Source organism: Lactuca virosa, chromosome 7 (assembly GCF_052849685.1).
Source record: "Lactuca virosa cultivar CGN04683 chromosome 7, Lactuca_virosa_CGN04683_v6, whole genome shotgun sequence".
NCBI classification, from domain to species: Eukaryota; Viridiplantae; Streptophyta; class Magnoliopsida; order Asterales; family Asteraceae; genus Lactuca; species Lactuca virosa.
Window position 1 is genome coordinate 249,146,936 of NC_136432.1, and position 72,089 is coordinate 249,219,024.

The window sequence follows — 72,089 nt, forward strand, 5'->3', positions numbered from 1 at the left end:
CACTTTCCATGTGTCTCAGTTACGGAAGTGTTTGGTGGATGAGTCAGCAATTGTACCGTTGGAGGATATTCAGGTTGACAGCAGCCTGAATTACATCGAGAGACCAGTTGCGATCTTGGATCGGAAGACGAAGGCCTTGAGAAACAAGGTGGTTCAGCTAGTGAAGGTGCAGTGGCAGCACCGGAAGGGTTCGGAATGGACATGGGAGACCGAGGAGGAGATGAGGGAGCATTATCCGGAGTTATTTTCAGATTCAATAGCAGCAGACTTCGAGGACGAAGTCTAAGATAAGTGGGGGAGAGTTGTAAGGCCCCGTTCCTGGTATGCATTTAAAACATTATTTTTCTTTTATTTTAGAAGCTACTCGACGAGTCAGTGGACCTAACTCGTCGAGTAGCAGCGAGTTAGCACAGTGGAGTAGGCGTGGCAACTCGACGAGTCCATATTTCCAGACTCGGCGAGTCCGCCAGTCTGGATGAAGCCCTAATTTTAGGGAGTGTACGCTATTTAAACACCATTATAGCCCCAAACCAGCCTCCTTCACCTCTCAAAGACTTATTTCCGAAACCCTAGCCTCCTTAAAGTGTGTGTGAGTGATTTTTTTTCCCTTGTGAAGGAATCTTGGTGCATTGTTGAGCAAGAAGAAGAAGGAGAAGGTAGAAGAACTCAAGGAAGAGGAAGTAGATCCAAATTATACTCCTCTTAGGCCATCCTTTCTGGTAATAAAGCTTTAATCTTGGTTATTGTATTGCTAGATCTATTTTGTCCCCAAATTGATGGTTTTGAGCTCAAAAGCCCCAAATCCCTAGTGATGGAGCTTTGTAATCAAGCCATATCTCGGATCTAGCCCCTCTTGAGTTCCAGGAGCTCAAGAAGGCCACCTTTTGGTAGCCATGACCTTTTTCTAGACAAGTAACCCCCATTATAGCCAAGTTTGAGTGTTATTGCTTCATTGCATCATAGATATACGTAAAGTTAGCAACTTTACGTGTTTAAATTGTCCCAGAAACCCAAATCTATGAATTGGATGCACTGAAATTGATTAGAATCGGCTGAATAGAAACTGCATGCAAAGGACTCGGCGAGTCGTTCTTCGGACTCGGTGAGTCCGGTCGCGAGTCTTAGATTCCCTGTTCAGTAGCAGCGAGTCCGTTAGTGAGTGGAGTAAAGACTCAGTGAGTTAAGACATGGATCTGAGTGTAGAGGGACTCGGCGAGTCTACGCCTTGACTCGGCGAGTCCAAGGTAATCTCCTTACCCGTAATAACAGGCTCGACGGGTTGTTCATATAACTCGGCGAGTCACAGACTGGACGTGTTCATATGATGGAGGAGGACTCGATGAGTTGTTCATACAACTCGGCGAGTCAGATAAAGGTTGACTTGATGTTATTATAGAAGGAGAACTCGTCGAGTCTTCGCTAAACTCGACGAGTAGAGTCGGGAAGGGGAGTAGAAGGAAAAATAGGGACTCGACGAGTTGGCGTCCCAACTCGGCGAGTCAAGTCAACCGATTGTTAACTTTGACTAGGGGTAAAATAGTCATTTTACCCTAAGATTAGTTATCAGTGTCTGATTAAGTGTCTTTTGGGAATTGTAGCCGAGGAGTTACCGGAGCAGCAGTCAGACAGTTCCCGAGCAGCATTTCAGCAGCCAGCCTTAGGAGGTGACTTTTCCTTCCAGTAGGAACGGGTCTACGACCATAATGTCGGCCCGTTTAGTTAGCAGTAGTTCCGGACTACAGTCTGATGCAGTAGTTCAGTATGCTTGGTGTCTTTGTGATACAGGCATGGTATGTGTTATGTGTTCCGGACTATGGTCTGATGCAGTATGAAGTATATGTGTTCATATTATATGCTATGATTATGTTATGTTATGTTCAGTCAGTTCCGGACTTCGGTCCGATGCAGTTCCGGACTTCGGTCCGATGCAGTGGGTGAGGCCCAGTATGTGCTTTATATGTTATTGTATGGTATGCGGTAGTTTGGGGGAGCTCACTAAGCTTCGTGCTTACAGTTTCAGTTTTGGTTTTAGGTACATCAGCTAGCAAATGGAAGGGCTCGGGATGATGGCATGGCACACACCATAATTTTAGACTGGGAGTTAGACTCTGATATTTTGATATGATCTTGACTCTGGTTTCGATTTGATAAATTTATTATGACATTTTGAGATACATGATTCATGGTTTTATCTTTTAATATTTGATATTATGGTTTAGTAAAGTTTTCAAACAAAAATTTTTGGGTTGTATTTTGGGATGTTACCCATGTACTCGATTCATCCCGGCAGTACAAAAATGTATAGGGATCTAAAACCCTATTATTGGTGGTCGACGATGAAGCTCGATGTTGCTAAGTATGTGGCCGAGTGTGTAACTTGTGCTAGGGTTAAGACACAACATCAGAAACCGTATGGGAGTTTAGAACCTTTACCTGTACCCATGGGTAAATGGGAAGACATCACTATGGATTTTGTGACTAAACTGCCCAGAAAAAGGAACGGTCACGACATGATTTGGGTGGTCGTTGATCGCTTCACTAAGAGTGCACATTTCATAGCAGCCAACGAGAAATTGTCTATGGATAAACTTGCGAATTCTTATGTGAAGGAAATTGTGAGGCTTCACGGTGTTCCGTTAACGATTGTATCCGATCGTGATAGCCGTTTTACCTCAAGGTTTTGGAGAAGTCTACCAGAGGAATTGGGTACCAAGTTATGTTTGAGTACAGCTTACCATCCGCAAACTGATGGTCAGAGCGAACGAACAATTCAAACGTTGGAGGATATGCTGAGAGCATGTACCCTGGAATTCCAATGTAACTGGGATGAACACTTAGCTCTAGTAGAATTTTCCTATAATAATAGTTTCCACTCGAGCATCAGGATGGCACCTTATCACGCTTTGTATGGAGAAAAGTGTCGAACGCCGTCATGTTGGCTGGAGGCTGGGGAAAAGCAATTTGTGGGACCTGAAATAGTCCATCAGACTGCTGAAAAGTTGAAAGTGATTAGAGAAAGGATGTTAGCAGCTCAAGATCGACAAAAGAGTTATGCTGACAAGAAAAGACAACTGATATCCTTCGAAGTTGGAGATTCGGTTTTACTTAAAGTCTCGCCATGGAAGGGACTTATAAGATTTGGTAAAAGGGGAAAATTGATTCCAAGGTTTATTGGACCATTTAAACTTCTTCAGAGGATCGGGAATCAAGCTTACAAGTTAGAATTACCGGAAGAACTGGAGGGTATTCATAATACCTTTCATGTGTGTTATTTGAGAAAGTTCACGGGAGATGTGCCCGACATAATTCCCATTTCTGAATTAAGGTTGGATGAAAACAAGAGGTTAATTGAACAACCTGAGGCAATTGTTGACCGTAAGACTAAGAAGTTGCGACGCAAGATGGTCGATTTAGTGCTTGTGCGATGGAAACATACGAATGGGCCAAATCACACCTGGGAAACGGAGAGTGACATGATGAGTCGCTACTCGCATTTGTTTGCTGATGTGTGATTCCGGGGACAGAATCATTCTAAGGGGGAGAGAATTCTAACGCCCGTGTTTCTAGGCTAGGCATTAATATTTATGTCGTAGTCTAGGTTAACCTTTGTAACTCATTTTGAAGAAATGAAAAGGAATTATGTGAATATTATGTGAATTATGTGTTTTATGCCTAATTACTAGGATTTAATTAATTAAAAATAAAAATGAGCGTCGAAAATAAATATTAGATAAAGCCGATATCTATTAAGAAAGTTGTAGTGGTCGTGACAAGGATTACGGATATATAAATAATACCGAAATCCAAGTTATAACGAAGAAGTTATGACCTGTCGAAGTTTCGCGACAAAACCGGCACGGTGCCGAATATCGTAAAAAGTGAGTTTATGATAAACTACTTTTTAGCCTTAGTGATCTAAACGAAAGTCGTAGTGTTCGTTAAACCGAGAGTATGTATAAAAAGAACGTCCAAATCTGACTTCGTATGAGGAAGTTATGATTTTTCTAAGTTTCAGCTTAGTAGTAGACAACTAAAAACTCGAATTTTAGATCGGGTGATTTTTAGCCGACACAACCTAAACGAGAATCGAAGGTCTCTTTAATAGTAGTACAATGGTAAAAAGACAGACGAAAACGGACGTCGGATGAAGAAGTTATGAATTTTTAACGGATTTCCTGTCCCGATCTGTTAAAAATAATAATATAAAAATTAAATTGAAAATTAGCCGACGAAGTCTAAACGAAAGTTGTAGAGCGTAATTTTACCTACGCGAGCATATAAAGAACGTCAAAAACGGAGCCCGTATGCAAAAGTTATGGATTTTAGAAGTTTTTGCACAAAAATCGAGAAAAAATGTCAAATCCGAGAAATTTCGCATAGGTGGACTTCGGCCACGTCACCTTCGCTCATAACGTGCCACATGTCCGAAATTTGCTGAGTCGCTGAGGCCACCTGGCGAGGCGTGTCGCCTGCCCTCGCATCCGAAGTGCGGCCCAGTAGCGATCTGACGCGTGCCCTTGCTTGACGTGTCCGAGCTTCGCACCAAGTGCGACGACCAGCACCCTCGCACGTGCGACCTATGTGACTTCGCTTCGGATCTGCTGACGCGTGGAGGCTTCTCATCCCTTGGATCAGGAGACTCACCCCTATAAATAGAAGGGTGCGAGACCTCCAGGGAATATTTTGGAAACTTGTCATTTTAAGCCCCTTTTTCAATATTTCTTTCATTCCAACTTCCCCCAAAGCCCCGGTATTATACCAAACACCCGAAATATGCCCCGAAGTGCCCGAGAAGCCCGAGAAATTTATCTTTTCGGTTTTGAAGCCCAACCTTCGCAGAGCCCGGTTTCTCAATAAAACTCCCGGTTTTATTAGAAACGATCGTTTTAGGAAACGAAGTGCTGCCCGATTATCAGTAAATCAAGTGAGTGTGTAGTCACCTTCATATTACACCTAGATATGAAGTATTTTATATAAAATACGTGCTATGTGTAATTATATTAATTGTTTAATTGAGGTGACTGTTGAATAGATGTTTTATATACAAGTTTTAAACTGTATATGTATTTTTATCTACAAATATGTTGGGTTAAACATGGGTAGATAGTTGAAGTGTGATGAAATAAAATGATGAGAGGCCTTGATCTGATAGTGATCCAGTCATCTAGCGGAGTATGGATGACGACCACAGACTTTTCTAGACAATCCAGTGGAACGCTGGCAGGCCCGCAACCTGTAGGTGTTAATGAACTTGGGTGTTCATTTGCTGTACTCCATCCCCCTCATGGTTGCCTTTAGGATATGTATGGCTGAGGATTCCCCTTAGCAGTAGTGTCCATCCCGATGATATTCTTTAGGCTAGGTCCCTTGTGATAAGTGTTTAGGGACGTAAAGTGAGGATAACGAGAATGGGTAATCAGGGTTACTGTTGATTGATGAACTTAATAAGTTTATTATTATTGTGGGTTGAAAACCCTATATGCTCACCAGGCTCCCAATCCTGACCCACTCAGCTTTTTATGTTACAGGTAGTGGACCCCGAGCATAGTCGGAGGATGATGAGAGATTTTTAGATTATAGGCCAGTAGTTGTAAATAACTGTTGAAAGGCTTATAATGTCTTGTTTATGCTTTTGATCTGTATCGGAACATGACATCCCGAGGTTTTGATATGAAATGAAATTATATATTTCTTAAAGAAAGGTTTTGACAAACTTTTATCATGTTTTGTTTTGGGGACCAATTCCGCAACATCTTTTAAAAGGATTTCTCTGACTTTATTTTAAAAAGCATAAATTAAATCGGTCTTTTCTGGCCGAGAAATTAGGGGATGTCACAGTGTCCTTCATCCGAAGCGAGGCGTGATCAGCAAGCAACGGTTAGGATCTTGCCACGTCATCACAGTTTCGCAATTTGCACACTTAACTTCTAAAAATCATAACTTTCGCATACGAGCTCCGTTTTCGACGTTCTTTATATCCACGTGTAGGCAGGAACGTACTCTACAACTTTTGTTTAGACTCCGTCGGCTAGTTTTGATTTTATTTTAAAAGTTATATTATTAACAGGCCGGGACAGGATTGGTCCGTTAAAAATTCATAACTTCTTCATCCGACGTCCGTTTTCGTCTGTCTTTTTATCGTTACGCTACTATTAACGAGATCTCCGATTCTCCTTTAGGTTGTGTCGGCTAAAAACCTCTCGTTCTAATATTCGAACTTCGGGCTGTACACTGCTAAGCCGAAACTTCGAAAAATCATAACTTCCTCATACGAAGTCAGATTTGGGCGTTCTTTTTATGGACGCCCTCGGTTTAACGTATTCTACGACTTTCGTTTTGGTCGCTAAGGCTAAAAGTTGCTCTATCGTAAATTCACTATTTACGCTTCCTGGTGTCGTGTCGGTTCCGTCGCGAAACTTCGACGAGTCATAACTTCTTCGTTATAACTCGGATTTCGGCGTTCTTTATATGTATGGAACCCTTGAAACATATTCTACAACTTGGTTAAGATTATTTATTCTAAATAATCTTTTGTCGAAAAGTCGCTTTTGACCCCTATTATCTGTAGATTGACTAGCCCGGATCTACGGGTGTTACAAGATCCCTCTCTACTGTGACTCTGAAAGTGCGATTCGAATATGTCACAATCTAGAGCAACATTCCAATACTAAGCATATTGCACTAAGATACCACTTCATCAAGGACCACGTTGAAGATGGTAATGTTGAAGTTCACTTCGTTCGGTCCTCAGATCAACTGGCTGACATCTTCACTAAGGCCTTACCAGAAGCAAGTTTTAACAAGATACTCCAAGGCTTGGGAATGATGGAAGCTGAGTCAGTACCGAAACCCCTTTCTTCTCACTAAAATTAAACAAGCGAAATAGAGCGAACGCTCGGTCTATTTCGGTTCTAGAATTTTTTGGGAACTGAAATGAACCGAACGCTCGGTCTATTTCGGCTCTAGAATTTTTCGGTCTATTTCGGCTCTAGAATTTTTCGGGAACCGAAATAAACCGAACGCTCGATCTATTTCGGCTGTACAATTTTTCGGGAACCGAAATGAACCGAACGTTCGACCCATTTCGCTTCATCTTTTCTAAGGTATGGTTTCGGTTGTATATTTTTGTAAAGCTTTCTTATCTTTCGTGTGTTTATATTTAGTATTTATTTTCTTTTCTGTTTTTATTATTTTTCAGAAATTACAAAAATCCAAAAATATTTTCTGTTCTGTTTTTATTATTTTTCAGAAATTACAAAAATCCAAAAATATTTTCTTTTCTGTTTTTATTATTTTTCAGAAATTCCAAAAAATCCAAAAATATTTTCTTTTCTGTTTTTATTATTTTTCAGAAAAATCCAAAAAATCCAAAAATCCAAAAAGCTTTCTTATCTATGTGTTTTTAAGTTTTATCTCTCAATTCTCAAAATTGATTCAAGTTCACAGATTTGAAACACAATGACGTTGGGGCAGGTATAACATTCTTATCTATGTACTAGTTAAGTGTCCCTAGAAGCATGCTGCTGCATGTAGACTGAAGCCTCAATGACTCTGAGTGAAGCCTTAATGATTCGATAAACACTAATCGTTTCTTCCCAATCAGGCTGCTACAATCACTCAAGTCACGAGCTACCTTACTCTTCTCATAGTGAGTTAAGAGTTTTCTGCTTTGTCCTTCTTATGTAGCAGAGGTACTTTTGGTTCATTCACCATCTCCTCTCATTTCTCCATTAAGTTTCGCTTCCTAAAAGTAACCCTTGAGACTCTCAGCAATTACCACCGAGGTTTATGGTTACACAATCTCTGTGTTGATGATCTTAGTTTTGTTTACCACGTGCTAAGTGAGACCCGAAATCCAACACCTTGAATGAATTGACGGTGAACGCTCTAATGTTCAAGCTATTACTTGTTACCTCAAGAAATCTCTTTTTACTTTTGCGTGATCTTTATGAAATTGTCTAACACCATGACGTTTCTTCCCATAGGATCCAGTTTTATTTTTTTTAGATTTATAAAATACATCCTGTCACTGAATATTTTATCACACCTACTTGTTCAACAGGCCACATCGGTCTCACAAGTACTTCATCCAACTTTCGGTCTTATTTTAAGTATCGATGTTCGGTTGAAGATAAATTACCCACTGAAGCCTATAATTGAAAAGATGTCTTTCAATGTTTCTTTACAAACATTTGATTGTATTTTACGGGAAACCACACAGACACTTCTCAGTCTCTCTTGACTTTGAAGGAAGAGATTCGTGCCTGGGATCCACAGTTTCGTGTCTAAATAGACATCACTTAAATCCCACAAATATTTTGCTTTATTTATTTTTCATTGGTACACTCTAGCACGAAGATCTTTATGATTTTCCAAATTCATGTTTGTGGTTCTCATGGCACTTTTCCAGATTTGTGCTTTCGGCTCTAACAAAAATGGTTGTTTACTTTAATATGGAGCGAAGGTTCCTTAGTATGAAGAGAAAGGATGAGTCACGTTTATGGTGGTGTTGATTTATTTTAATAATAAAAAATAAAATAAGGGTGAGTCAGCATGAATTTGAAACGGTTCAAAATTTGAACAGGAGATAAGGATGGAAAGGCGCGTCAATTTGAAACGACACCTAATATCACGCCTGATGACGTCTTCTTCGGAAAACCCAGCTGTCAACTCACGCTTTTTCAGGCGTCGATTCAGAAGATAGTCAAATCATTATTATGAATTTTTCTCTCTCCTAGCGACGGTATAAAAGGTTTTCTCACACCTCTTGGGTTACTTTACCAAATCTCAACTCTCTCAAGAACAAATCGGCGATTTTCTGCTGTTCATCTTCTTCTTCCCACCTGCAACAATGGCTGAATCTTCATCGGTTTACGAACAATCCGCTCAGTCCTCTCTTCTGACCATCAAACCCAATCAAAATCTGATCATTGAACTGAACCCCTTTGTCTATGATTCGTACATGCTACATGTGGTTGAATGTCTCAAGTATTCACCACTGATGGTTGCTCTCACACAGGTGGAAAGCGTTCCAATGTCGGTGCTCTCTCACGTCTACTCCACTGCTGTTTACGATAAAGCTAAGGGGCGTATCTTTTTCGAGATCATCAATCAAAAGATGTCGATTTCGAAAGCTAGGTTTTGTTTGCTGCTACGCCTTGCTGTCGCCGATTCCGTGATTAACCCAGATTCCATTACAACAACTCAGCTGTTCTCGATGTTCTATGATATGGGGTACACAGAGCTTCTTACCACTGTCACCAAGTTCAAGAAATCTAGTCTTCCTCCTCAGTGGAACGGACTCTTTACTCTCCTCTCCAAGGGCTTATCGGAGAGGGTTGCAGGTTCAGATGGAACGAGCAGGGCATTCATGACCCTTTTATATGGTCTGTATCATGGGGTTAATATGGATTATGGGTCAATCATATGGTCTCAACTTGTTAAGAGTATAAGCTCTTCTTCAAGGTACTCTGAAATTTCATGTGCTCGATTTTGGATTATCATCACTCATTGGGCGATGGAAAAGTTTAATGTTCCAACAATGACGGATTCAAAAAGTTTAATGTTCCAACAATGACGGATTCACTCAAGTCATCGATTGCTACCTTCCACACGACGAGGATCCTTGTCTCAGATCCCTCCAAGTTCATCTTCATTGGGTCAATTCCGGAGTCAATGTACAGATGTGTTTCCCATGAAAGCAACGTTCTCAATGAGTACAAGAAGCTAACCCCTTTAGGGCCACGACAGCTTACTCCAGAGATGCAAAGCTCGCTACACGCTGCAGACAAACCAGTAAAACGAGGGAAGAAGCCTGATAAAAAAGGGGAAAATGATAGTCATCCTCCAAAGTTTCTACTCCTAAGAAACGCAAGTCTAAGCAAGCAGCGCCTACTGCTCCAAAGAAACGAAAGACCAAGATGCAAGCTCACAGACCGAAGTCTCCTTCCCCATCTTCCAGTGACTCTGAGTATGTTCCTTCTGACCCACAGCCTGAACCCGAGTCCACTGACGACGAAGCTACTCGAACCGAAAGTCCACCTAGAGGTAATTCGCCTCCACCCTCACCAACTAATGACAGTAACCGAAACTCACCTCCTCGTTCTCTTCCACATTCGGTTCCTATTACTATCGCTCCCTGTCCTCCACCTATCTCATCTACCACTGCTACCTCAATCCCAATTCCAACCCCACTGTTCACTACAGTTACTACCACTACTACTCATCCAACCGAACCTAATGTTCGTGTCAACGTATTTGATACGGGGGCATCTACTTTTGGTTCTGATCCTCCTATTACTTTAGCACCTTTATCCCCACCTCCATCACATGAATCTGAAACTATTCTTGGAGGGGAAGACGTGGAATTCGACTATGTTTACTTCAGTCCTTATCGAGTACAGAGTGATGACGATGATGATGCTCCTGTGACCAAAAAGCATCTCAAGGCTATGAATGACAAACTTGACCAACTGCTCTCTTCCTCTTCTGCCAGTACATATTCGGAAGCCGCACTCAAGGCTCTGTTCGTATCTGTTGTCAAAGAGCATGACACTTCCATCTCCAGTGCTGTTAAAGCCATTGAAGCCTCAACCTCCACCTGTCAGAAAGCTTCACTTGCAGTTGAAGCTTCCACAAAAGATTGCAAGCAGGCGACCGCAAATGTCGAAAAACTAGTTTCGGATGCACAACTATTTCTTGATTCTCTTCAAGCTGCCGCCCAGAAGAATGCTCAAACAGTGAACGCTTCGGTTGATAATCTTACGCGTTCACTGGAGTCCGAAAAGAAACATTTTGAAGAAGCTCGACAAGCCATTCAGGCTGCTAACAAAGACCTCCACACTTCAGTTGATGCTCGTCTCACTCAACTTGAAGCTGAGCTTGCTGTGGAAAACAAGATTATGGATGAGCTGGATAAGCGCACTTCTCAGTTTAAAATTCAGAATCTCAAGCTCAAGATTGCCAACAAGGAGATTGAAGAGTTTAAAACTGAGCGTGAAATAATTAAAAGTTCGGTTGGTGATGTACACTCCATTCTCCTACACCTCTTGGAAGCCCATGACTCCATTCTTACCATCTCAATTTGACGCCACTTAGCTGAGAAGTTGAGACCTGCTCTAGATGTTTTGAGCAGAATTGAGGGTGTTCCAAAGTCTGTTGTCCCTCCAAAACAAGGGGGAGATAATGTTACTCAGGGCAAGGGCCAACCTCATCCACCTCCGAAACCGAAAATCGCTACTGAGCCGAAGGTTAATGAAGCTTCATGCAGTATGAAGGACAAGCAAAAGAAGAAAATTGGTGATGATGATGTGGATGAAAGCGACGATGACGCTGATACATAAGGAAATGCTTCTAAAACTGAAAGTCTGAAAGTCAAGCCTAGTGATCAAGAGATTCGGGAGAAGATTCAAAAAGATAAGGAACTTCTTGATAAGGAGATGAAAGCGAACGAAATGCTAGAGCAAAGGAAGTCTATGTTTCCTGAATGGACTATGGATTCGCTTCAGAGAGAGGTAATCGATGCACCGAGCACTCATTGGCTCGAACCAGTTCTTTCTTTCGGGCTTAAGAACTCCAAGGACTCACAGTTTGACATGCCAATCACCCGAAAGGCATTCATTTTTCACTGTTTTGAGTCAACGGCTGGCATTCCTTCCCCAGACCCGAAGGTTGATCGGGATTTGCTTGAGTATTATCTTGAGTTTGCTCAGCCGCAATACCTGACCTGGAGTAATCAGAAAATCACAACGGTCAAGGTGTTGAAACCCACTTCAGCAGGGAAATTTATCAACATCAAATTCAAAGTGACCTGAGGCTCTGATAGCTCGGTTCATATGATTTCCCTGGCTGATCTGCCAAACCTGAATCCTCCTGATTGGATACTCCTGAACAACATTTTACTGACCAATCAAAAGGAGTATCGGCCTATTATCGATCACATCAAGCGAATGCTCGTGTGCTATATTCATGAAGTCGCAAAGATGGATCAGGAAATCGCTTCTGCCATACATAAGAAGACCACTATGAAGCCGATAGGGAGGGGAAGCAATGTCAACGCGATGATTAAGGGAAAAATTGACCCCAAGTTTCATACCGTTATGCTCATTAGGGGAGAAGGTCAAAAATGCTTGTTCGCTCTTATTGACAAACACCTGTTCTCCACCGCCTGCTTGGAGCATATTTTGGATATTATACATGGGTGTAACCAGAACAACGAAGCCGATAAAAAGATGTTTACTGATATGCTTCGGTGGTATATTTTGTTTCATTAAACTCTTCTTGCCATCATCCCCAGGCTGTTCAAGATTGTGTGGAAGACTAAAGTTACTCAACCGAAGTAGTCTCTCGCCTCTATTGACACAAAGGGGGAGATTGTTGGGTTTAAGTGTTGCGTCTTTGGGCTCGTTTAATAGTCCATTTTATTTACCTGGTTTGGGCCTGTCCAACCGTGGATTATCATTAGGGTTAGATTATATATTATGCATGCATGTATAGCTTTAAGATGATCGTTCTCATTAATAGCTTTTGCATTGTAACCCTAGCACACCTCTACAGTCGAAGTTCTTCTTTGAGCTCTTCTGAGGTGTGAGATATTAATCATTCGACACCATTTGATCCATTCTTGTGTTCTTTACTTGATTAATATTGTTTTTCTGTTTAGAATCTATCGATCTATAGCGCAATATTCCCATCAGATATTCAGGTCGATGAGCACCTGAATTAAGTGGACAGGCCAGTGGCTATTCTTGAGAGGAAGGTGAAGGTTCTACGGAACAAGGAAGTACCTTGGGTAAAGGTACAGTGGGAGCACAGGAGGGGATCCGAGTGGATGTGGGAACCGGAGGTAGAGATGCGGGAACACTATCCAGGATTGTTCGCTGCAGCAGACTTCGAGGACGAAGTCTAGTTCAAGTGGGGGAGAATTGTAACACCCCAACTCCCATGTACAAATTTTAAAACATTATATTTATATTTATGGACCTACTCAACGAGTTGGTTGCCCCCAACTCGTCGTGTAGAGGCTAGTTAACCCGTGTGGATTATTGGATCTACTCGACGAGTCGGAGGACCGGGACTCGACGTGTAGGAGCTGGGAAATGAAACCCTAATTTTTAGGGTTTGCTCCCTATTTAAAGGACCTTAAGTCCTTTCCTCCTGTCACTTATCACCCCTTGACACCCAGAAGAAACCCTAATCGCCATTAACCTTGCCCTTGAGTGATTGTGAGGCTTAAAGAGTGATTTTGGTGCATTTTTGTGAAGAAGGTGTGAAGTATAAGAAGCTTGGAGCAAAGAGGAGCTTATGGATCTGACTCTACTTCATCTTGGCATCATTTTGGAGGTATAAAGTCGTTGCCTTGGCTTATCTTTGATTAGATCTCTTCATCCCTAAGTTTAGTGCCATCTTTAGGATATTTGGAAGTCCTTTAGGGTATTGGGCTAGGTCTGAAGTTGTAGCTTCAGATCTGGACTCCCCTTGGTCAATATAGCCATAAAGTTATGAGATTTAGCAAGCTTGGGTCTTTCCCTTTGAGTTAACCTTTCCCTTAGTATAGTTTTGGCATTTAGGACCATGTATGTACGTAAAGTTTGCAACTTTACGTGGAAACCATGCCCTAGGAGGTTGGATCTGCAATATGGAGCTTTGGGGTGCCTTAAAAACACCTGTATAAGGAATGGACTGTATGAACTCGACGAGTCGCATAGACGACTCGGCGAGTCCGATAAAGATTGACCGTGGTTGGGTTCTGCATGGACTTGGCGACTCAGTAAGGGGGCTCGACGAGTCTGCAAGGGTGTTCCCCGACTTCTAGACACGCATGGACTCGACTAGTTGGTTGGAAACTCGGCGAGTCAGTTAGGGTTTCATGACTTCCTGAGTTCTTAAGGAACTCGACGAGTTGCTAGCTGCACTCGACGAGTCGGGTCAACATGGACCGTTGACGAGTTGCGATTCGAGAGTTTTGCATTATCGCTACAGTTCGACATCTGTGAGGTGAGTTTCCTCACTATACTCAAGGGTCTAATGCACCAAGGCTGGCCCTTTTGGATTGTTATCCTGCTATGTTATGCTAGTATGAGCTGTTAGATCAGTATCCTGGTAGATAGGATAGTATTATGTTTGTAGGGTTTCAAAGCACTCCATGGATGATGTCAATGGGCCCCTTTGATGAAGTGTAGGTTAAAAGTCCAAGACTTGTCTTTTCCCTACAAATAGTCATGTATTATTCATTATTAGGGTTAAGAGTGAGACAAAATGTAGCCGCCACGTTGTGAGGTTTTTGTAGAGTTAGATTCTTATTTCTTAAGTGTAATTTGTTCCTCACAATTTAATAAATGGAGTGATCATTCGACCTAATCTTCATATTTGTGTTTGTTCTTATTTTCCGCATCTTGTTCATCAAATCTCAATTAGGGTTTTATTCACAACAAGTGGTATCAGAGCAGGTCTTTAAAGATCTGTTGATTTTTGAATTATCGGTTCTTGATTTGATGATTTTCTGCACAAGATTTTGAAGATTATTGGTGTTTCGGCGGTTTGGAATCAAAATTCTTGTTCGATCTACTGTTCATGAAGATTTATGGTATATTCTACTGTTCATCGTGGTATTTTTCTGTTCTTTGAATCTGATTTGCTTTGAGATCAAAATCTATTGATTCAATTGTTTTTCTATACATTCACGCTTGAGTCCAATTCACGAGTTCCACTGTTATTCAATTTTTTTTGGATCTGATTATTACTCATTCAACCGATCCAACAATATTTATTTGTTCCTGAGCCCATTATTGCCAATTACTGTTCATCAATTCAGCCCGCATCTTGGTGTTTGAAATTGTGTGATCTGGATCATACGGTCAACTCATCTCCACAGGAAATCGCTGTACTATTCTTCGGTTCTTGAATCGTAATTTATGATCGATATTATTGTCAAAATCAATTTTTGGTTTTATTGATTTTGGGTTTAATCTTGTCGATTCATTCTTTCATTGAATATCGATTTTGTATAGTGACTGTATTGATCTGAGAAAGTCGATTTTGGCATTTGTCAATAATCGGTCTTGATTGTCAAAGTAAGAAAAGTCAAAATCGACTTATGTAAACGAAGAACAGTGGGTTATTGATCGGAATTGATTTGAAGACAAGTTCACAATCGCTAAATGGGTTTTGCATTTGGGGCTTCATATAATCAAAACAAATGAATTCGCAATCAGTAGAGTGATGTTTGGAATCGAAATTCAATTGGGAAGAAGATTGATGGTTTGAAGTTGGTGTAATGGTCCTGCAAGCAGAATGTGTTTGTGTATCTGTTCGCAATTGATAGTCAAAGGCACATTCAGAAAAGTCAAAATTGACCGTGGTTCAGGGTGAATAATGAGCGAACGCTAACCTACGAACGTTTGCCTATGATTGGATTTGTTGACATGGATTCGCTTTGGGGTATAATCGACGGACTTGGAACGAACCTCGATCTAACTTGGGTTCGCGTGATTATGCTTGGAACGAAAGAGGGAAGGACCGAAAGCGAACCTATGCTCGGACTGAACATGGTTTCGGTTCAATGAACCTTGACCAAACTTGGTTTCGGTTGCTTGTACTCGGAGCGAACCTATTGCAGTCGATGTTTATATGTGCCAATTTCAAGGTTTCGCGTCTAGTTTGAGTCATCGTTGAAAGATCAACTAGAGTATGATGCAGTGTTCGTTCAATCTCATCTAAATGGGGAAGAAGATGCTTTAATGCTTCATATTTGGTCCCTATAACTCCAGCGAATTGGCTCTTTTGGTCCCTGTTTTTTTCACAGTTTGATATTTTTGGACCAATCCCAGAAATTGTTACAAATAAAGGGGTATATTGATGCAGAATTACAATTTCAGCCCCTGTTTTTCAGCAAGTGACAATTTCAGCCCATTTTTCGAAAAGTTTACAAATTTGAGGGCTGGTGAACAGTTTTGAATTCTTTAATGCATATATTTTTTCGTGAACAAAAAAATAAAGATTCCATCAAGTCTTGGCGGTTCGGAAAGTCGTTTTTCGTGATAATGTCAAATTGTCACGACTTTTTCGGATTTTATAATTTATTGTGTATATCATTTTGTCACGGGGGAGCACGATAATTATTTATCCATTCAAGATCATTCTCACAATAATTATTTGCACGATAATCACGTTTTCGATTATAAATCGGGGGAGAATTTGGTATGGCCATTCGAAATTGGATTTTTGACTTGTCAAAGTTGAAGATTTTTTATAAAGCTTGTGGTAGAATTATGAAGATAGCTTTTACAGTAGAAGTTCTTCATCTAGCTCTGCTAAAGCTTTTACAGAGAAGTATCCTTTACGGCGGAAGTTCTTTATCGAGCTCTGCTAAGGATTTGTTATATCTCCGACTTCTAGTATTTTCTCGATCAAGTGGCATTACGAATCTTAAAGTTTGGGTTGTTACATGATATTTTTTGATGGCTTATATCATTAGCTTATTTGAAGATCATTGTGACTTGGAGGGGGAGCTCTTCAAAGACAAGAAGTGATTTGGCTTCTTTGTTCTCAAATTGGTTTTTATGGCGGGTTTGGCTTTCATGAAGTTTTTTTTTGGGATTACATTCGAAAATGAAGTTTAAAGACATTACTTTAGTTCTTGGTTTATATATCCTAGAGCCCGTGTTTGAAGACTATTGAAGAATCAAGCTTCGTGGATTGCTTCATATATTCCTCGTTGCAGATCTTTTTATTTGCTAGATGCTTGTTTTGGAAGTTAAAGCATTTTCATTCATTCCATACGTTGAGGGGGAGATTGTAGGGTTTCAAAGCACTCCATGGATGATGGCAATGGGCCCCTTTGATGAAGTGTAGGTTAAAAGTCCAAGACTTGTCTTTTCCCTATAAATAGTCATGTATTATTCATTATTAGGGTTAAGAGTGAGACAAAATGTAGCCGCCACGTTGTGAGGTTTCTGTAGAGTTAGATTCTTATTTCTTAAATGTAATTTGTTCCTCACAATTTAATAAATGGAGTGATCATTCGACCTAATCTTCATATTTGTGTTTGTTCTTATTTTCCGCATTTTGTTCATCAAATCTCAATTAGGGTTTTATTCACAACAATGTTGCTATGCTCAGTTAGATCAGTATCCTGATAGATAGTATGATGTTATGCTAGTATGATCTGTTAGATCGGTTTGTCTGTCTATAGACTGTTATGTGATTATCTGATATATGTGCACATGTTTGATTGGTGGTTGAGGCTCATCTGCTTTGTGCGAGAGCCAAAGCAGATGTTTGTGGGCCATAAGTATTCCATCCTGAGGATGATCGGACTCGTAGTATGAGAGTATTCCAACCTGATGGTTGTGGGCCTGGGGTATTCCATCCCGAGGATGACTAGACCCATAGTATATTGGCATTCCAACCCGATGGTTGAGGGTCTGGGGTATTCAACCCGATGGTTGACTGGACTCATAGTATGTTGTTTGTGTTTGTGTGTATGTTGATGAATGTATGAGTATTTTCGGGGAACTCACTAAGCTTCGGGCTTACAGTTGTTGATTTTGTTTCAGCTACCTCAGATGATCGCAGGAAGGCGAAGGCATGATCGTACACCTCATATTGTTTATGATTTGATTTTGGGATATTTTGACACTAAACTATTTTGAAACAAGTTTTGTAATAATTAATGATTTTTGAATGGTTGAAAAAGTTTTAAATTGGCTTGAATTTTAAGGATGTTACAGTTGCTCTGATACACTATGTTGGACACAAACCAAAACAACAACAACAAAATGTTTATGTACACACCGGAAGAAGGAGAAAAGAAGATGGTTCTTGTATTCTAAAAAGAAAGACTCTTATTATCAACAACAAGAACAATTTTTACATCAAATTACACATATGTATACATAGACACTCAACCATCGTGGCTTTCCAAACCAGTCATCACCAAGAACAATTTTTACATCAAATTACACATATGTATACATAGAACATACAACTAGTGTTGAATTTCTTTTCTTGTGTATTCATATTCTTTTGTACATTCAGTCCTTTCTCTCTTGTGTATACCAATTAATATTGCGAGATGACACGTTCCAACACTGTAAATATTTTTTTGAATTACGTGGTAGTGTAAATCCTTCTTTCCTAAGTTATAAAGGATATAAGAAGTGGAACTATAATTTAGTGAACAGGAAAATGAATGGGAAATGAGTTTTTGAATCAACAGTTTGTAAATCGGCCGATGATGTATAACATAATATAGTGTTCTTTATTTCCGGAAATTTCATAAGATAAGAGAAAACTGAGACAATCAAATCCATTCCCACACTTTCAAGCAAGCACATACGATAAGTTTATATGAATACCAATCCTATTTAACGTAAAATGAGATCTAATTATTAATCATTTTCATCTGGCCAAGAGGATTGTTGAAAGCTTGAAACTCACAATACTTGCAACTCAATGGTCATGGTGTTAACAGGATCTGCAATCTTAACAGGATCTGCAATCTTACGTGAAAGCTTGAAATCACGACTGAATTGATGACGTCATCATTGCAGATCCTGTTAACAATGATCATGGTGTTAACAGGATCTGCAATCTTACGTGAAATCACGACTGAATTGATGACGTCATCATTTGGATGAAAAATGGAGAGTAATTCGAACCCTTGAAGTTGTTGTGCTTCTACCACTGGATAGAGAAAGACACGGGCACCATGAGCACTCCTCAGCATGAGCAAAGCACCTGGGGCCATGTACTTTGCCAAATGATCAATCACCTTAACCTTCTCATCAATATCCATCCCTACAAGTGCAGCCAAGAAAATGACATCATATCCCTTCAACTCATCTGTCACATCCATTATATTGGCAGTGTGGAATACCATTCTTTGGGACAGATCAGGGTCAGACGAAACAAGATGAGAGGCCATCGAATTTGCGGAAGAGTCTATGTCATAGTTGTGAAAAATGGTGTCCTGGAGATGATAAGAGGCCAATACAATAGATGTGAGAGGCAAGGGGCCAGACCCCACAAAGGCAAGACGCTTAGGGGCTTGTCCAAATGCAGAATAGTGTTCAGTAAGAATGTCAAACTCAAGACGGCTAAGCTTCAGGTAATTGGAGTAGTAAGGGAATTCTTTTAGATGGTGAAGTGGATTTGGGAAAGAGCCTAAAATGGTGGAGAAGTGCGCTTCAAGATGGCCTTCAGCCTCACCACAAACTCTTATAAGGTTTGACCTTATTTCTTGAATATTGGCCGGGAGAGTGGATATGTTTATAGAAGAGGGTGGGATGCATGTGCGGACCAGCTCAGTGAAGAGGCTATCAACATCTTTGGAGGGTTTCAGATTGTCAAGCTTTGAAATTTTGTGATAAATTTCACACACTTTCTCTACCAAAACGATCTCTTTCTGGAGTGATTCCATGTCTGACACTAAACAATCGGATATTTCTTGGAAAAGCTTTTTAGATAAACTCTTTTTATGTCAGAAACAAAGAACAAATTGTGTCTGTATGTAATTCTCAAATTAAGGATGTGTGTTATTTATAGCCATATTCAGGCCCCACATAAAATTTGTGAAGAGGGACGATCCTTGATCTGTTTTTTATTTGACAGCAACACCAAATATTATAAGTTCACAAGTAGACCCGTAAAAACATAGAGTTTTTTTATTTTTTATTTATCATTAGTGGTCCGTTTTCAGCGCGTATTTTACATTTGGGTATGTTATGATACGTTTTCAACAGATTTGAAATGACTCATGTGTTTTGAATACGAATTAACTTACTATTTGAGTTAAGTTGTTATTGTTTTTTTTTTATTACCATAATATAAAGATATATATTAAACTTTTTCTTCACTTTTTATTTTTATGTTTTTTAACGACCTAAAAAAAATATGTCAATATATAGATTATACATGAAAAAATTATAAGAAATATTTGGAAATGAAATAACATCTACATATTAATATACAATAAGTAGTATTTAGTGGATGTGCTTACCCCAAGCCTTCTTATTATATAACTATATATGACATAACATTATTAAATTTATTAAGTTTGTGAGAATAGATGCATTTAAATTCTTATGCTTTCACATTTCAATTGTTCGCACATATTTTATATCTTTAAAATTTCCTCTCTCATTTCCAAACTAAGACAGTTACAAGAAACAAGCATCGACAACATAATTTGTTGCTCCATCACCTTACTTACTCTGGATGTCGCTACAAGTGTTTCACGAGTATTTTACCAATGAATTAATCCCATACTTATAGACGGGTTTTGTCATTACTCCTTTACTAATTTCTATGTAGATAACCAAAGATGAACGAATAACACCCATAAAAAACATAATTTAAGCCACTTCTAGCAACTGAGGTTCTGACGGAATTTTAGAAGAAAAGTAACAATATATTGTCAATAGATAGTTCAACAATGTTATTGGTCTTATGTTTTCAAATATGAGTGTAATAGATATCAAAACTTCTTAATTGATTGATTGAAATTAAACACGTCCAGAATATAAATACAAGAGACGAGATAATATAGGAAGGCATAATCACTAAAGCTAAACAAGATATCCTAAACAAAAAAACGATATAGATAAAATGGACGGATTCCTTCACTCCCGCTCAAGCTAGAACATGGAGAGTACGAATGCCCAGTTTGCCTCAAAAAGAACGTAGACCATCGACACTGAGAGCAGTCACTTGATTTTGTAACGATTTCGTTAGACTCAACCGTTAATCGTTTCCACATTAGAAGGTTTCTCCCGTTTAGTAATCCCCATGGTGCTCACAAACGGAGTTAGTAGGGGGGGGGGGGGGGGGGGGGGGGGGAGAGCTGGATATTGAAGTAAATTCTAATTCTAATTTAGATGCAACTGAAAAGGCCCCTGTCAAATTGATAAGTAAACCCTATAGCCCCTCCCATAAATTTAAATCATTATTTACCCTAAATCTCAATCCTCAGTTAATTATTTTGGAGACTTAGTGTTGCTTCTCAACTCCAATCTCCAAGTAAAGGTTATTTATACTTTTTTTTATACATCATAACTTTTTTCTAATTTACAATTAGTAACATTATTATAACTAGTAATTAAGTTTATTATAAATTAAAGGTAAATCGTAAGAAACAAAGAACCGTGATTTTTTTTTTCGTACTAAAATAAGATGTTCATAACTACAATTACATCCTGTTAGTGATAATCATAGAGAAATATGTTCACAATACACGCCTACAACCTAAAATGATTAGTAATATCGAAAAGCCAATATTTCTCGTTCAAGTTTACTAACCCTATTACGCTATTTACTTATATATATATATATATATATATATATATATATATATATATATATATATATATATATATATATTGATATGTTATTACAATGTAAACCCCCTTCATTCCAAAAATTTGACGCCGCCCCTACTGGTGCTAATGTTTTCTCCCTATGTGGATGTATCGAATTTCAAAAAATATAGGTTGCAAATATTAACCTTATGTGTTTTGATACTTCTATAAACCTGCGTTGATCACAGTGTGTGGTTTTCCCATTAAGTCACATACCTGTAGGGATATATATATGAATGAATGGTTCCAAGCTCTCTATTTACAATTTGTAATAATTAATAAGCTCCCACAATACCTTTTTTGATATTAAAAAGGTTATTTGTGTAAAGGACTAGAGAATGTGTAATTGAATTGTTGGGTTATTACAGAGAAGGCTGACCCTTGTATAGACAGCTTACAACAAGGAAATTGAGTGATTACAGGAGGTATATATGGTAAACCTATATGATTGATATATACATATTCTGAATGATACACTTCCTATCTATGGAGATTGTGTGTCGCTTATACGCCCCCGCAAGATGGAGGATCCATCGGAGACTCCGATCTTGGACCTGTTGTTGAGAAATGGACTCTTTGCTAAAGGCTTGGTGAGCATATCTGCTAGTTGATCTTGGGAGTGAACATGGAAGACTCGAAGAAGCCCAGCTGATACTTGTTCTCTGACAAAGTGGTAGTCGAGAGCAATGTGTTTCATTCGGGAGTGGTATACTGGATTTGCACATGAATACGTAGCACATGTGTTATCACAAAATAGAGTTGGTGTGTGTGGACTGTAGAAACCTAGTTCTTTAAGGAGATTCGTCATCCACATGAGCTCAGCAGACGCATTAGCTAAGGCTTTGTATTCAGCTTCGGTGGAGGAGCAGGATACTGATTTTTGACGAGTGGATTTCCATGAGACAATGTTGGTACCCAAATAGAGAACATAAGTTGTAGTTGACCCCAACAGCTGATACCCAAACAACTGATACTTGTTCTCCATGAGACAATGTTGGTACCCAAACAGCTGATACTTGTTCTCTGACAAAGTGGTAGTCGAGAGCAATGTGTTTCATTCGGGAGTGGTATACTGGATTTGCACATAAATACGTAGCACCTGTGTTATCACAAAATAGAGTTGGTGTGTTTCAGCTTCGGTGGAGGAGCGGGATACTGATTTTTGACGAGTGGATTTCTATGAGAAAAATTAGCCCACATCCGTTAATTAACTTTGTTTGAGCCCTTGCCACTTTTAAAAAACAATTATTTTATATATTATACAAATAATAAAATGAGTCAAGACATGAGAATTATGATGGCCCATCCCCATGTCTATTTTACAATCACCGCCTCACCATATATATATATATATATATATATATATATATATATATATATATATATATGTATATTATTTAATTGGTTATTAGATATGATCTTATGAATCAATACCCACACCAAAATACCCCATTTGTTTAATAAAAAAAAGGGTTTGTTAATCGACGATGAAACTTTCAATCGTAGCTATCGTTATTTATCGAAGTGGTTAAATTTGTTTTTCGGCAACACTGTTACAGCGATTTCATTTATTTAATTAAGTAGGTAAATTTTATTTTTTATTGCATGTTTTATTTATTGTTATTTGTAATTAATAATTTAATTATGGTTTTATAATTTGGTTTGTTATAATTATAAATTTATAGGATAAATTATGAGCACGAAAAGAACTATCGATTCTTTTTTCAAACGAACAGAGGATGTGCGTGACCCACAATTGCATCCGGTTAGTGATAATATTGAAGAAGATGTTCAAAATACACACCCACAACCTGATTGGAATAGTAACATTGAAGAGCCCAATAATATTGAACATGAAAAAAATAATATGTCAGATTCTTTGATTCGTGATCCAGGAGAACGTCCTTCAATCTTAAGTTATCCAAGTAACCAGCGTGATGAGATTAGACGATTATATATTAAACTTGGACCATACCAATTACAAAAAGCAAAGTATCCATTCAGTCCTAGTGGTCCAAGAGGATCTACGCGCAGTTTTCAACAAGCTTGGTTCAAGAATTTTTGGTGGTTGGAATATTCTGAGAAAAAAGATGCTGCATTTTGCTTCCCTTGCTTCCTTTTCAATAAAAAACCTATTAGCAAATTCGGTACAGATACATTCACCGTATCAGGGTTTAATAAATGGAAAAAGGTAAATTGTGGTAAAGACTATGCTTTCATTGTACATGAAGGTAAGACTCAAGCCTCAGCGCATAATTTTTCTGTTAGGTGCTATGAAGATCTAAAAAACCAATTATCTCACATAGAGAATGTAATAGAGAAGAAAACGACTCAACATGTTATGGACAATAGACTACGCCTTAAAGTTTCTATTGAAGCCATTAAATGGCTCACGTTTCAAGGATGTGCTTTAAGAGGTCATGATGAACGACCTAACTCAAGAAATCAAGGGAATTTTCTTGAATTAATAAAGTTCCTTGCTTCTTATAACAAAACTGTTGTTGATGTTGTGTTAGAAAATGCTCCTCAAAATGCAAAGTACACATCACCAGATATCCAAAAAGAAATTTTACATGTTTTAGCTACAAATGTACAAAAAGCAATTCGTGATGAAATCGAGATGTCAAAATTTTGTTTAATAGTTGATGAGTCTCAAGATGAATCTAAGAAAGAGCAAATGGCTATTGTCGTGAGATTTGTTGACCAAGATGGGCATGTCAAAGAAAGATTTTTGGACTTAATTCATGTTAAAGATACAAATTCATTGACCTTGAAAAATGAGATATTATGTTCTTTATCTTATCATAAACTTAGTGTTCAAGATATTCGGGGTCAAGGATATGATGGGGCTAGTAACATGCGTGGAGAACGGAATGGGTTGCAAGCTTTATTATTAAAGGAATGTCCATACGCTTATTATATACATTGTTTTGCACATCAACTACAACTGGCTCTAGTTGAAGCGTCTAAAGATGTGACTGAGGTACATAACTTCTTTAAAACCTTAAACTTTGTAGTTAATGTCATATCTTCTTCTTCCAAACGTAATGATCAATTGCAAGATGCTCAAATTGCTGAAATTTCTCATTTAACTGAGGTTGGAGATATTGAGAGTGGAAAAGGCATAAATCAAATGCAAACATTGCAGAGGCCTAGAGATACTAGGTGGAGCTCTCATTTCAAATCAATATGCAGTTTGATGAGATTGTTTGGTCCATCTTGGGTAGTATTGAATGACATTGCTATAAAAGGTTCTACATCTTCTCAAAAAGGTGATGCGGCATATGCACTTACACATGCCTTATCATTCGATTTTGTCATTGTTATGCACATGATGAAAGAAATAATGGGGATAACTGACAAGCTTTGCCAAACTTTACAACAAAAATTTATTGATATTGTTAATGCTCTATCCTTGGTTTCTACAACAAAAATATTGATTCAAAAGTTGAGAGATGAAGGTTGGCAATCGCTTTTGGACCAAGTGGTTTCTTTTTGTGAGAAAAATAGCATTCCTGTCCCTAACATGAATGAAACTTATAGATATGTAATTCGCCAACGTCGTGAAAAAGACAATATAACCACAGAGCATCACTACCGAGTTGAAGTATTCATTGCTGCTATTGATAGTCAGTTGCAAGAGTTGAACTCTAGATTTACTGAGTCTGCAACATAGCTTCTCCGTCTCAGCGTTATGCTAGATCCAAGAAAATCCTTAAATGTTGAGGATATATGTAAATTGGCAACATCATATTATCCTATGGACTTTACGGAGCACGAAAGGAATTTGTTGAAACTTGAGTTACAACATTATGAACTAGATGTGCAAAATCACCCACAACTGAAAAATTCTTCTACAATTTCTGAGTTGTGTAGAGGCCTACATGAAACAGGAAAATCAGGTACTTATCCTTTGCTTGATAGATTGATTCGTCTTATATTGACTCTCCCTGTTTCTACTGCGACATCTGAAAGAGCATTTTCAGCAATGAAAATTGTGAAAACACGACTTCGAAATACCATGAATGATGATTTTCTTAAAATTTGTTTGCTTGTTAACATCGAGAGAGAGATTGCTGATACATTTCCTACGGATGATATTATAGATGATTTCTATTCCATTAAACAAAGACGAACACAACTTAAAGTGCATAAGGTACTACTTCTTATGTTTATATATATATATATTTTAATTTTGTAAAATGAAACATATGTATCTATGTTATAATTACTTATTTTAATACTTGCAGGTTAATGGATGAATATGAGTCGATGCTTTTAGTTAGTTGAAAACGTTTGAAGATTCAGGCTAATGGAGACAAATTTTTAATTCTTTGTCATTTTTTTTACAAAAATTTAGACTTGTTACTTTCTGCGGGTATAACATTATATTTTAATATATTATTACGATGTGAGCCCCTCTTAATCTTAAATCCTGGCTCCGCCCCTGCCCCTGTCAAATTGATAAGTAAACCCTATAGCCTCTCCCATAAATTTAAATCATTATTTACCCTAAATCTCAATCCTCAGTTAATTATTTTGGAGACTTAGTGTTGCTTCTCAACTCCAATCTCCAAGTAAAGGTTATTTATACTTTTTTTATACATCATAACTTTTTTCTAATTTACAATTAGTAACATTATTATAACTAGTAATTAAGTTTATTATAAATTAAAGGTAAATCATAAGAAACAAAGAACCGTGATTTTTTTTCCGTACTAAAATAAGATGTTCATAACTACAATTACATCCTGTTAGTGATAATCATAGAGAAATATGTTCACAATACACGCCTACAACCTAACATGATTAGTAATATCGAAAAGCCAATATTTCTCGTTCAAGTTTACTAACCCTATTACACTATTTACTTATAAATATATTTTGATATGTTATTACAATGTAAACCCCCTTTATTCCAAAATTTTGGCTCTGCCCCTACTGGTGCTAATGTTTTCTCCCTATGTGGATGTATCAATTTCAAAAAATATAGGTTGCAAATATTAACCTTATGTGTTTTGATACTTTTATAAACCTGCGTTGATCAGAGTGTGTGGTTTTCCCATTAAGTCACATACCTGTAGGGATATATGAATGAATGGTTCCAAGCTCTCTATTTATAATTTGTAATAATTAATAAGATCCCACAATACCTTTTTTGATATTAAAAAGGTTATTTGTGTAAAGGACTAGATAATGTGTAATTGAATTGTTGGTTTATTACAGAGAAGGCTGACCCTTTTATAGACAGCTTACAACAAGGAAATTGAGTGATTACAGGAGGTTTATATGGTAAACCGATATGATTGATATATACATATTATGAATGATACACTTCCTATCTATGGAGATTGTGTGTCGCTTATACGCCCCCGCAAGATGGAGGATCCATCGGAGACTCCAATCTTGGACCTGTTGTTGAGAAATGGACTCTTTGCTAAAGGCTTGGTGAGCATATCTGCTAGTTGATCTTGGGAGTGAACATGGAAGACTCGAAGAAGCCCAGCTGATACTTGTTCTCTGACAAAGAGGTAGTCGAGAGAAATGTGTTTCATTCGGGAGTGGTATACTGGATTTGCACATAAATACGTAGCACCTGTGTTATCACAAAATAGAGTTGGTGTGTGTGGACTGTAGAAACCTAGTTCTTTAAGGAGAGTCATCATCCACATGAGCTCAGCAGACACATTAGCTAAGGCTTTGTATTCAGCTTCGGTGGAGGAGCGGGATACTGATTTTTGACGAGTGGATTTCCATGAGACAATGTTGGTACCCAAATAGAGAACATAAGCTATAGTTGACCAACCGGCATCATTGACTCCACCCCAATTAGAATCAGAGAAGGCTGAGAGGGTGAGAGGAGAGTTTCGTTTGAGAAATAGACCATGATGAAACAGTGCCTTTTAGGTACCGTAGGACACGCTTTAAGGCTTGGAAGTGACTCTGTCTAGGAGCATGCATAAACTGAGAGAGTTTGTTGACATCAAAAGATATATCTGGTCGGGTGAAGGCAAGATATTGAAGGGAGCCGACAAGTTTTCGGTAAGGAGTGACATCTATAGATGGAGAGGGATCATTTAGATACAATGGTTCTGTGGTGCTAAGAGGTGTGAGAACATCCTTAGCACCATCCGTGTTGAATTGTTCGAGAATGTCTTGGATGTGACGGTGTTGGGAGAGAAATAGGCCAGTAGGGGTAGGAATGACTTCAACACCAAGAAAATGATGAAGCATGCCTAGATCTTTGACACTGAACTTGTTGCTCAGGGCTTGAGTAAAGTGATTTAGAAATTTTGTATCGTTTCCTGTGAGAACTATGTCATCAACATAAACTAGGAAGTAGCATGTGATAGTGTTATGTTGATAGATGAAGAGAGATGCATCGGCGAGAGACTTGCGGAATGCAAATTGAAGTAGGAAGGTGGTAAGTTCTATGTACCAAGCACGCGGTGCTTGCTTTAGGTCATAGAGAGATTTTTTAAGTTTACAGATATGATGAGGAAATTTGGGGTCGATGTATCCAGGTGGTTGAGTCATGAAGACATCCTCATGAAGTGTCCCATGAAGAAAAGCATTGCTGACATCTAGTTGTCGTAACTGCAAGTTGTTGGATAGAGAAATAGAGAGAATGGTTCGAATGGTGATTGGTTTGGTGACAGGACTAAAGGTGTCAAAGTAGTCTTTTCCATATTGTTGAAGGAAGCCTTTAGCTACGAGACGTGCTTTGTATTTGGAAATAGAACCATCGGGATTCCGTTTGATACGAAATATCCATTTACAGCCAATAGGAGTGTGGGAGTGCGGTGGGACAAGTTCCCAAGTTTGATTTTGAATGAGTGCGTTGAATTCTGTATCCATGGCATTTCTCCATTTTGGGTTTTTAAGAGCTTGAGTTGGAGTAGTGGGTTCAAGTGTTGATGGTAAAGGGTGAAGGGTGGTGATGTTAATGAGGTTTGGATTGATATATTTTGAATTTTGTTTGCGGTTGCGGTGAGGATGGAGGTTGTATGGCGATGGATGTGGAAAGAGGGGTTAGCAACTTGTGGTGAGGGGGGTCTGGTGTGGGAGGATCTGATGAGAGAATCTTTGGTGAGGGTGGAGTTGGGGAGGGTGTTGGTACTGTGCTGGATGGACTAGTATGTAATGAAGATGATTGTGAGGGATTAAGGTGATGTATGAAAGTTTGGGACGAGAAGCTAGTGGTGGTGGGATGTTGAGTAGTGGATGGTGGAGATGAAGGAGTAGAGGCTGGTTGGGAAACCGAAATGGTAGATATGAAGGAGTCTGTTGATGGTAGGTTAGTGGTATCTGCAAGTTCTGGTATGGAGGGAAATTCATGTTCGACGAACTCAACATGTCGGGAATGGTATAGGCGTTATGTAGTTGGATCATAACACTTGTAGGCTGATTTGGCATCGGAGTAGCTAAGGAAAAGACACTTGGCTGATCGTGGATAGAGTTTGGAGGCAGCATAGGGTCTCAACCATGGAAAGCGTAGGCAGCCAAATGATTTGAGTTTGGTATAGGTGGGTGTTGTGTTGTAAAGTTTGGTGTATGGGGAGTGAGAATCAAGAATTTTAGTCGGAATGCGATTTATTAAGTGGACTGCTGTTTCAAAAGCATGGGACCAGAATGAGAGAGGCAATTTTGCATGGTGAAGGAGAGAGAGACCGGTTTCAACGATGTGTCGATGACGTCTTTCAGCGACACCGTTTTGTTCCGGTGTATGGGGAGGAGTAGTAAAGTGAGAAATACCATTTTGTTGAAGGTATGAGCGAAGACCTATGTATTCTCGACCATTGTCTGAGAAGAGTGACACAAGAGGGGTATGAAAATATTTTTCGACTAATGTTTTAAACTGGGGGAAGAGGACCGCAACGTCTGACTTGTGTTTCATGGGATACAACCAAGTGTATTTCAAATAGAAATCTACAAATATAACATAGTAAGTGTATGCATCGTTGGATGTTTGAACCGGTCCCCAAACATCTGAGTATATAAGTTCTAGAGGTTTGGATACATGAAAGGAGTTTGCACCAAAAGGCTGTTTATGACTTTTATTAAGAGAACATGCATCACAATGAAATAAAGTACTGGACATTTTATTGTTAGAAATGCCTAAAATATTAAGTAAATTCTTCAGAACTTTGATAGATGGATGACCAAAGGTGTGATGCCAGTAGAGAAGTGATCTGGTGGAAGTTGTAGTGGAGTTTATTTATGACAAACAGCGAAGAGAAGTGATGGCAGCATAGTAAACATCATTTATGTTCGTTCCCCGCATGATTGGCGCCCCCGTGCGAAGATCCTTGACCAAAAAATGATGGGAAAAAAATTCAACCGAAACATTGTTAGATTTATAGTGTTTTGCCACAGAGATAAGATTGTTTCGTAATTGGGGAACAAAGAGAACATTTTGTAATTGTAAGGATCGAGATTTAGTTGAAATTGAGGATTGACCGGAGTGAGAGATGGGTAGAGTAGTACCATTACCAAGGACGATTTCCTCAGGCCCTCCATAGTCTGATAGAGTGTGCAACGAGGACCGGTCGGATGCTATGTGATGGGATGCACCACTGTCAAACAACCAAGGTGGAGTTGTGGAAGCCTGAGCAACTACTGAGTGGTTTATGGTTGGAGACGGTTGGGATGTCTAGGCAATAGTGATGTTGTTTTCTTTGAGAAACCTATCCAATTTCCTGTATTCTTTTGTTTCGTGACCTGCAATAGAGCAATATTGACAAAACATGTAGTTACGGTTGTTGCTGAAGTGGGGCCCAGTGTTTGATGATCTGGGGTTTCGTGGCCCAAAGGTGTTGGGTCGTGCATTATTGCGTGAGTCACATCCAGGGGGTCGTGCAGTTGTCTTGTGGGTATAGTTTATAGTAGCGATTGTAGGTGTTGCGATTTGTTCCTGGAGAGATCTTTCATAGTCGATTAAGTTTGCAAATAGATCCGAGAAGGTAAGCGGTGTGTCTCGCACTTTGAGGGAAGCGGTGATGTACTTGTAATCTTCACTTAATTGAGTGAGGATATGCACAATTAGGTCTTGTTCAGTGACCGGTGACTGGGCTGGGGCTAGTTCATCCGAAATAGCTTTCATCTCATGAAGGAATTCTACCATGGATTTAGAACCTTTAGGCTTCTGTGCAAGTTTCGATTTCAGAAAGATGATACGAGATCGAGAGACACTTGCATAACTCTCACTGAGACGTTTGAAGGCTTCACTAGATGTCTCTGTAGAAGATACAATCGGTTGAATGGTTTCAGAACAACTGCCAAGGAGAGCACTAAGTAGGATTTGATCTTGGCGATACCATTGTTGATACAGAGGATTTGGTTTATTGTCGATTTTTTTCTGGTGGTGTCTCTGTTGCATCTTTGACAAATTTGTCAAGATCAAGGCCGATGAGTGTGGAGAGAACCTGTTTTCTCCAAACAGGAAAATTGGCTGAAGTAAGTTTGATGGGGAAGTGTGTATGAGTGGTAATTTCGACAATGGTGGTCATGGTTAGGGATTTGGTGATAATTGCCTGAATTTAGGATCGTGAAGGCTCAGAGGAGCGTGAGTGGCTCTGATACCATGTAAAGGACTAGAGATAGTGTAATTGAATTGTTGGTTTATTACAGAGAAGGCTGACCCTTTTATAGACAGCTTACAACAAGGAAATTGAGTGATTACAGGAGGTATATATGGTAAACCTATATGATTGATATATACATATTCTGAATGATACACTTCCTATCTATGGAGATTGTGTGTCGCTTATAATTTGACGCAATAAACTCTTGAAAAATGCTCACAATGTGGTTGCCTAACAGTCGATATATTTCATAGTGCTAATGATTGTCATTAATTCGTCTACACAAATAGACATTTCTTTTGTTTTACACGCAGCTTTATGATCATTTTAGCATCATAAGAACTTAGATTTAAACATAATTGATGAACAAAACATAGTAAGTTACAATTACTACTAGTGTTGAAGTTCTTTTTCTTGTGTCTTCATATTTCTTTGAATTCCGTGGTAGTGTAAATATTTCTTTGAACATATAGTCAGAACTTAGATTTAAGCATAATTTCCTTTCTTGCCAGATGACACGTTCCAAGAGTGTAAATATTTCTTTGAATTTCGTGGTAGTGTAAGGGATTCATTCTTGAGTTATAGAGGATATTATAAGAGGAGGCACTATAATTTAGTGAAATTGTAAATGTGTTTTTGAATCAACAGTTTGTAAATAGGGCGATGATGTACATGATAATGGGTTCTTTATTTCCGGAAATTTCAGTAAGATAACAGAAAACGGAGGCAATCAAATCCATTCCCACATTTTCAAGCAAGCACATACGATAAGTTTATATGAATACCAATCCTATTTAAAGTATAATGGGATCTAATTATCAATCATTTTCCTCTGGCGAAGAGGATTGTTGAAAGCTTGGAACTCACAATACATGCAACTCAATGACAGAGGACTCGATCCCGAACTCATGGTGATGATGCTGATTATCACCATGATCATTGTTAACAGGATCTGCAATCTTACGTGAAATCACGACTGAATTGATGACGTCATTCGGGTATGTTATGATACGTTCTCAACCGTTTGAAATGACTCATGTGTTTTGAATACGAATTACCTTACTATTTGAGTTTAGTTGTTATTGTTTTTTTATTACCATACTATAAAGATATATATTAAACTTTTTTTTATGTTTTTTTACAACCTCAAAAAAAATATATATCAATATATAGATTATACTCTTTTAGATGAAAAAATTATACAAACTATTAGGAAAGGAAATAACATCTACATATTAATATATAATAAGTAGTACTTAATGGATGTGCTTACCCCAAGCCTTTTTATTATATAACTATATATGACATGACATTATTTAATTTATTAAGTTGTGAGACTAGATGCTTTTAAATTCTTATGCTTTCACATTTCAAATGTTCATACATATATTATATCTCTATAATTTCCTCTCTCATTTCCAAACTAAGACGGTCACTAGAAACAAGCATCGACAACAAAATTTGTTGCTCAATCGCCTTACTGACTCCAGATGTCGCTACAAGTGCTTTGTGACAATCCGAAATTTCCTTTCGTACAAACCATTTAAAATCAATCAAGTCAGATATTTTCACTATCGTTTAGCATTGTTTTGGGTTTATTTGGGTATTCTAAGCTCAGTGCAATCAAGGTTTAGGTTCAGGGATGAGTTATTCCTATGTCATGACAAAACATTCGGGCCAAACATTCCTTCAAGAGGAGTGTATGGCCGCAAACTTGATTTTACGGCCGTACACCCCCACCCCACCCCTCATGGCCGAAAACTTCTCCCTATATATGGAGTACTTGGCCTTCATTCACCACTTTACACACTTCAAGTCTAGAGCTCTCTCTCTCTCTCTCTCTCTCTCTCTCACTATCATCGAGTTTCTTTCAAGATCTTCAAAGATGTAAGTGTTCCCACCTTGACTTGTTGCTACCTTTCCTTATTCTAGTGGTGAATCCATGTTTCATCTCATAAATTTCATCATTTGCTAGATCTTCATCTTTCACCAAGAACACCAACAACACACACTAGTTCTTGGTGGCTAAAAACCTTCTTCAAGCTTCCTAATAGTAAGTACCTGCTTCATATGCTTATTATCTACTAGAAATGCTTGCTTTTCACCCAGAAATCGACTCAATAAGCATGAACACGAAGGGTTTACGGCCGTAAACCCATGTGTACGGCCGTACACACCTCATGGGCCTTAAACCCTAGTCTTTAGTCAAAGATTGGCCTTAAACTCTTCCTTAAGCTATGCATGAGACCTAGAACACTTCCAGAAGGATAGAAAGGACCTTAAAACACCTCAAATGCACACTTCATCAAGAGTGTACGGCCGCAAACTCCTTGGCCGTACACCCATGGGTCGTACACCCATGGGCCGTAAACTCTTGGGCCGTAAACTCTTGGGCCGCAAACCCATGGCCGTATACACCTTTATGTGGCCGCAAACTTCCCTATTTCAATCACATATGATTCTAACACTTGGTTTCAAGTGTTTCGTAGTCCCTAAGGCGGTTTCTTTTCACAATCAGTTGCAGTTTACCTTAATCTAATACACATATGTGCTATTATATGTTAAATAGGATCCGTTGTGTTCGAGACTTAACTTGACACTCAGCATTTCTATCAATCTTACATTCGAATCACACGTCAAACAGTGAGTTCATGTCCCTTCATTTTTCGAGTTTTTAATATTTTCAGGGGGGGATACAAGCCAAACATAAATTGATTTTGTGAAATTTAGACAAAAAGGATTTCAATAAACTTAAAACGGGTGCAAACAATACGAACATACAGTTTCTATACTTTTATAAAATATTTAAATATTTTATCCCTTCTGTATTATGCTGAGCATAAGGGACGTTTTCAACTTACAAGCTTAACCACATAGTTATCAAATTCATACAATGTTATACATATACAAACACACAGACTATAATAGGTATAGTTTGAGAATTCATACAAGGTTATACATTTACGAACGGTTTTCCCTGTATTATTACTTGTAAAGTCGTTAATCTAGTTGGAGACACGTCCTTGGGCGCTAACAAACATAACTAAGTGGAGGACTACTCTTATGAACCAGAGTCTCCTCGAGGGAGAACATGATTTTTGTGTATAGATCTATACGGGACTGACTATCCCGCACCTTGCTGCTAGCTACAGTAGGACCGGCAGGTCTATGGGTGACAAAGTTATAAAGGATACTGGTGCCTGACTCGCGCCATATCAAGTTTAGTATGGTCATAAAACTCGCAAGTAGATAATGACAATACATTTACGTAGTAATATACTTTACATGGTTTCTTTATGAGAAATAAAACTACTATGCATACTGGTAATAATCGAGGTTTAAAACAAAACATTTATTCATAATCATGATAACCAGGGGTTTCATACTGAACATACAATACAAAGGGTTTTTGTACAAGAATACACACATACTACGGTTGATAGTAACTAGAATACAAACTAACGTATTTCTATACTACAACAAGATACAGTAATAAACATTTATAGATGGAACTGATATTATTTCACTTTTACTAAAGAAAATATCGCATTTTTTTGGAAACATAGAACATTTTTACAAGAATAATCAAAAGGTTTTCATTACAAAAACATCGCTTATGAACTCACCAGCTTTATGCTGATACTCTTTCAAAACTGCTTGTATTCTCAGGAAATTAGTAGAAAGGTATCTCAGCAGACTTTTGAGCAGACGGAGCGTATGGAGTCTCGCGTTCCTTTTTATTTACTTTTGAATGTATAAAAATGTGAAGTAAACTGATGTAAACACTTATTATATATATATATATATATATATATATATATATATATATATATATATATATATATATATTCAATGTAATGGTTGTGTTTTCTTTGATTACTATGATGCAATTGTTGTGATACTACGCATGACGTCATCTGCCCCCGAACGTTTCCGCCGATTTTCGGTTTGGGGGTGTGACAGATTGGTATCAGAGCTATTGTTTATAGTGAACTTAGTATACCGAACCTTACAAGGTATACAACAATAAACACTAAGGGGCCGAAATGCTCTGAACTAAAAGTATACTTTTAAAATATAAGTATTTTATAAAGAGTATACAAGTATATATTGTTGGATAAGGTGTCTAAGTCCATAACTTATTTGGTATATACTTGACCCGACCCGGCATGGTCCATTTGGGTTGCACTTCACCCGAACTATTTATATGGATAACATTATGAGAAGAGTATATTTGCGGCCTACTAATATATTATAAGTTATAATATATTAATATGAAATTGTATTATTTAATTAGTATTGATCTTAAATTAATTATGAATTAATTTAGTGATCATAAGGTGACTAATTAAATAATGGGCTATTGTACTTATATAGTGTGGGCTAACACTCATAAGGAAATGCGCTAAGCTTGAATGGGATTCCATGGATGATCCATGGAGCTTTTAACCCATGGATCCTTGGAATAGGAAAAGACATGGGTTATTAGGGTGTGCATGGTTCATAACCCTAATCATCTACACTATATAAAGAGGCTTATGGTGCTTGAGAAGACACTATGTGTGTATGCATAAGGTGTGGCCGATTTCTAGAGTATTAGAGTGCTCTCTCATAAGTTTTCCAAGTTTGTGGTGATTTGTGATTTCCATTTGAGGCATTCACATTATTGGTGCTTGGCTCTCAAACTCCCAAGGAAATAACTCACTAACAAAGGTATGTAATTCTTCTAGTATCTTTTATGTTTAAAAGTACCCCATGTATGCTAGATAGGTTATGAACCTTGGAAAATTATTTTGCATGTATTTTAGACAAACATAGATCCAAGGTTTCTAGGGTTGCATGAACACCTTAGGAGTGTTAGTTTGCTCAAAACCCAACAGTGGTATCAGAGCCTAGGCTTGTTTGTTTGATACTTGATGCAAACTTGTTGAAAAACTCAAGTTTTTTGCATTCTGCAGCATGAACTCGCCGAGTCCATGGGGGGGACTCGCCGAGTCCATGAGTAAATTCATCCTACTCGTCGAGTAGGTTCGTGCACTCGACGAGTAGAAGCCTCAGAATGCAGATTGTCGAGTTTTGCTGCTGGAAATGGACTAGAAACATTACCCTAAACTGTTTTGGTGTTATAAAACCTGTTTTAGATGGTGTAATGTTTATAAAGTAACTAAACCTTTAATAAATTCCCAATCTTAGTTACTTTAGGAAAATGTGAATATGGTGCTAACCCATGAAATTCACACTTTGTACCTTACCAAGTCGTTGGTGGAGCGTGTGTGGTTAACCGGCACACTAACTTGGACTAGTAAGGATCACGAAGGGTGACTTAATGTTTATCATAGATCGGTGGAGCGTGTGTGGTTAACCGGCGCATTGATTAGGTGATAATATTAAGGGTACCAAGTGAATTTGCATGGTTATTCACACCTTGTTTTGTGATCCTCGGCATCCCAGTCACAAAACTTGAAGGGCACAATCGAGATTGAAACATGCCATTGAAAAGTTCAATGAATCTCAAAAGAATCTAGGAATTTCAAAACCAATTAAACCTAATAATTCATTTCGTTTTCATGGTGGAAATTGGTGAATCGTCATTCACCTACCTTCAAATATGTTATAGCTTAGATTACAGCATCCTTCTTCTAAGTTATAATATATTGTGTTGGATCCTAGCCTTAATATTACATTTGGGTGTATTATTAAGGATTCGATATATCTAATCTAAACTTGTTTTCTTCCTTTTAGATGTCTTCCAACAACAATGCTTCGGGCTCTAACCCTACGGGCTCCTTTTCCCTCATGAACCTTTGTGGGAGGGTCATCTTTGATGGTTCCAACTTCATGGATTGGATCCGGAACATCAGGATGGTAACTCGTTACGAGGACAAGGAATATGTCCTCGATAAGGAGCTGAAGGAGCTTGATGAGTCCACTGCTACTCCTGAGGAGGTCGCTGAATATCAGGCACATGAAAGAGATGCCACCAAGGTGTCATGCATCATGATGGCCACCATGACAGCTGAACTCCAAAAGTCCTATGAGGACTATTACCCTTTTGAGATGCATCAGGATCTGATGGAAAGGTACCATCAGAGTGCTCGTCAAGAGCGGTATGAAATAACCTCCTCCATGATCACTACCCGTATGAAGGATAGCGGACCAATCACGAGCCACATGCAGAAAATGCAAAGGTATGTGGACCGTCTAATGAAACTGAATGTGAACTTCCCTGAGGAGTTGGCAATTGATATCATTTTGCACTCCTTGCCCTCGTGTTATGATTAATTTCGTATGACATACCACATGAACAAGGAGGAAGTCACACTCAGTAAACTTCAAGGACTTCTGAAGACTACCGAAAGTGGTCTTAAGAGTAAGTCGGTTACTACTCCTACTCCTACTACTACCCCTGTTTTGGCTATCGGGCAAGGCAAAGGGAAGAAGAGGAAGCACCCTTCGAAGGGTACCAAGGGAAATTCCCTTGAAGGCTCCTCATCTGGAACCAAAGGTGGTTCTATCACTCCTTATGTTATCCCTAAGGATGCTGAATGCTTCTACTGTCAAAATAAGGGGCACTGGAAGCGAAACTGCCCAAAGTACTTGCAGGATGTCAAGGATGGGAAAGTGAAACCATCCCATGTAGGTATTTACACTATATTGTCTAATAACTCACCATATTCTAATTCTTGGGTTCTTGATACAGGTTGTGGTATTCACATCTGTTGTGACTTGCAGAGCCTAAGAAGAAGTGAGGATGTGGAGCACGGAAAGATAAACTTAATCATGGGGAACAAGAAGGTTGCACCTGTTGCCAAGATTGGAGTTTATACTTTGTTGCTAGATAGTGGGTTAAAGTTAGATTTGAATAAATGTGTGTACTCGTCTGAAATGGCGAGGAATATTATTTCCTTTCATGCCTTGTACAAACAAGGTTTTACCTTTTCTTTTGATAATGAAGTTGGTAGTATTAATGCTTTCTTTAATAATGTTCTTTATTTTAAAGTATTACCTTGTGATGGTGTGTATGAAGCTATATCGGTTGTAGATAATTTAGAAAATAATGTATTATGTATTGATTCTTCTACTATCTTGGATAAAGCATCTTTGTGGCATTGTCGTCTTGGACATGTAAGCAAGAAACGCAAAGGCCAGCTCCAAAAGGATGGAGTCTTGGAGTCGTTCGACCTCAAGTCGGATGATAGTTGTGAGTCTTGTCTACTTGGAAAAATGACAAAATCACCCTTCACTGGTACTTGTGCAAGGGGTGAGGGTTTGTTGGACCTTATACATACTGATGTATGTGGACCATTCAAAACCGCCACAAGGGATGCTAATCGCTATTATGTGACTTTTATTGATGATTTTAGTAGATATGGTTATGTCTACTTAATCAAACATAAGTCAGAAACTTTTGAAAGGTTTAAAGAGTTTAAACAGGAAGTAGAAAATCAATTGGGCAGGAACATTAAGATGCTTCGATCCGATCGAGGTGGTGAGTATCTTAGTACTGAGTTCCTCGACTATCTTAAAGAGTGTGGGATTGTCTCACAATTGACACCTCCCAGGACACCACAACTGAATGGTGTAGCTGAGAGGCGTAATCGAACTTCGTTGGACATGGTTCGCTCTATGATGAGTCGAGCTTTGCTACCAATCTCTTTTTGGGGGTATGCCTTAGAGACTGTCGTCCATATCCTTAATCTAGTCCCTACAAAGAAGGTTGCCAAAACACCTCATGAAATGTGGACTGGGAAAGTTCCCAATTTGGACCATATCAAGATTTGGGGTTGAAAGGATTTCGTGAGGTGCGAGACTCATGACAAGCTCGAACCTCGAAGTGATAGGTGTATTTTCATCGGCTACCCACAAAAATCCTTTGGTTACCTTTTCTACAGACCCAGTGAGAATGTGGTCTTTGTGGCTAGGAGAGGGGTCTTTCGAGAGAGAGAATTTATAAACCAAGGAGACAGTGGGAGGCAAATTGACCTTGAAGAAATTCAAGACTCAATTGGTGAAGGAACCTCAGACACTAGCAATCAACTTGAGGAAGAAATTCCTGTTGATCCAGCTGACGAGTCTATACTTCCGAGGCGTTCCACAAGGGTTAGGAACACACCTGAGTTTTATTATGGATTTCATATTACTACGGAAGGTGATACATTTATCAGTGACAGTACACTGGTAAATCTGGATGAACCTAACAGTGTTAAGGAAGCCATGGCAGGCCCAGAGTCTGCTAAATGGAAGGAGGCTATGGACAGCGAGATACAGTCCATGTATGACAATCAAGTTTGGAACTTGGTTGACAATGTACCAGGCCGTAAGACAGTCGGGTGCAAATGGATCTTCAAGAAGAAGACCGACATGGATAGGAAGGTGCACACTTATAAGGCTCGACTGGTTGCGAAGGGTTTTACTCAGACTCAGGGTATTGATTATGATGAAACCTTTTCACCAGTAGCAAATATTAAGTCTATTAGGGTTATGCTAGCCATTGCTGCATTTCATGATTATGAAATATGGCAAATGGATGTCAAAACCGCTTTCCTTAACGGAAAGTTGGCTGAGGATGTTTACATGAATCAGCCAGAGGGTTTTGTCAGTGCAGAGTACCCCAATAGAGTGTGCAAGCTTGAGAAATCCATTTATGGATTGAAACAAGCATCTCGAAGTTGGAATCTTTGTTTCGATGAGAAGGTCAAAGAGTTTGGTTTCTCAAGGAGTGAAGATGAGTCCTGCGTGTATGTCAGAGCTAGTGGGAGTATAGTTAGCTTTTTGGTACTGTATGTGGATGACATACTACTCATAGGAAATGACATCCCAACCTTGCAGGAGGTTAAGTCCTGGCTTGGGAAGTGCTTTGCTATGAAGGACCTTGGAGAAGCTGCCTATATCCTAGGGATAAGGATATTAAGAGAAATGAGTAAAAGATTAATTGGACTTAGTCAGAGTATCTACTTGGATAAGGTGTTGAAAAGGTTCAACATGCAGAATTCCAAGAAAGGAGAATTATCGATCCAAAGCAATGCCAAACTGAGCAAGGCTCAGAGCCCGAGTACAGAAGATGAGATAGCTGAGATGAGTCGATTACCTTATGCTTCCGCTGTTGGTTCGATCATGTATGCTATGACTTGAACCCGTCCTGATGTGGCCTTCGCTTTGAGCATGGTCAGCAGATATCAGGGGAACCCTGGCAAGGCTCATTGGACTGCGGTAAAGATTATTCTCAAGTACCTGCGGAGGACTAAGGATTGGATCCTTACCCTTGGTGGGAGTGATGACTTGAGAGTAGTAGGGTATAGTGATGCTAGCTTTCAGACTGATAGGGATAACTTCCGCTCTCATTCGGGCTGGGTCTTTACCTTAAATGGAGGGGCAATCACTTGGAAGAGTTCCAAACAGGAGACTGTAGCTGATTCGACTTGTGAATCAGAGTACATAGCAGCGAGTGAAGCGGCAAAGGAGGCGATATGGCTGAGGAACTTCATCGGAGACCTTGGAGTTGTACCAGCTATTAAGGAGCCTATGGAGATTTTCTGTGACAGCAATAGTGCGGTTTCCTTAGCCAAGGAACCAAGAGATCATGGCAGATCCCGACACATTGACAGAAAATATCACTTCATAAGACACAAGATAGAAGAGGGACTCCTCGTGGCAAAGAGGGTATCGTCAGATGAGAACCCTGTGGATCCCCTTACGAAGGTACTGACGAGGATGAAGCATTTGCAGCATGCGAGACACATCGGGCTGAGGGACGATATTAGTTTTACAGATTAGATAGTTATTACTGAAACTTGTAAAATGTAATCGACGTTTGATGATGAATAAAAGTTGTGATTTATTTATGAGTAAGGTGTTGCTATCATTGTCAATTATTTACTATTGTTTCAGCTTTGCATGTTTTGACTTCCAGAATAATAAATTTATTCAAACTCTCCACAGTCGGTCATATGTCGGAAGTAGGTATGAATCAAGACTGTCATGAATTGGGATTGTAGATGACTAAAGGTGTTTAGCCATAGCAATGGTTGCTACAACATTCATGAGTACTCATAAGTTATGAGTATTGGAATAAACCCACGCTCACTTGTATCACTTCATGGAATTTATCTCGAGTGATCGTGAGACGGTAATATCATATATGTCTTCAAACCTAGAGATATGAGTTGTTACCTATGAGTTGGTTGTGCATTGATTGCACGTAAACGCATCAGTAACTTGATGTTATAAAACGTGTCTTTGTGTGCAATTCAATAAGTAGTAGAACAAGCATATGAGTCGAAGTTTATCTGTTCCTTCTAGAAATAGAAGCGATATCTGGGCCCCTCGATGATTTTGTTTTGACCTATGTACCGGGCCCGGTCAGAAGTAAATTGATGTGTTCGATTAAATCCTTTGTCAAACAAATCGGAAATCGGGAAACAAACTGCTGGACAATAAGTAAGACATTGTTCCATGTATTTGTCCGGCTGATATCATGAGAGCAGAGGATTATGTGATCACTTATCTAAAATGGCGCTTCATAGTTCAACAGAGTTTTCGAGAGCTACGATTGCCGGTTGGTTCCAGAAGCTATATAGGCAAATACAGTTATCAGACTTATCCAAGTGGGAGACTGTTGGATAAGGTGTCTAAGTCCATAACTTATTTGGTATATACTTGACCCGACCCGGCATGGTCCATTTGGGTTGCACTTCACCCGAACTATTTATATGGATAACATTATGAGAAGAGTATATTTGCGGCCTACTAATATATTATAAGTTATAATATATTAATATGAAATTGTATTATTTAACTAGTATTGATCTTAAATTAATTATGAATTAATTTAGTGATCATAAGGTGACTAATTAAATAATGGGCTATTGTACTTATATAGTGTGGGCTAACACTCATAAGGAAATGGGCTAAGCTTGAATGGGAGTCCATGGATGATCCATGGAGCTTTTAACCCATGGATCCTTGGAATAGGAAAAGACATGGGTTATTAGGGTTTGCATGGTTCACAACCCTAATCATCTACACTATATAAAGAGGCTTATGGTGCTTGAGAAGACACTATGTGTGTGTGCATAAGGTGTGGCCGATTTCTAGAGTATTAGAGTGCTCTCTCATAAGTTTTCCAAGTTTGTGGTGATTTATGATTTCCATTTGAGGCATTCACATTATTGGTGCTTGGCTCTCAAACTCCCAAGGAATCAACTCACTAACAAAGGTATGTAATTCTTCTAGTATATTTTATGTTTAAAAGTACCCCATGTATGCTAGATAGATTATGAACCTTGGAAAATTATTTTGCATGTATTTTAGACAAACATAGATCCAAGGTTTCTAGGGTTGCATGAACACCTTAGGAGTGTTAGTTTGCTCAAAACCCAACATATATACGTACCAGAAACAGTAACATAAGTAGAAAAAAACAAAAGTATTTGGATGTTGGACACTGAGGTTAAACCTGGGCAGTTATGTAATCATGTCTAGGGTCAATATAGCCTGATCAACTATATTTATTTGAGACATGACCAAGATGTGCTTGGGAGTGACTGTGGTGTCGCAGCAGGCCTAAAACTTACCAAGTACATATACATCAGAGATCGATAGAAAAAATCATACAACATTAAAATACTATAGGAGTATTTTAGTTACTATAAGATAACAACAAAGCATCGAGCATACACGTATAATACTATAGAAGTATTATTAGATTCGACGTCTATTAACTATCTCTCTACCTCTATTCTCGCGTAGATAGCATGGCTGGATTCCATCTCCCTGGCGACCCGTACTTTCCCAACCAAGGAAATAATGGATGGCTCGAGGCAGAGCCAGACAAAAATCATGAAATTCTCTTGGGCGATGACTTCGCAGAGCAGTTTCCCGAAGAGGTCGATTCAGATCCTGAGGTCGAGGACTTACCTCAAGTGGCCCCAATACCAAATCCTAACCCCCAGCTTGTATTCGAAGGCCCAACGCCTATGTGGGTCGGAAGCCTGGATAGGTGGAGCCACGAGAAAGGCCAACCCCGCCTGTACAATGGGGATCGCCGCTTCTACAATGTGAACGAGGGAGGCTCCACAGACAGAGCTCTTCCAATCATAGTCTGCCGAGTGGCCCGCAATGTTGAGCTAAGTGTGGCGGCCATTCAGGTAACTGTAGAGCTTGAGGCAGACTCGGATGCCAACACAAACTGCATTCGCAATCTTGAAGTTGCTTATGCGAGGGCTATGAGAGATAACGAGGCCCTGCAGAAAGAACTAGCTGCAACTCGAGCTAACGTTATCGAGAACCGAGCTTGTCTGTCGGTGTATGAAAGGCACCTGCTCGACATGGAGCGCCAACTGGCTAACTTAAGGATCTGTCCGAGGAGTGCCTGTCGCCAATAGGAAATACTCCACTCATCCTTTCTTTTTGTATAAGGAATAGCCTTCATATCTATGCTCTAAGTAGCACTTTTCCCCGTAAACGTTCCTGTCTTGCAAGTACTATATTACTAGTTCTTTATGCTGTCAAAATTTCCCTCTGTTGGTATGTTGTAGACCTACTCTTAGGTCAAATTTTCCGAACTCTGTGTAATCTCAATACCAACTATAGTGATAGCAATCTTATTTCAGTTAAAGATCATCATTATCAAAATATATTCTAGATCAGTATCATGCAAACTAAGTAACTCTATCCAAGTCATACCACTTTATCTTTGAAATTTATAACTAAGAAAAGCCACCTCACAAACGTCTCGTCAGAAGTTCATTCAAAAATGGTCACTTTGAATCCAAAAATTGTTTCATATAGACTTCCTTTGTGGATGGTATTCGGGACCTTTTAGAAGTCGGATTATAATTCTCTCGGAAAACAGTATAACTTAGCTTATTTAACACTTGTGCAATACCCACTCCCGTAGAATACCCCTCAGGAATGTCATCAGAACCATTCAGAGTAGTCCTCCAAGGCGTAAAATTTATAAGTATATAAATTTGTGAAACAAAACTACCGATGTCCTTCGCCACTCACAAGATTGTTTCCCTTCATGCCACAGAACCATGTCTTCACAAGGAGGTAACCAACCTATTGGCGAGACACCAATTCTGCAGATAGACTTCGCCATATTTCAGGCCACAGTCACAGCCGCCGTGACAGCTGCCATGCCACAATTCAATGCCAACAACCCGAAGGAGAATAGAAACAGTTTCAACACCTCAAACTGTAGTAACATACAAGGAGACCGACAAGAGCCTAGCCATGATGATACTTCGACTCCCAAACTTAAGAATAATAAACGAAAATTCTGGAACAAAAAGGAGCGCAAGTTATCTCAAAAACTTGCCAATAGACAACAACCTGTGGCAACTTCCACAGCCACGACATCTGCCACTCCAGTACCAATGCCAGTACGACAATATGATGGGAACCTACCGGATTGCAAGGAATGCAACTTCCATGACTTAGGAAAATGTCGCAAATTACAATGTAAGAACTGCAACAGACACGGACACACCATTCGTTTCTGCAGGGCACCGGCACGATCAATTCCCCAATTCTTGGCATGGAAGTGAGTCAGGTTTATTATAGTTGTGGCGAATCTGGACATTTCAAAAGAGATTGTCCTATGACTAAAAATGGCAAAGAAGCTCGTTCCTGTAGGACCCCGACTCAACACATCACTTCAACTACCGATGCTAGTAAAATTCAAGTATGCCATGCATGTGGTGAAATGGGGCATTTCAAGAGAAACTGTCCGACGGAGAGAAATGACGGAGGAGAAGGAGGAGTGTAGCAGCAGGACATATAAGAGCAACGAGGAAACCCCCTCCCTTTTTGAAGATTTTGGTACGTCTTTTAGATAAATTTTAATTTATATTAGTGTTAAAAGTTGGGGAAATTAAAAAGTAATCATAAATAACTCACTCGTCCGATGAAGTCATAACGATCGTAAGAGAAGTAAAGGTCCGTACAGGTGAGCTATGATGACTTAGTATGTATATCAGGGATTGTTCATAGCTAAGATTTTGCAGACTTAGAGTGAGTGATTCCGCCTTAATTTCCTATTCCTTGTCTGGTTGTGGATTCCGGGCAGAGTCACCCAGTCGACCGTCTTATTCATTTTAATTATACATAACTTGTATATGCCAAGCAATCATAGAGGTACCGAGAAGAATCATAATATAAAGTATCGACACTAGTCATCAAGCACTTTCACTACTAGTACTTGCTTCTCGCAAGTATGATTTGTGGGAGTGGTATTATCAAGAAAACACTAGAAAGCCTACATATAATACACTGTCGAGCACACTATAAATACACCATCATTATAACAGATGTTTCTTTCAAATCGACCTAACACTTGTTTCGATACAAGAATCTGGCGTAGTTATTTGACAAGGATTAGTGTAGTCCTCACCATACCAAGTTCGTATGTCACGAAAACCCACCATCTTAACCGACCAATTATCGAGACCCACGTCACTCGTAACGACAACCTGACATAGATCTCTGAATCACCCTTCTCCCATATTCTAGACCCCGAAGTACTCATGCGAGGAGTACTATATCGTCCAAAACCTTTCCGAAGTATACCCTTGGTCGAATTCTCCTAAAACAACAGTTATCACACCAGTATCAAGGCTGTACCTTTTGAAACCCTTTATGGCCGTGAGTGCAGATCCCCTCTGTGCTGGGCTGAGGTGGGCGACATGCAGCTAACCAAGGGACAAGTCCCGACAGCACTCGTAGGCCCAGAAATCATCCGTGAAACCACAGAAAGGATCATACAAATCCGGGAATGACTAAAGGCCTAGAGAGATAGACTAAGAGCTACGCCGATAAGAAACGAAGACCTTTAGAGTTCTAGGTTAACAACCATGTTTTATTGAAGGTCTCACCCTGGAAGGGCATGATACGCTTTGGAAAGCGTGGAAAGCTAAATCCAAGATACATAGGACCATTCGAGATCCTTGCTAGGATCGGTTCCGTAGCATACAAACTTCGCTTACCACAGGAGCTTAGCAACATCCATCCCGTCTTCCACGTCTCGAATCTTAAAAAGTTTTTATCTGACGAGACCCTTATGATCTCTATCGATGAGATTGAAATCAACGAGAACATTAACTTCATGGAAGAACCCATCGAAATCATGGATAGAGAGATCAAACGAACGAAACAAAGTCGCATACCAATGGTGAAAGTTCGCTGGAATGCCAGGCGGGGACCTGAATTCACTTGGGAGCGCGAAGATTTAATGAAACAAGAAATATATGCATCTCTTTCTGAGTCTGTGACTTGTGTTCTACGTTTGAATTTTGGGACGAAATTCCCTCTAACGGGGGGATGATGTGACAATTCGAAATTTCGTTTCGTATAAACCATTTAAAATCAATCAAGCCAGATATTTTTCCGCTATCATTTAGCATTGTTTTGGGTTTATTTGGGTATTCTAAGCTCAGTGCAATCAAGGTTTAGGTTCAGGGATGAGTTATTCCTAGGTCATAACAAAACATTCGGGCCAAACATTCCTTCAAGAGGAGTGTATGGCCGCAAACTTGAGTTTACGGCCGTACACCCCCACCCCACCCCTCATGGCCGACAACTCCTCCGTATATATGGAGTACTTGGCCTTCATTCACCACTTTACACACTTCAAGTCTATAGCTCTCTCTCTCTCTCTCTCTCTCTCTACCATCGAGTTTCTTTCAAGATCTTCAAAGATGTAAGTGTTCCCACCTTGACTTGTTGCTACCTTTCCTTATTCTAGTGGTGAATCCATGTTTCATCTCATAAATTTCATCATTTGCTAGATCTTCATCTTTCACCAAGAACACCAGGAACACACACTAGTTCTTGGTGGCTAAAAACCCTCTTCAAGCTTCCTAATAGTAAGTACCTGCTTCCTATGCTTATTATCTACTAGAAATGATTGCTTTTCACCCAGAAATCGACTCAATAAGCATGAACACGAAGGGTTTACGGCCGTAAACCCATGTGTACAGCCGTACACACCTCATGGGCCGTAAACCCTAGTCTTTAGTCAAAGATTGACCTTAAACTCTTCCTTAAGCTATGCATGAGACCTAGAATACTTCCGGAAGGATAGAAAGGACCTTAAAACACCTCAAATGCACACTTCATCAAGAGTGTACGACCGCAAACTCCTTGGCCGTACACCCATGGGCCGTACACCCATGGGCCGTAAACTCTTGGGCCGTAAACTCTTGGTCCGCAAACCCATGGTCGTACACACCTTTATGTGGCCGCAAACTTCCCTCTTTCAATCACATATGATTCGAACACTTGGTTTCAAGTGTTTCCTAGTCCCTAAGGTGGTTTCTTTTCACGATTAGTTGCAGTTTACCTTAATCTAATACACATATGTGCTATTATATGTTAAATAGGATCCGTTGTGTTCGAGACTTCACTTGACACTCAGCATTTATATCAATCTTACATTCGAATCACACGTCAAACAGTGAGTTCATACCCCTTAATTTTTCGAGTTTTTAATATTTTCAGAAGGGGGGGGGGATACAAGCCAAACATAAAATGATTTTGTGAAATTTAGACAAAAAGGATTTCAATAAACTTAAAACGGGTGCAAACAATACAAACATACAGTTTCTATACTTTTATAAAATATTTAGATATTTTATCCCTTCTGTATTATGCTGAGCATAAGGGACGTTTTCAACTTACAAGCTTAACCACATAGTTATCAAATTCATACAAGGTTATACATATACAAACATACAGACTATAATAGGTATAGTTTGGGAATTCATACAAGGTTATACATTTATGAACGGTTTTTCCTGTATTATTACTTGTAAAGTCGTTAATCTAGTTGGAGACACGTCCTTGGGCGCTTACAAACATAACTAAGCGGAGGACTACTCTTATGAACCAGAGTCTCCTCGAGGGAGAACGTGATTTTTGTGTATAGATCTATACGGGACTGACTATCCCGCACCTTGCTGCTAGCTACAGTAGGACCGGCAGGTCTACGGGTGACAAAGTCATAAAGGATACTGGTGCCCGACTCGTCCCATATCAAGTTTAGTATGGTCATAAAACTCGCAAGTAGATAATGACGAAACATTTACGTAGTAATATACTTTACATGGTTTCTTTATGAGAAATAAAACTACTATGCATACTGGTAATAATCGAGGTTTCAAACAAAACATTTATTCATAATCGTGATAACCAGGGCTTTCATACTAAACATACAATACAAAGGGCTTTTGTACAAGAGTACACACATACTACGGTTGATAGTAACTAGAATACAAACTAACGTTTTTCTATACTACAACAAGATATAGTAATAAACATTTATAGATGGAACTGATATTATTTCACTTTTACTAAAGAAAATATCGGATTTTCTTGGAAACATAGAACATTTTTACAAGAATCATCAAAAGGTTTTCATTACAAAAACATCGCTTATGAACTCACCAGCTTTATGTTGATACTCTTTCAAAACTGCTTGTATTCTCAGGAAATTAGTAGACAGGTATCTCGACAGACTTTTGAGCAGACGGAGCGTATGGAATCTCGCGTTCCTTTTTATTTACTTTTGAATGTATAAAAATGTGAAGTAAACTGATGTAAACACTTATTATATATATTCAATGTAATGGTTGTGTTTACTTTGATTAATATGATGCAATTGTTGTGATACTACGCATGACTTCATCCGCCCTCGAACGTTTCCGCCGATTTTCGGTTTGGGGGTGTGACATGCTTCACGAGTATTTTATGAATGAATTAGTTCCAAACTTATAGACGATTTTTGTCACTACTCATTTACTAATTTCTATGTTGATAACCAAATATGAAAGGATAGCACCTGTAAACAACATAATTTAAGCCACTTCTAGCAACTGATGTTCCTATCCGATGGTATTTTAGAAGAAAAGTAACAATATATGGTCACGTGATAGTTCAACAAAATCTTTGGTCATATGTTTTCTAATATCAGTGTTCGATGCATTTTTATTAAATCAAGGAGAGAGATGTTTTAAAAGTTCATTTTGTTGAGGCCATATGAGGAGTATTAGTAAAATATTGAAGCAGTATGGAAAGTACTTAGGGAGGTATTGGGATTTGAGAACATTGTAAGGGAGCAACTCGGAAGGAGAATTTTCCTTAATTTTTTCTTGAGAGGATTCATAACCGTTAATATTTTCCACATTCGAAAGTTTCTCCCGTTTTGAAAACCCCTTGGTGCTCACTAGCAGAGCTAGTAGGGGGGCAACTGGGTGATGCGCTTACCCCAACTTTTCTAATTGAAGTAAATTCCAATTCTAATTTAGTTGCAACTGAAAAGGCCCCTATCAAATTGATAATTAAACCCTATAGCCCCTCCCATCAATTTAAATCATTATTTACCCTAACTCTCAATCCTCAGTTAATTATTTTGAAGACTTAGTGTTGCTTCTCAACTCAACTCTCCAAGTCAAGGTTATTTATACTCTTTTATACGTTCTACCTTTTTTCTAATTTACATATAGTAACATTATTATAACTAGTAATTTAGTTTATTATAAATATAAGGTAAATCTTAAGAAACAAAGAACCATGATTTTTTTTCCGTACTAAAATAAGATGTTCATAACTACAATTGCATCCTGTTAGTGATAATCATAGAGAAATATGTTCACAATACACGACTACAACCTAACAGGATAAGTAATATCGAAAAGCCAATATTTCTCGTTCAAGTTTACTAACCCAATTACGCTATTTAGTTATAAATATATTTTAATATGTTATTACAATGTAAACCCCCGTTATTCCAAAAATTTGGCTCCGCCCCTATTGGTGCTAATGTTTTCTCCTATTGAATTTTGAAAAATATAGGTTCCAAATATTCACCTTATGTCTTTCGATACTTACGACAAAGGTGCGATCAGATTGTGTGGTTTTCCCATTAAGTCACATACCTGTAGGGACACATATGAATGGTTCCAAGCTGTCTATTCACAATTTGTACTAATTAATAAGCTCTCAGAATACCTTTTTTGGCGTTCAAAAGGTTATTTGACGCAATAAGCTCTTGAAAAAAGCTCATAATGTGGTTGCGCTAAAGGTCAATATATTTCATAGTGCTAATGATTGTCGCTAATTCGTCTACACGAATAGACATTTATTTGGTTTTACATGCAGCTTTATGATCATTTTAGCATCATAAGAACTTAGATTTAAGCATAATTGATGAACAGAATAGAACATAGTAAGTTACAATTAATCACTACTAGTGTTGAAGTTCTTTTTCTTGTGTCTTCATATTCTTTTGTACATTCAGTCCTTTCTCTCTTGCCAGATGACACGTTCCAACAGTGTAAACGTTTCTTTGAATTCAGTGGTAGTGTAAGGCCTTCTTTCTTAAGTTAGAGGATATTAGAGGAGGAACTATAATTTAGTGAAAAAGTAAATAAGTTTTTGAATCAACAATTTGTAAATAGGCAGATGATGTAAAACATAATATAGGGTTCTTTATTTCCGGAAATTTCAGTAAGATAAAAGAAAACTGAGACAATCAAATCCATTCCCACACTTTCAAGAAAGCACATACGATAAGTTTATATGAATACCAATCCTATTTAACGTAGAATGAGATCTAATTATCAATCATTTTCCTCTGGCCAAGAGGATTGTTGAAAGCTTGGAACTCACAATACTTGCAACTCAATGGTATGACAGACTCGATCCCCAACTCATGGTGATGATGATGATTATCACCATGATCATTGTTAACAGGATCTGCAAATTTACGTGAAATCACAACTGAATTGATGACATCATCGTTTGGATGAAAGATGGAGAGAACTTCGAACCCTTGAAGTTGTTGTGCTTCTACCACTGGATAGAGAAAGATACGGGCACCATGAGCACTCCTCAGCATGAGCAAAGCACCGGGGGCCATGTACTTTGCCAAATGATCAATCACCTTAACCTTCTCATCATTATCCATCCCTACAAGTGCAGCCAAGAAAATGACATCATATCCCTTCAACTCATCTGTCACATCCATTATATTGGCAGTGTGGAATACCATTCTTTGGGACAGATCAGGGTCAGACGAAACAAGATGAGAGGCCATCGAATTTGCGGAAGAGTCTATGTCAAAGTTGTGAAAAATGGTGTCCTTGAGATGATAAGAGGCTAATACAATAGATGTGAGAGGCAAGGGGCCAGACCCCACAAATGCAAGACGCTTAGGGGCTTGTCCAAATGTAGAATAGTGTTCAGTAAGAATGTCAAACTCAAGACGGCTAAGCTTCAGGTAATTGGAGTAGTAAGGGAATTCTTTTAGATGGTGAAGTGGATTTGGGAAAGAGCCTAAAATGGTGGAGAAGTGGGCTTCAAGATGGCCTTCAGCCTCACCACAAAGTCTTATGAGCTTTGACCTTATTTCTTGAATATTGGCCGGGAGAGTGGATATGTTTATAGAAGAGGGTGGGATGCATGTGCGGACCAGCTCAGTGAACAGACTATCAACATCTTTGGAGGGTTTCAGATTGTCAAGCTTTGAAATTTTATGATAAATCTCACACACTTTCTGTACCAAAACGATCTCTTTCTGGAGTGATTCCATGTCTGACACTAAACAATCGGATATTTCTTGGACAAGCTTTTAAGATAAACTCTTTGTATGTCAGAAAACAAAGAACCAATTGTGTCTGTATGTAATTCTCAAATTAAGGATGTGTGTTATTTATAGCCATGTTCATGCCCCACATAAAATTTGTGAAGAGGGACGATCCTTGCTCTGTTTTTTATTTCACACCAACACCAAATATTATAAGTTCATAAGTAGACCCTTAAAAACATATAGTTATTTTATTTTATTTTTTATTTTTTATATCTGGTCCATTTATCAGCCGAGGACTGTAATGCATATTTGATATTCGGGTATGTTATGATAGGTTTTCAACGGGTTTGAAATGACACATGTGTTTTGAATACGAATTACCTTACTATTTGAGTTTAGTTGTTACTGTTTTTTTTTATTACCATAATATAAATATTAAACTTTTTCTTCACTTTTTCTTTTTATGTTTTTTTAATACTTCAAAAAAAATATATAATTATATAAATTATACTCTTTTAGATGAAAAAATTATAAGAAATATTTGGCGATGAAATAACATCTACGTATTAATATATAATAAGTAGTACTCAGTGGAGGTGCTTACCCCAAGCCTTGTAATTATATAACTACATATGACATATATAACATTAATTATTAAATTTATTATGTTTGTGAGTCTAGATGCTTTTAAATTATTATGCTTTCACATTTCAATTGTTCACACATGTTTTATATCATTAAAATTTCCTCTCTCATTTCCAAACTCAGACAGTTACTTGAAACAAGCATCGACAACAAAATTTGTTGCTCCATCGCCTTACTGACTCCAGATGTCGCTACAAGTGCTTCACGAGTATTTTACGAATGAATGAATACCAAACTTATAGACGGGTTTTGTCACTACTCCTTTACTAAATTCTATGTAGATAACCAAATATGAACGAATAGCATCTGTAAACAACATAATTTAAGCCACTTCTAGCAATTGATGTTCCTATCCGATGGTATTTTAGAAGAAAAGTAACAATATATGGTCACGTGATAGTTCAACAATACTATTGGTCTTATGTTTTTAAATATCAGCGTTCGATGCATTTTATTAAATCAAGGCGAGAGATGTTTTAAAAGTTCATTTATGTTGAGGCGATATGAGGAGTATTAGTGAAATATTGAAGCAATATGCAAAGTACTCAGGGAGGTATTGGGATTTGAGAACATTGTAAGGGAGCATCTCGGAAGGAGAATCTTCCTTAATTTTTTATTGAGAGTATTCATAACCGTTAATATTTTCCACATTCGAAATTTCTCTCGTTTAGAAATCCCCATGGTGCTCACTAGAAGAGGTAGTAGGGGCGCAGCAAGATGTTGCGTCTCCCCCAACTTTTCTAATTGAAGTAGATTCTAATTCTAATTTAGTTACAACTAAAAAGGCCCCTATCAAATTTAATAATTAAACCCCATAACCCCTCCCATCAATTTAAATCATTATTTACCCTAAATCCCGATCCTCAGTTAATTATTTTGGAGACTTAGTGCATCTTCTCAACTCCAATCTCCAAGTCAAGGTGATTAATAATTTGTTTTAATTTATACATTCTAACTTTTTTTTTAATTTACAATTAGTAACATTATTATAACTAATAATTTAGTTTATTATAATATAAGGTAAATCGTAAGAAACAAAGAACCGTGATTTTTTTCTTCCGTACTAAAATGAGATGTTCAGAACCACAATGCATCCTGTTAGTGATAATCATTGAGAAATATGTTCACAATACACCTACAACCTAACATGATTAGTAATATCGAAAAGTCAATATTTCTCGTTCAAGTTTACTTACCCTATTATGCTATTTAGTTATAAATATATTTTGATATCTTATTACAATGTAAGCCACCCTTATTCCAAAATTTTGGCTCCGCCCCTACTCGTGTTAATGTTTTCTCCCTTTGTGGATGTATCGAATTTTGAAAAATATAGGTTCCGAATATTCACCTTATGTCTTTTGATAGTTAAGACAAAGGTGTGATCAGATTATGTGGTTTTCCCATTAAGTCACATACCTGAAGGGACCAATATGAATGGTTCCAATATTTCTATTCACAATTTGTACTAATTAATAAGCTAGGGGCTTGTCCAAATGCAAAATAGTGTTCAGTAAGAATGTCAAACTCAAGACGGCTAAGCTTCGGGTAACTGGAGTAGTAAGGGAATTCTTTTAGATGGTGAAGTGGATTTGGGAAAGAGCCTAAAATGGTGGAGAAGTACGCTTCAAGATGGCCTTCAGTCTCACCATAAAATCTTATGAGCTTTGACCTTATTTCTTGAATATTGGCCGGGAGAGTGGATATGTTTATAGAAGAGGGTGGGATGCATGTGTGGACCAGCTCAATGAAGAGGCTATCAACATCTTTGGAGAGTCCCACAATACATTTTTTGGCATTCAAAAGGTTATTTGACGCAATAAGCTCTTGAAAAAAGCTCATAATGTGGTTGTGCTAACAGTCGATATATTTCATAGTGCAAATGATTATCGCTAGTTCGTCTACACGAATAGACATTTCTTTGGTCTTGCATGCAACTTTATGATCATTTTAGCATCATAAGAACTTAGATTTAAGCATAATTGATGAAATGAATAGAATATGGTAAGTAACAATCACTACTAGTGTTAAAGTTCTTTTTCTTGTATCTTCATATTCTTTTGTACATTCAATCCTTTCTTTCTTGCCAGATGACACGTTCCAACAGTGTAAACATTTATTTGAATTCAGTGGTAGTGTAAGGCCTTCTTTCTTAAGTTACACAGGATATTAGAGGAGGAAATATAATTTAGTGAAAAAGTAAATGAGTTTTTGAATCAACAATTTGTAAATAGGCAGATGATGTAAAACATAATATAGGGTTCTTTATTTCCGGAAATTTGAGTAAGATAAGAAAAAATTGATACAATCCAATCCATTCCCACACTTTCAAGCAAGCATATACAATAAGTTTATATGAATACCAATCCTATATAATCTAGAATGAGATCTAATAATCAATCATTTTCCTATGGCCAAGAGGATTGTTGAAAGCTTGGAACTCACAATACTTGCAATTGATTGGCATGAAGGACTCGATACCCAACTCATGGTGATGATGATGATTATCACCATGATCATTGTTATCAGGATCTGCAATCTTACGTGAAATGACGACTGAATTGATGACGTCATCGTTTGGATGAAAAACGGAGAGAACTTCGAACCCTTGAAGTTGTTGGGCTTCTACCATTGGATAGAGAAAGACACGGGCACCATGAGCACTCCTCAGCAAGAGCAAAGCAGTTTAGGGGCCATGTACTTTGCCAAATGATCAATGACCTTAACCTTCTCATCAATATCCATCCCTACAAGTGCAACCACGAAAATGACATCATATCCCTTCAACTCATTTGTCACATCCATTATATTGGCTGTTAGACTAAGTTTAGTTTAACATAAGACATTGTTTATATTAGAGGGTACCTAATTGTATTTAGTTAATAGTATCTTTCAATATTTATATTAGGATCGTGTAATCTTTTTTCAGTTAATAATAATACACATTTTTACTTGGTATCAGAGCCAAGTAAACCTAAAACTCTATTACCAGCCATTGTTCATATCTGCAGCCTTTTACAAGGCCTAAACCCTAATCGCTGATCAATCAACAAGCTTCATGGCGATCATACTTTCCTTCAATACACAAGAGAAAAACTCTCATAAATCTCACAAGTTTGCTTTTACCCTCTCACCCACGAATTATGGGTATTGGAAGGATATGATCGAACCTTCCCTTATCTCCAACAATCTGTTCGGTTATGTCAATGGTACAATACCATGCCCGGAGTCGAAAGTCGGCACACAAGATGCAATTACAGAAAACCCTAGTTACCCTCGCTGGATCTCTAACGATGCTCATGTTCTTATGATCATCATCTCCACCATCTCAGAGTCTTCCTTCCGGCACGTCAAAGGTACTACCTCATGAGATTTATGGATACAATTAGAATGTGTTTATGCTCCAAACAACTCCTCAAGAGAGTACACACTGAAAACTCAGTTGCTAAAACTTGCCATGAAAGGCGATGAACCTCCTCTTACCTACCTTGCACGTACACAAGAATATGCTACTGCACTTGCCAACATTGGTGAGCATGTTAAAGACAAGGATCTAGTCCTTCTTGTTGTATTCGGGATATGTTAAGAATAAAATGGACTCAAGTCCACCCTTCTAGCCTGTCACCCACCTATTATCTTCATCGATTTGCATGCCTTGCTTAGTGATCACGACTACATGATCAATAAATATCTTCCTGTTGTCCCTGCTTCACAGCCACATGTGTTTATTGCCTCAACAGGAACACCATCACCCAACATTAGTAACCTTCAAAGCCAACTTCAATCTCTACATAATATGGCGTCCCAACTTGGCTTCCAACTTAACCCGATTGACCCACAGAGTGCAACTCCACAAGTGTTTTATGCTTCACGATCCGCAAACAACTATCGAGGCAATCGTCGAGGCAACTCGTGTGGATATAACTCACGTGGAAATTTCCAAAATCGATCCCGTGATAACAACAACTCAGGATCTTCTAGGCAATTTGCTTGGACCTCCATGCAAAACATTGTGTTTGGTCATTGCAATCGATGTGGAATTGGCCATCTACCATCTCAGTGTCCAAATAACCAAGATGCTAGCAACCCGACAAGATCGAACCTGCAATCCAATTTCGCAGCTTATGCTGATAATGTCTCCACTTCAAACAATACCTGGTTCCTAATACAGGTGCAAACTCTCATACCACACCAGACTTGTCCAATCTTGACACTTCTGAGTTTTATCATGGTTCAGACTCTCTTCATGTTAGTGATGATAATTCTCTCCCTATTCATCATATTAGATCTTCAAAAGTATATTCTTCCAATAAAACCTTTAATCTTTCTAATATCCTTCATGTTCCTGAAGTTAAGAAAAATCTTTTATCCTTCCAATAATTTTGTAACGACAACAATGTTTTCTTTGAATTTCACTCTTATTTCTTTGTTGTGAAGGACGAAGTTACTTGCACCACTCTTCTCATGGGACCATAACAGTGTTCGATGCATTTTTATGAAATCAAGTTGAGAAATTTTTTAAAAACACATTTTCTTGAGGCTATATGAGGAGTATTAGTGAAATGTCGAAACAATATGGGAAGTACTTAGGGAGATTGGAATGGAGAAAATTGGAAGGATAATCTTTCTTAAAATTTCCTTGAGAGGATTACTATCAAGGATATTCACTAATCATGCCTAGTTAGATGTCTCAATCTCTTTCATTTACAACTAAGATACATTCCATGGATAGCTCCTTAATTTGTGCATTCCCTGTTGTAAATTCTCTATATATATGTACACTGTAAACCTATTCTAGCAATACAATCAATACCTCCATATGGTAGTAGAGCTTCATTTGCTTTAACACGCCTCGATCCTCCCTTCTTCTCTGTAACCCTAATCTAACAGCTCTCCATGGTGGCACCATCAAACACCTGTTGGGGTTGGAAAACTCTTCTATTAAACACGAAAATAGAATTACAATAGGAGGAGCAACTCTCACACTCAACTATTACAAAAAACCAACCCTCTCACTAATACTCTCACTCTAAGTGTTATACTATCTGTTTCTCTGTGTTTTTGGGATGCATACAACTGAAGAATGAAGTCTCTATTTATAGTCTTGGCAGCCACCATTGTAGTTGCATTCATTAATTGTGTTCATCATAGAGTGGGAAGAAAAACTTGTCTCGTAGGCTTCATTTTGTCAACAATGGTGGCTACTGTAGCTTTGGAGACTTTGGAGGCTGGAACACAACAAATCTCCCCCTCCAGTCTCCGTCCAACAATCCTCATCCCAACTATGTCAGCACATAGTCTGTGTTTCTCTTGTGTCACCACCTTTGTCAACATGTCTGCAGGATTGTTATTGGTGTTGATCTTTAACAACTTCAATTCTCGTCCCTCAATTGCTTCTCTAAGCCAGTGATAACGTATATCAATATGTTTTGTACGGGAATGGTACATCGAGTTCTTACTCAGGTCCATAGCACTCTGACTATCGCAATGAATGATGTACTCTTCTTGTGGAAAGCCTAATTCTTGAAGAAACCGTTTCATCCATATAAGCTCCTTCCCAGCTTCAACGGCAGCAATATACTCGGCTTCTGTTGTTGACAGTGCGACACACTTCTGTAACTTGGATTGCCACGAGATAGCTCCCCCTGCCAAAGTAAAAATGTAACTTGATGTAGATTTCCTACTATCAAGATCTCCTGCCATATCGGCATCTATATAACCTTCCACGATTGGCTTTGCTCCCCCGTAGCATAAACATAGTTTCGAACTACCCTTCAGGTATCGAAGTATCCATTTGACTGCTTCCCAATGTTGTTTTCCCGGATTAGCTAGATATCTACTCACAACACCGACAACATGAGCAATATCTAGTCTTGTACACACCATTGCATACATAAGACTTCCTACGGCTGAGGCATAGGGGACTGCCTTCATCTCTTCTTTTTCTTTCTCAGAAGATGGACAATTTTTCTTACTCAACTTGAAGTGGTTAGCCAAGGGCGTACCAACGGGCTTGGCATTTTCCATGTTGAACCTTTTGATCACACGTTCAACATACTCTTCCTGTGATAAGAACAATTTTCTTGATTTTCTATCACAGATAATTTTCATGCTCAATATCTGTTGTGCTTGGCCTAAGTCTTTCATATCAAAGAACTTAGACAAATCCTTCTTCAAGTTGTGATCATCATTGCATCTTGGCCCACTATCAACATATCATCCACGTAGAGCAAAAGGATGACAAATTTCCCATCTAGAAACTTCTTCAGATAGACATAATGGTCTGCAACAGTTCTCTTGTACTCATGATTCATCATAAATGAATCAAACTTCCTGTACCACTGCCTTGGGGCTTGCTTAAGACCATAAAGGCTCTTCTTTAATTTACAGACGAGATGCTCTTTCTTTGGGACTTTAAAGCCATCAGGTTGCTCCATGTATATTTCTTCATCCAAATCACCATGGAGAAAGGCTGTTTTCACATCCATCTGCTCAAGTTCAAGATCTAGACTGGCAACTAATCCGAGTACAACTCGAATAGACATCATCTTCACAACTGGCGAAAACATTTCATTAAAGTCGATTCCTTCTTTTTGTTGGAAACCTTTGACAACAAGTCTCGCCTTATACTTCATAGTATTTCCCTTGCCGTCTTTCTTCAACTTGAAAACCCACTTGTTTTTCAAGGCTTTCTTTCCTTTGGGGAGGTTTACCAACTCATATGTTTGATTCTTCTGCAAAGAATTCATTTCTTCTTCCATGGCCTTCTGCCAATTTGCTTTGTCAATATGAGATTGAGCTTCTTGAAAACTCTCTGGCTCCCCCTCACTAGTAAGAAGGATGTAGTTTGAAGTCGGATATCTTCTTGATGGAGCACGGACTCGTTCGGATCGTCGAAATTGAGTTCCTTCATTTGCAACTTCTGGCAGTGGATCTGAATTATCCAGGGGTGGAAGCTCCCCCTCATCAACACCTTCTTGATATGCATCATCGACTTCTTCATCCACTTCTTCAGCGGAAACATCTTCTTTATTTTCAGATATTATATCTGAAACTTTGGAGCTTTGTTGCTTGTTAACCGGTGCCTTGAAATCATAATACTGGTTTTCATAGAAAACCACATCTCTACTTCGAATAACCTTCTTTAGTTCTGGGTCCCATAGCCTGTACCCGAACTCTTCATCTCCATATCCAATAAAGATGCATGGAGTGGATTTGAGGTCCAACTTCTTCTGCAGTTCACTTGATACATGTGCAAACGCCTTGCACCCAAATACTCTCAAGTGAGAATATGATATGTCTTTACCCGTCCATATCTTCTCCGGAACTTCAAAATTCAATGGAGCGGAAGGTGACCTATTTATTAGATAGCAAGATGTCAATACAGCTTCACCCCAGAATGGCTTTGGGAGTTTAGTCATGCTGAGCATGCATCGAACTTTCTCAACAATGGTGCGATTCATCCGTTCTGCTACACCATTGTGTTGTGGGGTTCGTGGGACAGTCTTTTCATGTCTGATACCATGTTCCGTGCAGTATTTAGAGAACTCACGGGAATAGTATTCGCCTCCATTATCTGATCGGAGACATTTTAGCTTCTTGCCTGTTTGTCTTTCCACCATTGCATGAAAAGCTTTGAAGCGGTCCAATACTTGGTCCTTCGTTCTCAAACAGTATGCTCATACCTTTCGTGACGCATCGTCAATGAATGTCACAAACTACCGGCTTCCACCAAGAGATTCTACTTCAATGGGTCCACATACGTCGGAGTGGACAAGGCTCAGCAACTCAGAGCGGTTCTTTCTTGTGGAGCTAAAGGAAACTCTGTGTTGTTTCCCGAATAGGCAGTATTTACAAGGATCCAAGGCAACATCTTTTGCCATTGAAATGGACTCCTTCTTTGCAAGAGTCGTCAATCCCTTCTCGCTCATGTGGCCTAGTCTTCTATGCCACAAGTTTGGTGATGTCTCTTCTTTAACAACATTGAGACTTGGTTGAAGCAACTTTGCATGACTTTTATAAAGAGTACCATCAAGTTTTCCCCTTGCAACAACCATAACACCTTTCAACAACTTCCAGGTGCCATTTTTGAATTGATTATCATATCCTTGGATGTCAAGAGCTCCAACTGAGATAAGATTCATTCTCAGCTCTGGGACATGCCGAACATCTTTCAACACCAATGTACATCCAACATTGGTCTTTAAATGCACATCACCAATACCAGCAATGCTTGAGAAACTGGTGTTTCCCATCTTCACGGTACCATGGTCTCCGGGTTTATAAGTACTGAATAAATCCCGGTTTGGAGTCGAATGATATGATGCAGCGCTATCAATCACCCACTCATCATCATGAGTTTCAACATGTAGGCATGCTTCCTCCTCGTATGTAACAAGGGCAACGTCTTGTGTTATGGTGACCATGGTTTCACCATTCTCCCTGCTTGGATTCTGGCTTGTCTCGGGCTGCTCTCGTAAGAACCTTCGGCAATCACTTCTTTTGTGGCCATAATAATTACAATGATTGCAATAGCCTTCGAACCATGTATTTGAAGATTTACCTCGCTCTCGCGATTTCCCTCGATCTCGTGATTTCCCACGATCTTGGGATCTTCCTCTACTTTGACCATGTCTACCTCTGCCTCTACCTCGACCTCGGCCTCCAGTTCTGCCTCCGCCTCTTTCTTTGTTTTCTGACACGAGGGCAAAAGACTGGTCTGTACCAGCTTCTTTCCTTCTGGCTTCCTCGTTCATTAGGGCATCTGTGACCATCTCCATTGTCACTTTACCACCGGGGGCAGAATTGCTGAGAGTCACAACAAGCGTCTCCCAATTATCTGGTAGAGAACTCAAGAGCAATATGGCTTGTTCCTCGTCTTTGAGAACCCAATCAGCAGCACCGAGCTGGTTTACGAGATCCTGGAACTGACTCGTATGCTCGGTTATGGACGTACCACTTCGTAACTTGTGGTTTACAAGTCGCCTCATTAGCAAGGTCTTGTTGCGTGCCGTCTTTGCCTGATACATATTCTCGAGCTTCTCCCAAAGTTTGTACGCGTCTGTCTCTTGAGAGACATGATGAAAAACACTCTGGTCGATCCACTGTCGAATTTGTGCCACCGTTTTCCTGTTTATTCTCGTCCAAACTTCTTCTGTCTTCGTGTTGGGTTTGACGCCTTGCTTTTCTATAGGCTCTGCTAAATCTTTCAGATTAAGCAAATCTTCCATCCTTGGCTTCCACATGTTGTAATTTGTGGGCGTAAGTCGAACCATCGTAATCGTACTTGTAGATTCCATCGAAAATAATTGCAAATTTATTTTCCAAATATTTCGAGGAAAAATTAGATAAAATCGAGCTCTCGGTTGGATTCGGAAGCATCAAAAATGGTGGGATAGAGTTTTTCGGGGTCAAAATATACTTTCTTGAAAAGTTATGTGTTAATTTGGAACTTTTCGGAACTACAGGGGCTAAACTGTAATTTTCGGAACTTACAGGGGCCAATCTGAAATATTTCTGCCAACAAGGGACTTTTCTGAAACTTTTCAGAACTCCAGGGACCAAAACAGTTATTTTCAGAACAACAGGGACCGAACTGCAGTTTTTCAGAAATAGAGGGACCTTTCTGCAATTTTCTGAAACTTCAGGGGCTAAACTGCAACTTTTCTGAAAAGCTGGTCAATGCTGACGTCACTGATGACGTCACTCGTCTTCTCCGGCTGACGCCACCTGGTTTTTCCGGCGAATTTTCCGGCAGGTTTCACCAATCTTTGACCGGTGTTTTGGAGGTCTTCCCGTGGTCAAAAAATTACGAAAAATATATTTTCGGAATCCTTGAAACAAGATCTTTCTAATGGTGTACCTAGAAATCGATTTTGAGACAAAACAATTTTGACGAAAAAACAGAGAAATTCGTGAAAAATTCCCTGGACACCAAACGGGGCTCTGATACCAGTTGTTGGGGTTGGAAAACTCTTCTATTAAACACGAAAATAGAATTACAATAGGAGGAGCAACTCTCACACTCAACTATTACAAAAAACCAACCCTCTCACTAATACTCTCACTCTAAGTGTTATACTATCTGTTTCTCTGTGTTTTTGGGATGCATACAACTGAAGAATGAAGTCTCTATTTATAGTCTTGGCAGCCACCATTGTAGTTGCATTCATTAATTGTGTTCATCATAGAGTGGGAAGAAAAACTTGTCTCGTAGGCTTCATTTTGTCAACAATGGTGGCTACTGTAGCTTTGGAGACTTTGGAGGCTGGAACACAACAACACCATCATCCAACTCACAGCCACCGGTCATTTCCAAATAAAACTTACAACCACAAACTTCCTAGTGTGGCGCAAACAAGTTCAAACAACACTTATTGGCCTTTGACCTATAAGACTTCTTCACCGGCCAAAGCAAACCGCCACGACATAATCTCACCGATAAAGATGCCACCAAAACAAATCCAACATACACTATCTGGTATCGTCAAGACCAGATCCTCTACAGTGCTATCCTTGGAAGTGGTTCCGATGCCATTCAACCAATCCTCATATATGCCTCTACTACAAAGGAAGCCTGGGATCGGCTCAACATGAGCTATGCCAGCCAATCTCGATCCAGAACTATTTCACTCAAGTAAAAGCTTGCAAAGAATCCCAAAGGAAGTTGTTCCATCACAAAATTCCTCAATGATATGAAACAAATTGCTGATGAATTAGTACTTGCTCAAAGCCCCATCGATGAAGAAGACCTCTTAGTTCAAGTACTAAGCCAACTTGGGGACGAATACGGGCCTCTCATAGCCGCCTTAAAAGTCCGGGAAAACTCAATATCCTTTCCAGAACTAGTTGACTTCAAAAAAAGATTTTTAAAAGAAAATGAATCTACTGCTGCACCTCTTGTTGTCACAGCCAACTTCTCCCAACGCCAAACAGGTCGGTTCAACAATCGACCCTCGTCTAATTCTCAATCTGGATCATATCATGTTGGTCGCTTCAGTTCAAACAACCAATCACGCAACAACCGCTCAAACAATAACACTAAATACAGGAACAATCGCTCCAACTATTACTATCGAGTTTGTGCTATTCCAGGTCATGAAACTCGTGACTGTAGGAAACTTGCTCGTTTTTTTGAAAGACAACATCACAGGAACCAACATCTCCAATCCAGTTGCAAATGCTACCTCTTCAAATATTACTTATAATTTCGTTGTCATATTTGCATTTTTTTTGTTAATATCATAAAATATTTGCTTGTGTTATATTGAGAGCTTATTCGTTACAATTGTGTATCTTTGGCCTGTCTATTTTAAAACTTTATATATTGGGTAAGTGTAAGAATAATCATTTTACTTTCATCTATTTGTATAATATAGTATCCTACTTTCATATTACTCTATTATGCAATTACACTTCCAATATCTTTTTGATTCAAAACTTGACTATATTGCATATTTATATAATATAACATCAAAATTTCATATTATGATACTATACCCCATACATATATAAAAAAACAGCCACATATACACACTACCATACCCAATTACATAGATACTAAAACATTATATTGATTGATTTTACTTTTATAGCATCCTACTCTTTTAACAGTTTTTTATTACTTTTATACTGCTATAAAACATTACTTTTCCAGCTGTTTTTCACTGTATTCACTATTTTTATACTTTTCTTTTTGGTTTTGTAACATCATACTTTCCCCTATTTGCAAATTAAGGGAAGTATGATGTTATTTCTTGCATTTAACCCAATTCCATATTGTGTTATGTTTGAATCAACTACATGATGTCTTACATTGACTTTTGATGCCAATATTTACTTAATTCATCCTTAAAAGGAAAAGGAGTTCTTCAAAATGTTCCAAATGTTTTTTGAGTGTACAATATTAATAAACCAAACATTTGTAATAATTTATTAATCCAAGCTTTTGCAGTAACATGTACATTTTGTCCAATGACCATTGCTTTTGCAGTAACATGTACATTTTGTCCAATGACCATTCATTACGATTTGGAATTATCACTAGCGTTTTTTTTTTTCTCAACTGTAGTTTCGACGGATTTAAACCTAGTTATGTTACCTAGACATAATCCACAGAATCACACACAAAACAATTTTGTGGAAAATCAAAGTGTGCCAACCTTGCTTAAGCCAAGTGTACGGTAACCAATATGTGGTGAAGTCGTGGTTAACAATTTTTGGATAATCCATGGGAAAATATGGGGATAAAAATTTTCTGGCTCTGTGGAAAATCCTTGGGGTAAACACTCTGTGGTAAATTTGTCGGTCAAAACTCGGTGGTAAATATGTGTATAACAGAGCCGTGGATTCCATCCCGTTGCAAAAAAAAAAAAAGTTACATACGACCATATCACCCAAAAATATGCTCATTACTATTACAAAAAGATATATGGTCGTGGGTGAAGGTCTATTCTTTTGTAGTGGTGAAGGAATTCCGATAAAAAAGAAATTTTACTGAAAAATCAAGTGGGTAAAAATTTCTAACTGATTTTTGATGGACTTTGGTTCAGACCATTCTGTCGTAATTATAGATGGACATGCGACAATATCAGACGGATTCTCGACGAAACCTTTTCTTATGGTTTTCCGGCAGACAATGTTACGACAGATTAGGGATGGAAATATTTTTTGACTTCTGTCTTATTATTCACAGTTCATGCTGGATTACCTACGAACCTAGTTTGTAACGGATTGCCAACGAATTATTTGCATTTAACACATCTCCTTAACAGGCTCTGCAATCTTACGTGATATCACAACTGAATTAATGACGTCATCATTTGGATGGAAAACTGAGAGAACTTTAAACCCTTGAAGTTGCTGTGCCTCTATCACTGGATAAAGAAAGACACGAGCACCATGAGCGCTCCTCACCATTAGCAAAGAACCTGGGGCCATGTACTTTGCCAAATGATCAATGACCTTAACCTTCTCATCAACATCCATCCCTACAAGTGCAGCCAAGAAAATGACATCATATCCCTTCAACTCATCTGTCACATCCATTATATTGGCAGTGTGGAATACCATTCTTTGGGACAAATCAGAATCAGACGAAACAAGATGAGAGGCCATCGAATTTGCGGAAGAGTCAATGTCATAGTTGTGAAAAATGGTGTTCTTGAGATGATAAGAGGCCAATACAATAGAGGTGAGAGGCAAGGGTCCAGACCCCACAAAGGCAAGACGCTTAGGGTGGCGGGAGTGGAAGCGGGTTAGCTGAGGTGACAGTGAGGTGGCACTCCGGCACCGGCATGAACACCACCCCCACATACCCGTTACCGGAAAGAGGTGTTTTACCTGGGTTCCAAGGATTCTTAGGCAACCACTCCATCCACCCTTTGAGGCCTGTCCAAATGAAGAACAGTGTTTAGTAAGAATGTCAAACTCAAGACGACCAAGCTTCAGGTAATTGGAGTAGTAAGGGAATTCTTTTGGATGACGAAGAGGATTTGGGAAAGAGCCAAAAATGGTGGAGAAGAACGCTTCAAGATGGCCTTCAGCCTCACCACAAAGTCTTATGAGCTTTGACCTTATTTCTTGAACATCAGCCGGGAGAGTGGATATGTTGATAGAAGAGGGAGGAACGCATGTGCGGACTAGTTCAGTGAAGAGGGTATCAACATCTTTGGAGGGTTTCAGAGTGTCAAGCTTTGAAATTTTGTGATAAATCTCACACACTTTCTCTACCAAAATTATCTCTTTCTGGAGTGATTCCATAAATAATTGGATATTTCTTGCACAAGCTTTTAGAATAGACTCTTTGAAAACAAAGAACCAATAATGCCAATATGTAATTGTCAAAGGATGTTGATTATTTATATATATAGCCTTTTAGAATAGACTCTTTGAATAGACTCTTCGCATAACATTTGTGAAGAGGGACGAACCATGCTCTATTTTTGATTTGAGAGGAACACCACATATAAGTTTTGATTACAAAATAATGTCATTATTACTGTCTACTCGGTTGTTAGGTTATTATATATATATATATATATATATATATATATATATATATATATATATATATATATATATATATATATATATATAGGGTTGACATCGGATCAGAACTCATAGTTTCCCTAGAACTAAAAGTGGAGCGTTGGATCAAAACTAATTCATTAAGGGCATGATCGTCATCTTACCGATCTCATTTAATGTTTAATTTTTTTTTGTTATTGGAAATATTAATAAAAAGTTCTAAAAATTAACATAATAAATCAAATTTCGAATTTTTTTTAAAAAAAATAATTTTCAAATTTATATAAAAAAATGGATATTTTTTCATTTTTAAATTGAAAAATAATATTTTTTTTTTCAAAAAAAAACTGCATTTTTGTCAAAAAAAAACTGCATTTTTTTCAAAAAAAAAACTCCAATTTTTTAAAAAAGTAAATTTTTTAAAATCAATAAATTTAAAAAAAAACTAGAATATTTAAAAAAAAAAACCTAATTTTTTTAACAAAAAAATCAACGTTTTAGGTTCATATATGCATATTTTTCAAGTACATATATGCATCTTTCTTATAGTATAATATTCGTAAGTAATCATATAAAAAATCCATTTTTATTTAATAATCTATAAACACAATAATACAAGTATTTTATTCGATACAAAATAAAATATAAAAAAACAAAAAAATACTACAAAATTTCAAAGCATTTTCATGTCTTCGTGTCAAGATTTCCATATTTTCTTTACTTTATTATTTTTCACATCTTCAATATTTTCCACAAATTCTTCCAAATCTACAAGAAAAATAAAAAAAATTTGATTAATGCAAGAAAAACTCACAAAAACACATGTGTGTATATAGACGTAATTCATATGTGATTCACTTGTGATTTATATGTGAATCACATGTAATTAATATGAAATTTACTTGTGAGTTACATTTGGTAATTCGTATGTGATTTACTTGTGATTTGCATATGAATCACATGTAATTCATATGTGAATTACATATGATTTATATGTAAATTACATATGAATAACCAATAACTCATATGTGATTCACTTGTGATTTACATGTGAATTACATTTGATTTACATGTGAATTACATATAATCCATATGTGAATCACTTGTGATTTACTTGTGAATTACATATGATTAATTTGTGGTTTACATGTAAATCACATGTAATTCATATGTGTTTCACTTGTGATATATTTCTAAAATGAAACAAATTAAAATAAACTATATGGTTAGAAAAAAAAAAATAATTAAGATAATTTACATGTGAATTACATGTGATTCACATGTAAATCACAAATGATTCACATGTGTCACAAGTGATTCACATGTGAATCACAAGTGATTCACATGTAAATCACAAGTGATTCACATGTAAATCACAAGTGATCCATGAAGCTCAATATAGAAACAATTAAAAAAACTATATGGTTAGAAAAAAAATTAAGATGATTTACATGTGAATTACATGTGATTCGCATGTAAATCACAAATGATTCACATGTGTCACAAGTGATTCACATGTGAATCACAAGTGATGCACATGTAAATCACAATATCTGATAAATGGACATTTTATTGTCCATCTTTTGAACCCTGAAGCTGAATTATGAATTTTAGCAACATTTGTAGATTCATGTTTGTTAGCAAAAAGGTAAAACAGATAAAAAAATCATACCTTCATTTCATTAGTAGATTCATGGTTTAGTGGAAGTCTCTTCATTCGACAACAACACAGCTTCAGCCAACTTTGTTCCATTCTCATCTAAATCTTTTTAATACAAATGATTTAATAAGAAGAGTTTTGAGTTTAATTTTATTCCATGCTGTAAAAAGTGAAAAGAAAAAAAAAACACCTGTTGATTCATCTTCTTCAGTATTGGTATTTTCCTGATTATCAGTCAAGCTCTCATCTACATTAAAATCATTGACTTTGACCTCTTGTGAGGCTGCAAGAAGCTCTTTAATAAGTTTGTATCCTCTTCTTCTCACAAGGTTCGCAAGATCTTGCCTATATAGTAATATAAGAACAAAAGAATAATTCAAAAAAATTCTCAACAAGTAGAAGCCATTTCCATAAAGCATATAATTTTCTTTCTAATGAAATGTATGTTTTAATACATTGTGAGGATAGACCTGAAATCAAATGATATACAGATTTCTTAAGCCAATATGATAAATTTCCATTGAATCTCCATGATTACCCAGGTAAGAAGTAATTTTCCTCACAGAAGAATTTATAAACACCCTCATATCATGTCACAGCTCTACTATTTTTTTTTGACTGATTCCTACTTACCATTTGTTACTAAGGATGCAAGCAATTTCTAGTATCAGGAATGTTTTCCATGATAAGTAAAGCATACATATCAGCAGACATGTATTCAAGTGCAGAACAAGGAATTGGAAATAAAGAAGAGTAATATAATGCTACAAAAACTAAACCTGCCATGGTGCGAAAGCTCCTTCAAAGAAGGAACATGTCCGTCATGAAACCCAACATCGGACATAAATTCCCGTAAATCGTTGCAGAGATCTGCATTGGTCCTCGCTGGTTTCCTACTGGCAACTCTAAAGCACAAAATTCGTTTAACGAACCTCGAATTAGGTAAAAAAATCAACACGAACAAATACATACAGAGACACATGCATTTGAAAATGAAGCAACAAATTGCAAACCTTGTTTTCATTCGGTGACGAAGCACAATCTGTGACGAGGAGGCAGCGGCGGTGACAAACGCCGAATTGACAAAGGAGAGGTTCTGGAGCGGTAGTTAAGAGGAGTTTGTAAGAAGGGAGGAAGAAGTGAGAGTGAGTGAGGTGCAGGTGCGTCGCCATAAAGGAGACTCAGGCATGGATTAGATCAATTGATCCATGGAACGAAATCGATCAATTGAAACGTGATATATGCAGAAATCAAGGTAGAGAATTCAAAACTTTGAAACCTGATATATGCCCTAGCTGTCATTTTTGGATCTTAGGAACCGAACAAAAACTAGAAAATTCAATGATCAGAAGAAAATTACCTTCACCGTGTGATTAATGATGAATTGTTGATGGTCGACGGAGAGGGAAGGAGGCTGATGTGGAAGATCTTTGACTGGAAGAGTAGTAGACCGATGTAGGGAGGAAGGAGAAGAGATCGTCAATTTATAGGAGACGATAGCGATGGTGTAGGTCTTACACGAGGTGATGGCGGTGATGTGGTTTCTAGGGGAGATTGACGAACTCCATGGCAGTCATGTAAGGGTTTACAGAGAAATCATCCACCAGAAGGTATCATCTTCAAAACTCGGAACAAGGCGTTTGGATTGACGTTCTCTAAACAGGGTCAATATCTATATCCCTAAAATACCCCCAATTCAATTTTGTTTCAGTACCCCCGTTCATTTACTTTCTCATTTATTTACAAAAGTGCCACAAAGCATCTTGACCATCCTTTTTTTTATCTAACGAATGACTTTTAGTTCTCGGGTTCTCGGGAAACTATGAGTTCTCAAATAATCCTTCCTCTCTCTCTCTCTCTATCTCTCTCTCTCTCTCTTTATATATATATATATATATATATATATATATATATATATATATATATATATATATATATATATATATATATATATCTTTACTATATTATTAAGGATATTGCCCATTTCTTGAAAATTAAGAGGTACAACATATATTACCTCATGTACAATATATTAAGCATTATACGTACTACACGCTACACGGATCATATACTACACCCTAATACAAGGAATCCCTAAACACACTGCCATCTAACCTATTCACATCGACACCACCAAAGATGCCCCTTTCCTAACTTCATACGGAGGCGGTGATGAACAAATCAATCAAACCTCTGATTTTTTAGATCTGTAACGGAGACTAATGCTACTCAGCATCTTCGATCCTCAACTAATGGCTATCAATGATCCCGAACACAGAGAGGAGGAGGAAGCCGCTGCTGCTGACAACGAAGACAGAATTTGAATTAGGCAGAATTTGAATAACTCAATAAGTCTTCGACTCTTAACTTCTAATTGAATCGGTCAAATATAACCAGTATTCCTGAAAGTTCGACCAATTGAATCGGTGAGGAGGGAATACATTTTATATAGTATTAGCGTAAACCCACCTACAACCCAAAAGCTTTCTTTCTCTCTCAGTGTCTTCTTCTTTAGATTAAAACCTGAAATCCTTTATAATACAACCGATTTCATTGTTTCTGAATTTTGTATTAATATTAATTTGGTTTTTTTTTTGGTGCAGGTGAAAATGAAATCTACCTCTGGCGAAGGAGCAGCAGCGGTAAAAGTATCTGATGACTTTGGGGAAGCTACCAACCAGGTTCAAGACTTGTGTCCCTTCGCTGTCTCTTCTTTCTCGATCTACTACCATCAATACCATCCCGAACACCACCATCAACCAAGAAATCTACCGCCACATTCAACGAACACAAGCACCGAACACTCCTCTCCAACTGTCGAGAAACCTCGCACCACCACCCTTGTGAGCCCCCACCATCGACTTTCCTATTTCATGTTTGATCTAGGTTTTTGACCGTGAAAACTCACCTTGTTGATGAAATAAAGCAGGTGATGAGTTGTATGCAGAGGATGGATGCCTACTTAAACGGGAAAATGAAAAAGAAGAACATTAACAGTTTCATTCTTTAATAGCCATTTTAGGTTATCCCTTCTACATTTTCTTGATTTTGACGAATCAAGTTTATGAAAAAGAAACTTAAATTTCTCTCTATCTCTACTGTAGAAACATGGAGTCATCTCCATTTTAGGCCGGTTTGCGTTTTTTTCATATTGAGCTACTTATAATCTGAGGTGAAACCACTTCTATTGGCGCATTTGTTCGATTGTTTTATTGTTTTTGTTTTTATTCTGATTTCACAATCATTTTTATATTTGATTTAATAGGATGGAGCATATTGGTAAGAGATAACTAGGAGTTAAACCCTTACCATTATTTTATCTTTGGGTCTCCAACAACGATGAGGTAAACCCCTTAGTGTTTGCGGTATTTGACTGTCACATTTACTTTTATCTTTTTACAAGGTTCGTACTCAAGGTTCATGAATCCTTCTTTCCTTTGTTGAATGTGGATACCCAGAACCTAGACAAACATAAAGTGCTCTTCCTTAAGGTGTTTTAAAATATTGTTTGCTCTCTAGATTATTGGCTCATTAATTTGTGCATTGTTGAATGGTACTTAAGTCATTATACAAATACATGTTTTCTTTTCCTTTGCCACCATATTTTGTCTCGATTTATATTTATGCTTGATTTAGTAGAATATGCAGGTATGATACCACAACTTGAGGCTTTTACACTAAACTAAACAGAAATCTGGTTGCTTACAACAAGCGGGGGAATCATGAAGAGGTATGGTCTGATCTATAAAAATAACCATGTTAACTTAACATGGTTCTTGATTTTGTTTTTTTTTTTTTTTGTAAAATAACTGATGTAGTCCTTAATTTGTAGTTGTAGCTCTTTGATTAGTGCTTCAAATTGTTTGTTTTCTGATTAAAGCTTTATACACGAATCGTTGGGGCAAGTCAACCAAGAGATTGTAGGCGTAATACTGCCAAAACTTGTTTAGTTATGCTTATTACTGGTTCAACGAGTCTCATCACATAATAAATCTAAATCTACAAGCTTTTTTTCTTTTGTAATTATCAATAGACTTTATTTTTTCTAATATAACTTTGAGATCTTTGTATGTATGTATATGTGAAACATAGTCACGAATATGTATGTAAACCATGTTTTTAAGGAGACGATGCTTATGAGGCTTGGGAGGGTAGTTTAGTCCTTATAATTGTATTTTCGGTGGGAAAATTCAATTACAAGAAAAGTAGGAAAAGTTAGTTATAAGAGA

The 72,089-nt window shown here is 38.1% G+C and overlaps 5 protein-coding genes across 5 annotated transcripts; 2 read left to right on the forward strand and 3 right to left on the reverse strand.

The window, feature by feature from the left end:
* Positions 1-18,236: 18,236 nt before the first annotated feature.
* On the reverse strand, positions 18,237-19,445 carry LOC145125100 (putative nicotianamine synthase 4). Its single transcript, XM_079060591.1, has one exon. It carries the CDS (start codon positions 19,418-19,420, stop codon positions 18,458-18,460), a length of 963 nt encoding a protein of 320 aa, XP_078916717.1. The 5' UTR covers positions 19,421-19,445; the 3' UTR covers positions 18,237-18,457.
* Positions 19,446-23,049: 3,604 nt separating this feature from the next.
* Positions 23,050-25,032, forward strand: LOC145127703 (uncharacterized). Its single transcript, XM_079062850.1, has one exon. The coding sequence runs from the start codon at positions 23,050-23,052 to the stop codon at positions 25,030-25,032; it is 1,983 nt and encodes a 660-aa protein (XP_078918976.1).
* An 84-nt stretch (positions 25,033-25,116) lies between these two features.
* On the forward strand, positions 25,117-25,618 carry LOC145127704 (uncharacterized). The gene is made up of 2 exons (XM_079062851.1): positions 25,117-25,512; positions 25,607-25,618. Exons 1-2 carry the CDS (start codon positions 25,117-25,119, stop codon positions 25,616-25,618), a joined length of 408 nt encoding a protein of 135 aa, XP_078918977.1.
* Positions 25,619-50,407: 24,789 nt separating this feature from the next.
* LOC145124797 (putative nicotianamine synthase 4) lies at positions 50,408-51,631 on the reverse strand. Its single transcript, XM_079060261.1, has one exon. The coding sequence runs from the start codon at positions 51,528-51,530 to the stop codon at positions 50,553-50,555; it is 978 nt and encodes a 325-aa protein (XP_078916387.1). The 5' UTR covers positions 51,531-51,631; the 3' UTR covers positions 50,408-50,552.
* Positions 51,632-64,163: 12,532 nt separating this feature from the next.
* On the reverse strand, positions 64,164-65,967 carry LOC145126064 (nicotianamine synthase-like). The gene has a single exon (XM_079061470.1). The coding sequence runs from the start codon at positions 65,931-65,933 to the stop codon at positions 64,926-64,928; it is 1,008 nt and encodes a 335-aa protein (XP_078917596.1). The 5' UTR covers positions 65,934-65,967; the 3' UTR covers positions 64,164-64,925.
* Positions 65,968-72,089: the final 6,122 nt, after the last annotated feature.

What these genes read in the sequence shown, in the direction of transcription:
- LOC145125100 (XM_079060591.1), bottom strand. Translation starts at nt 19,420, where the DNA reads ATGGAATCACTCCAGAAAGAGATCGTTTTGGTAGAGAAAGTGTGTGAA.
- LOC145127703 (XM_079062850.1), top strand. Translation starts at nt 23,050, where the DNA reads ATGAGCACGAAAAGAACTATCGATTCTTTTTTCAAACGAACAGAGGAT.
- LOC145127704 (XM_079062851.1), top strand. Translation starts at nt 25,117, where the DNA reads ATGGACTTTACGGAGCACGAAAGGAATTTGTTGAAACTTGAGTTACAA.
- LOC145124797 (XM_079060261.1), bottom strand. Translation starts at nt 51,530, where the DNA reads ATGGAATCACTCCAGAAAGAGATCGTTTTGGTACAGAAAGTGTGTGAG.
- LOC145126064 (XM_079061470.1), bottom strand. Translation starts at nt 65,933, where the DNA reads ATGGAATCACTCCAGAAAGAGATAATTTTGGTAGAGAAAGTGTGTGAG.